This window comes from Cololabis saira, chromosome 1, assembly GCF_033807715.1.
Source record: "Cololabis saira isolate AMF1-May2022 chromosome 1, fColSai1.1, whole genome shotgun sequence".
In the NCBI taxonomy this organism is placed as follows: Eukaryota; Metazoa; Chordata; class Actinopteri; order Beloniformes; family Belonidae; genus Cololabis; species Cololabis saira.
Genome location: NC_084587.1, coordinates 18466657 through 18538122, shown reverse-complemented (window position 1 = coordinate 18538122; position 71466 = coordinate 18466657). Strand labels below are relative to the sequence as shown.

The window sequence follows — 71466 nt, the reverse complement described above, 5'->3', positions numbered from 1 at the left end:
CAGGGGGTCATTGTGTTCACAACATCCATAACCAGGAGTGGACGCATGCAAAACATTCAGATGAGACCAGATCCTTGAAGTTTAGTGTAGACATTAACTTGAAGAGCTTTTTACAAGATTCTTAGTCTGTAGGTTGTTTGGAAGAAGACCAAGAAAGCTTTTTATATAAGTACCTGCCAGCGTCTGAGTCCACAGCGGGATGAAGCAGAGCCACAAACGGACAAGGTCAAAAGCAATAAATGACAATAATGACAACAAACAATAAATATACTGTAGAAGAGAGCGCCTGCTTCTGAATACTGAGACTTTTTAGTGAATGTTTTGAAATATAACATCACTGGGGTCTGTAATCTCACGGTGTGTAATGGTTTTGTTCCTACGGGCAGCACGTGGAGGATGGCGGCCCTGCTCAGGAAGCTGGACTGTGTGCTGGTGACCTCATCACTCATGTCAACGGAGAGCCGGTCCACGGTCTGGTCCACACCGAAGTGGTGGAGCTCATCCTCAAGGTTCGCTCACTTATGAATAATTCCTCCTATAATTGACTCCATTATGCTTTTATTTTTGTCATTTTCAAAAAAGGCTGCATGTAGATGAGTAGGGGGAGGATATTCATGATCAGGGGTGTTTCTAGACCCCCTGTGGCCCCTAGGCAAGAGAGACCATGGGACCCCCCAGAATCCTGATGAATGACCACAGATCAGTAACAAAATCTTTTATTAAACAATAATAAATAACATAACCTAATGCAAACTTTACATATCCAATAACTTATTTTGTGGCTATGAATGTGTTTAGAAGAAAATGGCTAGTAATGGGGCCGAGAGGTGGGTAGTAACGAGTTACATTTACTCCGTTACATTTACTCCGTTACATTTACTTGAGTAAGTTTTGGGAAATTTTGTACTTTTAGGTGTAGTTTTGAATCACTATACTTTTTACTTTTACTTGAGTAGATTTGTGAAGAAGAAACTGTACTCTTACATTAAGCTACAGTGAGCTTGTTACTTTTCTTTTATCCCCTCCGCGTACGCGTCAATCTCTCTCTCAGAGAGAGAGGGGCGCATTTATTGAAGGCTGATTTATGGTTCCGCGTTACACCAACGCAGAGCCTACGGCGTAGGTTACGCGGCGACGCACACCGTACGTTGTGCGTTGCCGCGTAACCTACGCCGGCGGCTACGCCGTCGATTTAACGCAGAACCATAAATTGGGCTTTAGTCAGAGAGAGAGAGGGGTCCGCCAGCTCTACCATGTGACTGTGTTTCACCAATCAAACGTAGCTGCGCCGTGTAGTCTCGTCACGTGACCATATTAAACCTCAGTCGGCGGGACAGGATTGTCTACAGATAAAATTAATCGAAAATGGCACTCATCAGCAACGCAGACCATGTAGACGCAGAAGAAAAGGAACACCCCTGGCCTCACATTAAAAGCATGTTCACTTTAAAAACGGTGGGAAACACCAGCAACAGTATGCAGTGTCTTCATTGTTTGCCTTAATTTATTTTATTTATTCTGTTATTTTATTTTTTATTATTTATTAAAGTACTTGAATTTACTTTAAGATTATTTTAATTTAAGCTGTTTTTTATTCATTTTATTTTATTGATTTTAATTTGCCTGAAGATGATTATTTCTGTACTTTTGTCTGTTTGAATGGTTGTGTTAAAAAATAAATCAGACATTACTCAACTACTCAGTAGTTGAGTAGTTTTTTCACCAAGTACTTTTTTTTACTTTTACTCAAGTAATTATTTGGATGACTACTTTTTACTTCTACTTGAGTCATATTATTCTGAAGTAACAGTACTTTTACTTGAGTACAATTTTTGGCTACTCTACCCACCTCTGATGGGGCCCCATTGGGGAGATTCCTGACTGTCATTGCAGTGTCTATGGAGGTTTCAAGCTGTGTCGCTGATATGGAGCGTTATCAGCCGTCTGTCGGGGCCCCCCTACTATCAACTAGCCTGGGACAGCTTGGAAAGGGCCCCGTGAGGGGCATTTCCGATGCGTTGTCGTTGCAGCGTCTAAAGTAGTTCCATTATTGTGCTGTTGATGTCAGCCATCCATCGGGGGGGCCCTTCAGCTCGGGTTGCCTGCCCCGTTGCGGCGCCTCTGCGCTTGAGCATCGCACCAGAACTCATTTCATGAACTTGATCTGTGCAGAGCGGCAACAAGGTGACGGTGACAACTACGCCTTTCGAGAACACCTCCATTAAAGTGGGTCCTGCCCGCAAGGCCAGCTACAAGTGCAAGATGGCCCGCCGAAACAAGAGGACCATGGGAAAGGAGGGCCAGGACAGGTAGGAGCCAGCACACCTGCGTCATTTCAGCGGCGTGTGAACAACTTCTCGGCTGAGCTGCAGATTCAGGAACACACATGAGGTTGCAAGAAAGACTTACGTACCGTATTTTTACGGATCATCAGGTGCACCGCATTATTTATTTTTTTTTTTTTTAGTTAGTTATGAATCTTTATTTCGGCTTGTACAGAACAAGATGAAAAGGAAGAAAAAAACAACAACATTTCTTTTGCCGAAAAGGTGTAGGCTGAAGCCGTAGCTTATAGTGCCTACCCTTTTTTCTTATGATCAGCAAAAATATGAGACATTAGCTTTTACTCAGTGGAAACAAACAATACATAAAGAAGAAAAAAATAAGTAAGACAAAATATAAAATTGACGTTTCACATCCTAGAATGTTTTTGATAGTATACTTTATAATTATAGTGTTTTATATTTATTTACAATATTTTCTTTAAACAATTTCTTAAACTTGACGATAGAGCGACACATTTTTAGGTTGTTTTTACAACTATTCCAAATTTCTCTAGCCTTAACTGATGTACATCTCTTTTTAATATTAGTTCTTGCTGTCGTCATCTCAAACATGAGTTTCCCCCTCAGGTCATAGCAGGTTTCTTTTATCTGGAACAGGTCCTGAATGCAGTTTGGAAGCAATTTCTGCTGGGCTTTAAAGGCAAATAAAACTGTTTTCTGCTCTACTATATCATGGAATTTTAAGGTATTATATTTAATAAAATTATATAAAATTATAAGGTCCAATATCAATGAACGGGTCTATTTTCATACATAAGGCGCACACTATGTCCTGTTCTCTGATTGGTTCATCTTTGCCAGCGATAGCAGACACCTGAAGTTAGTGTGAGGTTGGAACAACGTTGTTTTCCAACATTTGATTATAACTGGATTATGATATAGATTAGAAAATTGGGTTTGTGTCACGAGTGGGGTTGATTAGCACCCAAATGCAGGAGAGACCAGGAGGCAGGCGTTCCAAAATATGGTGATTTATCCAAAAACAAACCAAAAGCACTGCTGAGCAGGGTTAACAAAAGACACAAGAGCTTACAAAAAACTGAGAGGACACCAGTAGGGTGGAAACAGTAAGGGAAAGACAAGACAAGACAAAATATACACAGAAGGGTTGACGAAACACAGGTGCAGACAATCAGGGCAGACAGGAACAAGAGAAGTCAAGACAGAACTGAAACACAGACACGGGTTTCAAAATAAAAAAGGAACTGAAACCAAACCGTGACAGTTTGACGCTTAAAACCTAACGTTGGCTTGCCGTCTAATTACAGTAAGGTAACATGGACTAGATCAGGGGTCGGCAACCCAAAATGTTGAAAGAGCCATATTGGACCAAAAACACAAAAAACAAATATGTCTGCAGCCGCAAAAAATTAAAAGTCTAGTATAAGAATGAAGGCAAATGGCGGAGGCGAAATGTCGAGAAAAAAGTCGAAATGTTGAGAAAAAAAATCGAAATGTCGAGAAAAAAGGCAAAATGTCGAGGAAATAGTCAGAATTTCTAAAAAAAAAGTCGAAATATTGAGAAAAAAGTCGAAATTTCGAGATTAATGTTGAAGTACAATCTCGAGAAAAAAGTTGAAATGTCGAGAAAAAAGTCGAAATGTCGAGAAAAAAGGCAAAATGTCGAGGAAATAGTCAGAATTTCAAGGAAAAAGTTGAAATGTCGAGAAAAAAGTCGAAATTTCGAGATTAATGTTGAAGTACCATCTCGAAAAAAAGTCGAAATGTCGAGAAAAAAGTTGAAATGTCGAGAAAAAAGTCGAAATGTCGAGAAAAAAGGCAAAATGTCGAGGAAATAGTCAGAATTTCAAGAAAAAAGTTGAAATTTTCTAGAAAAAAGTCGAAATTTCGAGATTTATGTTGAAGTACAATCTCGAAAAAAAGTCGAAATGTCGAGAAAAAAGTCGAAATGTCGAGATTAATGTTGAAGTACAATCTCGAGAAAAAAATCAAAATTTCGAGAATAAAGTCAAAATTTCGAGAAAAAAGTTGAAATGTCGAGATTAAAAAAGGAAAGGAAAAAGGAAGAAAAAAAGAGAAAAAAAGAAAAAAGAAAAAAAGAAAAAGAAAGAAAGAGGAAAAAAAGGTCAAACATTTTTGAAAAAGCTCCAAGGAGCCACTAGGGCGGCGCTGAAAAGCCGCATGCGGCTCTAGAGCCGCGGGTTGCCGACCCCTGGACTAGATGTTGGATGATGGTTGCTTGCCTGCGCTAAATAATTAATTATCTAACGGTGTCTGACGTTGCAACCCGTATCCAACCAAGGACCGACTTTAATGTGTCAGCTGGCAATGGTTCGGTAATCAATCAAGCGGAGCTGCTTCGTCTCTACCAAAGTCCCACCTTAACATTTTGGCAGATTTTTGAGCTCAGTGTACCACATAAAAATGACTTGAGGTCAGTAAGCTCAACAAAATTCATACATACACCTGATTATAGGGCGCACTGAAGATTTTTGAGAAAATGTAAGGATTTTAAGTGCACCTTATAGTACAGAAAATACAGTAGTTAGAACTTTATCCAGGTCACAACTATACGCAAACACACAAGTGTGGCCCCTCTGGGTCCTGGGCTTTCACGCATGATTAAAGCACAAATGTTGGATCCATCCATCTTTGTTGGTCCCAGTTCAACAGGTTTCTTCCCCCTCTCTCTCTCTCTCTTCCACAGTAAGAAGCGCAGCTCCTTGTTTCGAAAGATCACCAAACAGTCGAATCTCATTCACCCCAGCCGCAGTCTGTCCTCCTTGAATCGCTCTCTGTCCTCCAGCGAGAGCCTTCCTGGCTCGCCGACTCACAGCCTGTCGGCCCGGTCCCCGACCCAGGGCTACCGCTCCACCCCCGAGCCCTCGTACCTGGGTACAGTACCGGCCCTGATCACTTATGGCACTTTTCCACTGGTACCTACTCAGCTCTACTCATCTCAGCTTGGCCTGGTTTCTTTTCCATAACAATTCAGCACAGTAGGAGTGTTGGAGCGAAGCTGCTGTGACGTATTTGATTGAAGACAACAACCCTAAATATGTAGAACCTGGAGGAGATGATACGGGACTGTCTCAGAAAATTAGAATATTGTGATAAAGTTCTTTATTTTCTGTAATGCAATTAAAAAAACAAAAATGTCATACATTCTGGATTCATTACAAATCAACTGAAATATTGCAAGCCTTTTATTATTTTAATATTGCTGATTATGGTTTACAGTTTAAAATTAAGATTCCCAGAATATTCCAATTTTTTGAGATAGGATATTTGAGTTTTCTTAAGCTGTAAGCCATGATCAGCAATATTAAAATAATAAAAGGCTTGCAATATTTCAGTTGATTTGTAATGAATCCAGAATGTATGACATTTTTGTTTTTGTAATTGCATTACAGAAAATCACAATATTCTAATTTTCTGAGACAGTCCTGTAAATGTGCTGCTGGGTCCGCGAGCAGCTATGAAGTGACAGAGCTCCTGGTAGATCTTGTCGTTCCTTATCGCCTGTCTAGATCCCTTTTTAATTCTCCCCTCAGCCACCAGGTTTATCAACATCTGCACCTCAGAGTTGGATCACCAAACAGACTCTTGCGCTGCCATTGTCTGTTGAATAAAATGAACAAGAAGCCGCCGTCAGAGTTGCTCTTTCGCTGATGTCACATCCTGACTCAGACGTCTGACTCCAACCCACCGACCAATCGGTGGCATGTAGTGTGATGACGTCAGATACGGCCCGACTCAGCCCGCTTAGAACCTCGGCAGAGTAGAAACAGAAAAAGTATCTACTCAGCACGTTAGACCCAGTACTCGAATTGTAAAAAAAAATCAGGGGGGATGGTGGATTTGATCATATGGGGACAGATAATTTGTGCTGATTACAAATAATATAATATATTACAAATAATAGCAGTGACCAAAACACCTGCAGAAATACTGCAGGAATGACATAGCAGCAGTTAAATGCAGCCTTCTGTAAGCTTTAAATATCCACTGGGCTTACATCAAATACATCAAAACACAACAATAAAAAACACTTTTCTGAACTTATCAATATGCCTCTGTCCTTCACAGGATAAGTAAAATGGATCACTGCAAAAACTCAGAATCTTAACAAGAATATTTGTCTTATTTCTAGTTAAAATGTCTCATTTTAGTAAAAAAAAATCTCATTACACTTAAAACAAGACTCATCACTGGCAAAAACAACAATTTTCACCTGTTTCAAGTAGATTTTCACCTAAAATAAGTAGAAAAATCTGCCAGTGGAACAAGATTTTATTGCTTGTAATGAGAAGATAAATCTTGTCCCACTGGCAGATCTTTCTACTTATTTCAAGTGAAAATTTACTTGAAACAGGTGAAAATTGTCAAATAAGTTATTTTTCTGGTGATGACTCTAAATGTTGAAATAGCAGTAAAACCACATTCATTGATGAAATGACATAAGGGATGGAAAGGGGGAATGATTTTGACCGTTTTTATTTCAGGGGGGATGCCATCCCCCCTCATCCCCCCTCAACTCCAGTACTGGTTAGACCCCTAGTGGAAAATTGGCTCGGGCTGAGTAGGTACTAGTGGAAAAGTGCCATTAGACTGGAGCTTCTTTCAACGTCATAACGGTTTTGCTGGAAAGCCTTCACTGATTTCCTCTTTCCTCTCCAGGAGCGTCGTCCCAGAGCAGCTCTCCGGCCTCCAGCACCCCCAACTCCCCGTCTCCGTCCCAGCACATGAGGCCCAGCTCCCTGCACGGCCTCTCCCCAAAACTCCACCGCCAGTACCGCTCCGCTCGCTGCAAGTCCGCCGGGAACATCCCGCTCTCGCCGCTGGCCCACACGCCCTCCCCGACCCAGTCCTCGCCCCCGCCCTTACCGGGCCACACCATAGGAAGCTCCAACACCACCCAATCCTTCCCCGCCAAGCTCCACTCCTCGCCACCCGTGGTCAGGCCGAGGCCCAAGAGCGCCGAGCCCCCTCGCTCGCCCCTCCTCAAGCGGGTCCAGTCGGCGGAGAAGCTGGGCTCCCCCCTGACCCAGTCCAGCTCCACGGGGGGTCTCGGGGGTCCGCTGAGGAAGCACAGCCTGGAGGTGCAGCACTCCGAGTACCGCAAAGACGCCTTCCTGTGCGAGCTGGGCCTGCAGAGCCTGATGGAGACGGAGGGAGAAAACTTACCCCCCAACCTCCCCACGCCGCCCTCGTCCTGCAACACCCCGGAGACCGGCGTGCTGAAGCCCGTGAGGAGACTCGGGAGGCAGGAGTCGCCCCTCAGCAGGGAAACGCTGCTGGCAGGGCGGGAGAGGGAGGAGAGGGAGAGAGGGCGGGACCGGGAGAAGGAGAGGGAAACCGGGTCCGGGACGAGCCAAGTCGGGGGAACCGGGTCACAGTTAACGAGAAAACCTCACGCCAGTGACGTCGGCTTGAGTTCACAGAGCGCCAGGATGAGTTCAGAACCCTGCAGAGCCAAGACTCCCAGCTCCCCCATCAAGACCCCGGGAGGTTTAGGACCAAAGATCCTCCCGAGCCAGGGCGACGTCCCTCCCAGGCAACTGGAACCCAAGGCAACGATGAGTACGTTATCTAACAGTGCCGATCCTCAAGAGAGGCAGCTGGGGGGGAAACCTGAGGCAAAGAAAGAGGGAGATAGAAGTAGGTCTGGTTTACTGACCGCCGCCTTCAGCAAGAGCTCATGCGCTCCGGATAAATCCGTCAGTTCGGCACCGGCGGGAGCCCCGCTGAGCTTAAACAAAACTTTTAAATCATCAGGTATAGGCGACAGCTTGAGGAAGTCTGACAGCAGCGACTCAAGGACTCCAGACCTCGGGTCCAAGAGCCCCAAACTCCCAGCTCGGGTTCTGGCCCCCGTGGTTCCCCCACACGGGCAGCCGCTGTCCCTGGGCAAAGTGAGGCAGGGACTGGGTCCCGTCAACTGCTACCGGGGGACCCTGGACTGGGAGGACAAGTGCCGCCTGGAGGTGGTGGAGGAACATTCGCCCTCGCCCTCCCCGTCCCCGACGGCCGTCACGCCTTCCCTCTGCGGGCCTTCCCTCTGCAAGTCCCGGCCCGTCTCCCCCGGAGACAAGACCAGCTTCGTCAGCCAGCTGACCACCGTGGCCAAGAACGTCCTCGGGCCCATCAAGCTCGGCTCCCAGTCCCAGGACGCGGCCAGGAGCAGGGAGCAGCAGAGCAAGGCGTCGGAGGAGAAGCAGGGAGGCGCCGCCGGGAGGCCCGACGCTCCCGCCGGAACTCGGGGTTTCGGCGGAGCGGCGGCGGTGGTCACCAAAAGCCCCGCCGGGTCGCCGCTCGACAAAACCGGAACGGGTAGCCTCCCAAAAATGTGACCCAATGGACTCTCCAAATAAATCAGACAAAAAAAAGGATCATAAAACAGAAGATGAGCACTTAAAAAGCAATGTACATTCCAGTTTCAGAGTAAGGTGTTATTTATTAATTCAAATCATTGACTGAATCTAACTTAAAACCAGGATTAAAGGAAAAAAAAATCAACTGTAAAGGTGCATATTAACTGTTGGTTTTCTATGATGAATAATTTATTGATAAGACTCTTAATGATGTACTATTGAACACTGTATCAGATGTATATGTGTGGGTCGCCGTGAACGCATGTCTTATTGTATGTACTGTACATGTGTGTTAGGTATAAGGAGGTGAAAAAGTGCTTTACTGATCAAAACATGCTGAATACTGTGAATACCAAATCTAGTCCCTCTGTTTCCGACCACACACTCTCTCTCTTTTTGTACCGCGCATCAGCTGAGGACTGGCGAACCGGGCCGGTCGTCACGTTTGCATAAATCAACGCGCGTCGCAGCGCAGCCGCATCAGTCTGGCCACATCGGTTGAGCTCATTTACTCATGATTCAGCAGTTCACTTTCTCTGGATTAAATGGTCAGGCAAAAAAATCTCGTGGATGTCGCAGCATGTCGATCTCTTCGCCTCGCAAGAGATTGTCACGTCACGGAGGATTGCGCCCGATGGTTTTTCGGAGGCCGCGCGTCCTGATGCGGGGAGCGGCTCAGCCGGGTCTCAGCGCTTATCTCCCCCTCGCAGGGAGGCTGCTACAAGCCCCTCCTGCCTCCCTCCACCTCTCACGCACCAAACACTCACGGTGGTGGAGATAGGGTTGCCACCTTTCAGAAATAAAAATAAGGGACGCCCTGATTTCAGCAGCGCAGGAGCCAAAAAAAAAGCCCCAAAACTTCTAAACTGAATAAAAATGTGTTTATTTTATATGAAAAAACTAAATGTTTTGATTTAAAGTTTAAAGTGCTTTAATAGCATTGAACTTTCATGACTGTAGAGACAGCCAACCATACTAGCAACTGAAATAGCCTCCTATGCTATGTATGTCCACATCAGCCCAGATGTATAATATAGCCTACAGGTGAACAATATGGTGTAAAAGTTAATTTATTTCAATAATTCAACTAGAATATGGTGTAAAAGTTAATTTATTTCAATAATTCAACTAGAATATGGTGTAAAAGTTAATTTGTTTCAATAATTCAACTAGAATATGGTGTAAAAGTTGATTTATTTCAATAATTCAACTAGAATATGGTGTAAAAGTTCATTTGTTTCAATAATTCAACTAGAATATGGTGTAAAAGTTAATTTATTTCAATATTTCAACTAGAATATGGTGTAAAAGTTAACTTATTTCAATAATTCAACTAGAATAATGTGTAAAGGTTAATTTATTTCAATAATTCAACTAGAATATGGTCTAAAAGTTCATTTATTTCCATAATTCAACTAGAATATGGCGTAAAAGTTAATTTATTTCAATAATTCAACTAGAATATGGTGTAAAAGTTAATGAAAATACGGTACAAATCGTGTCCCGTATTAGTTCAATACGGGACGCAACATTTTTTTCTCAAATAAAAGGACAATTCCGTATTTTACGGGACGGGTGGCAACCCTAGGTGGAGAGGCAGCGGCCTAAGCAGCTGATTCCCGAGCATTCTACACGCCTGGTGTATACATGGAGCCGGTGCCATAAGCAGGAGTGTCTTCATTTTTGGGGATTGGCAAGTTTAGAAATGGGTCATGGCAAAAAAAACTCTGCCAACGGGAAGAAACATGCTGTGGAACAGGAAAAGCAGGCAGTTGCAGAAGTAGCATACATAATAACTATTTGTTAAAGGGCTTCATAGGTAGAAATAGAGTAAATGAGCCGGTTGTTGTTGTTAGAAGAAAAAGAAAAAAACAAGGTAATCTATGGTATAATCTTGACTGTTTAGTTAACGTCAGTAAGAAATCCAGATCGACTGATGTGTGGCCAACTGATGAAGGTATTTCAGTCACAAACCTCAGTAACAGTGCTGATAACTGTTCACATGACAACCATCTTATCTTCCTCTGGCAGTGGCCGTCGTCGCTCACTCGTAGTTTCAAACTATCCAGTGTACATATTATGCAAATCATTAAGAGCTGTGTGGGTATGGACACATTTGAAAAGAACCTTTAATGATTTGTTCCATGTCAGATTGTTATTAAGCCTCGTTACGTGTCACTTTCTGCAGATTTATTCTGATTAGTGCAGGCGCTGCTGAAGCAGACGGCAGTGCGACTCGGTTTGACACAACGGAGGAAGTTCAAAGACTGAAATGTGTTTTTAAGTCCAAAGAGTTTCACTCAAGTGGCCGAATCCGCACAACAGAAGTGGTCGTCATCTGCATACAGTTCGGCCCAGAAGGCTTTCCACTGAGTTTTTATGGTCATGCTTTAATTATTTTGCCTTTATACACCACCGCAATGGACGTAAACTCAAACCAGTAGGATGTGATCAAAGATCTGCAGTCAAACACAGAGGTCTGGAGCCCACCGACGGGGCCGGGCCTAAGGCAAGGCAAGTTTATTTCTACAGAACAATTCAACAAGGTGATTCAAAGTGCTTTGCAAAGACATTAAAACATAAATAATGATTTATGCTTTAATGTTTGTGGGCACTAAAAACACTGCAAGGGGGAAACACCCACATGACACATATAATTAAGATGGACCAATGAATTATCAACAAGTATCTTATTTTAATTGGAAATAAAATTATATTAGAATTTAATTTAAGGGAAAGGTTTTAATGGTTTATGTTTTTGTGTTAAATGAAATGAACAGTTTGGGACCTTTTGGATCACATGACCTCCCCTTATCAGTTGTAAACGACTGCAGGGACCCGCCCTGCCTGTGGACCAAACCCTGAGTTTCCTCTCTGGAGGCGCTTCGTCAAAGCGTCACTGCACCCACTTGCAGCTGCCGCTTTTTTGAGGGCATTTTTGCCTTCAACTTTGTCTTCAGTTACTATAAAGTCGCTTTGACTTGGCCATTGAACATTTTTCAATTTCTTTGCCTTCAGAAATACTTTCACAGTTTCTTTCTTGCATTCACAGTGTGTTTATGGTCAGTATCTAGAGTAACACTGTGAAGCACCATTCTAGTGGTTTTGCAGTTGAGAGTGCAGACCAGTGCTTCTCAGAAATAATCTTGATATTTCTATCAGCAGTTTCTTCATCAACAGTGGCAGATTTACGAAATTTGGGGCCCTAGGCAAAGGCAGGCGTGGGGCACCTCTAAAATGAGAACTTCTCATTTTCCTCGTCTTTTCAGCACCGCTGGGGTACCTTTTTTTCATCTTTGTGTTGTGTTTTTTCGTCTCGATTACGGTACTCTCATCTTACTCTCGCCACTTCACGCCATTTGGTTTAGTTTTGCCACCGTTTTCTTGGATCCGTTCTGCACATGCACAGTAAGATGGATTGATCCAATGTAGTGGACCCTGAAGGGGGGGCCCGGACACACACATGATACGATATGCATTCTGCTGGCATTTTAGCAAGAGGATTTTAATCATAAATATAACTAATATGCGCAAATAAGTAATAACTGTATTACCCAAGAGTGTGAGGATTTTACGGGGCCCCTCAGGAGATTGGGATCGGATGCAACCGCCTAGTTTTGCCTGAGAGTCCGCCCCAGATCATCGATAAACACGAGTGAGCCCATACCATAACACCGCCTCCACCGTGTTTAAGACACCCCCGGTTTTTGGGTTTTTCTCTCTGTTTCATCCATCCAAAGAATCTGATTCTAAGAACATGAGAGGCTTTTTTTTCTTTTTTAGATGATTTCGTCCAAAGTCTGGTCTTAAATGTTCCCGAATTTCCCCAGCAACTTGCAAATCATTGTAAACTCTCTGTATTTATATTCATGAAGATGTTTTTTTTCTTGTAAAAACGTACCAAACTGTTGATTCGGCCACGACTACGGTTTCTTCAGTGCAATAACTGCCAAATGCCAACTTGATATCAGCTCCAGACCTTTAGTTATCGTCATCTGAATTGAAGTAATAAGGGAATGGGCCACACCATGCCATTTAACATCTCTTCAATCAACTGTCCAAATATGTTTGAGCTCCTGAAAGTGGAGTTTTCTTTGTTTAAAATGTCTGAAATCCCAGAAAGGTAAATGTAATGTTTCCTTGAAATGTTTAAATTAAATCAAAGCTGAGCGTGTTACGCTTGAATCCCGGCTCGACTGTTTCGATACCCAATTCATTGTGGTGGTTTGTAAAGGCAAAAACACGTGAAAGCTGTTGTCATCGTCCAGATTCTTCTGGACCGTTCTGGAGCTGTTCTTTGTTTCTGCTCCTGTGAGCTCGGACTCGGCTGCTTGTTGTCTGACATGAGCTGACAGAATAAGGTGGAAAAACCAGAGTGTGGTGTTTATCCGACTGTATAAAATGTTCTCACCTCATCCGTCCTGATTACGAAAGCATGTCCCATGTAGTACATGCATTAACCAGTGAGTTGTTTTCTGTTGGTTTTTATTCTTCAAATTCAACTTAGTACCGGGTCCTGCCCTGAAGTGGTTCACAGTGACCAGTGTTGGACATATTGAGCTTTTTCTATGGAGATGAGACTGCTGAAATACTGCAGAATAGATGTCATTAGCCATAGGTTTACTGAATATGCAGACGGAATATTTGCAGTAATTCTCAAACGAACTCAACTTACTTTTTGTTGTGTTTTTTATGTGACTGTTCATTTTATTCTTGGAAATAGTGATGGCATTTTTTTAATATACTGTCTTATATATATATACAATGCTGACAGGAAGGAGTCTGTCTCATATCTTGATGTGATGTTGGAGTCACGAGATGAAACGAACTGTAATCTTATACAGCATATTGTGTCCAAAATTTGTCCAAACTTTTAAATGTTCGAGCATTTCTTATCTCTTCTTCTTTTTGTTACTGACAAGAGGAGTGGTATACATATGCACTTTATTTAAAAGAAAAAGATCTCCGTTGATGTTGCTGCTTCTGAGTTCAACTACTATTAAATATATGGATTATAAAACACAGAAGTCCAAGTATAAAAGATATTTCACACCTTTTTCTGTTCACTCAAAGTGTATGTTTAGTTGTTCCACCTGGATATTTCTGTTTGTGATTGAGGTGACTCAAATGCAGACACCTTGGGGTAGATTTACTATCTTTGCACCTGACGTTAACTGATTTGGTGATAAGAAAGTGACTCAGTATTTATTATTAAGATGCAGGAGTAAATCAGTACCTTACAGGCGTGGACACGGTCATCTCTGCGCCTGGTCTCATTGGTAATGTATTCATGTTTTCATTTCCTGAGGGCAAAGTTCCACGAGGAGAATATTCACATGAATCTCATAGACTTATTTACCATGCAGGTGGGACCGTTTACATGACCACAGGTGGCAGTTGATGCGAGGAGCATGCAAGCACAGGTTTTGGTATTTACCGCCTATGGTTCCACTCAAAACTGGCTGTGGGAGAGTAGTTGCAACAGGTCCTCCACTCATGCACATTTATTTTGAATGCCAGAAGAAGAACATTATCAGAAATATAGAAAAAATTGAATGCCAAGCAATGCTTTTCTTTATTGACTGTAGGACGTCTAAAATAATCTAGAATATCTACCTGAAAAGATTTATGCAATACTTGCTGTAGCAAAAACCTTTTCCTTCTCTGCGTTTTGTTGTGTTTCTTATATTTTGTATGTTTCAATGGTCATTCTCTAACTTACGTAAAGATGTTATCATCCGCATACGACCTGAGCCATCCTCGACTGTGCAAAAATATAACATAACATAGTTGGACATACCAGCAGTTTAATATTGACATGATATTCAGACAAATAGCTGTTAACAGATACCTCAGGCCACAGAGATAGCAGGCTGTTAGAGAAGTCCTAAAGGATATATTTAGTATTTAAAGCCAACACTACTTTTAACCACACGGAGGTATATACATTTGCAGTGTTGTTGCAGTGTTGCATAGTTTATCCCACTAGAGGTCCTCCTTTTATTGTGTCTGATTTACACCAGGTGCTGTGAGGTTTCTTGGGATATGCTGCCCCCATGTGGTCAGGAGGAGTATTGCTGCTTCTGACCACTTCTGCAAATTCTGAGTGGCTTTGAAAGGGGTATATTAAAAATTATTAAATAAATAATCCGTATTTGTAAACAAATACTTGCGTGGCTTAAAATCACAACCTGCTAAGAAACTCTGGCATAAAACACAATCATGCCTGGAAATTTATAAATCAGTGAGCAGTTGAGTCTGAGTTCAGAATTTTCCAAGTTCCCAGGTTTTTATGTCCACCCATCTTCATTTCACGTTGCGTCTCAGAAGTGGATAGTCCGAAGCTGTGATGCCAAATTCTGGAGAAGCACACCCATCAGAATAAGGGGGCGGGGCAGAAGGAACTTCCTGACTCCGCCCCCTAAAACCAGCTTCTATGAACCGAGTTGAAAAGGTCACTTGTACATTGTGTTTACCAGGATAGTAAATCTGCCCCCGAGGTGCAGTGCAGTATGTGGAATAAAGTACTGAGAGTTGTTCCAAAACATGCTGCCTCAAAGTCTCTTTGGGTGTAACCTGGAGTTCTCCACAAATATTCATCTTTACATTCCAAATATCAAACCATAAAGATATAAGGCAAAAAAACGTATTAACACCTCCGGACTGAAACTGGATGCATTTAGATTACCAGGAATAATATTTGGGAGATGAGCCTGATTTCAGTAGATTTAATTAAGAAGTTGCATGCAAGTGGGTCAGAACATACAGGCGTCATTATGCAGCAATGACACAGAGCAAGGGATGCATAATGATTTCCAAACACTACAAATGATGACTAGTCACTGCGATTCTGATAAACAGGTGATTAGTCAGAGTTAATCTTTTAGGAACAAAATATCAGTTTGCACATTCTGTACCCAGACAGGCTAATACCTCCATCAGTATTTAGTTAATCAATTGGCCGAGGATACACTTCCATCACAAAGGCCTTGTACATTACTTTTGCTTCTTTTTTTTTTACAAGACTTTTATACTTTACATTTAAACTTATTTTTTTTGCAGAAAAGATTCACTCACAAAGTGAAACACTCAAAACCTTTTCCAATATTGAAATATTTAGCAAAATTAGTCATGGAAAGATTTTTTAAATTTGATTCAATCCAGTTCAATAATACTTAATAAAAATTCTAGTATTCTAGTAGTTTTCATTAAATTTCTCTGAGTCGTGATAGTTGGCCGTGGCTGTGGACGAATGTGGAGGATCTGCTGCAGCAGTTTGTGTTGATGCAGATCTGAAGGAGGGTTCTCCCTTATGTTTTTCATTTTATGAAGCACAATCAGCTCTAAATGCTCCAGAACAGTCCTCGTAAACCTCTCCTTTCCTGTTTTGAAATAGAAATCTTAGAGTTTAAGAGTTTGAAAAACAATATCTGTCAGGGACCTTTGACTTTATCTACAAAACTCAGTCTTTGGGGGATCAGGATTACGTGCACCACAGAAAAGATGACTCATGGCCTGTGAAAATCTTTCATGGACACAAGCTTAACAGGCTTAGCCTGCATAGATATTGAGGCCAAGAGAAATTATATTTATAGTAGAAAGATGCACATTCAAAAAGAGACACAGATGAGAGGCAAATTATGAGATCCAGTAGCACGTGAACCTTGAAAGGAATTGATTTCTATATTAATTTCCCATAAAATGCTATCTTCATCAAAAACACAAAAACATGGTTAACAGTAGGTCTAGAGTTGCCTTATTTATAAATGACTCTCAAACATTTGAATTCATTCATAAGAAGCGTCTGCAAATGTGAACTGTGCCTCACGAAAAGAAGATCTCTGAAGAGTGTACAAGAGTACGATGAAGACTTGCTGGTCTGCATGAGGTTGAAAAGCAAAAGTAATGCGTGATAGCACGCTGTCATTCCACTCCCATGTCAACAACATCACCCGGTCCGCTTACTTCCACCTCCGTAACATAAACCGACTCTGACCCTCCCTCACTGCTTCCATCCCTGTCCACCATCTTGTCACCTCCCGCATCGATTACGGTACTGCAACTCTCTCCTCTTTGATCTGCCCCTGAAGTCCCTCCACAAGCTCCAACTACAAAGTGCTCCTTACATCTTCAAGGCCATCTATAACCTCGCACCACCTTATCTGTCTGACCTCCTCCAGGTCGTCACTCCAGCCCACTAGCTCGGATCCTCCTCCTCCATCCACCTCACTGTCCCCTGTGGGCCCTCAGCATCACAGGCAGCAGTTTTCAGCCGACCTGCTTCCCATCTTAAAATCCTGGATCAAGACTCACCTGTTTAAGATATCCAAGTCATGCTAAGTCCAACTACACTGTTCCTCATGTTTTTTAATTTGGTGATTTTATCCATTGTTGTTCTATCTCTTTGTGGTAATGTGTCCTTGGGTTTTATGAAAGGCGGTTATAAATAAAATGTATTATTATCATTATTTGTAGCATCCATCAGTCCTCAGTTAGAGCATCTGCTTATGAATGGAGACAGTTTATTGCTGTACTACTCTAGTAGTGGGAGCGCCCGCGGCAAGATTACTCCAAAGACGTGACGCAGAATCAACTCAGTGTAAATAAGTAATGTAATTTAAAGAAGAACCCGCGTTAAGCAGCTAAAGGCTTGAAAAAATCACTTAATCAGGCAAATGTCTTTATTCATGACTCTTCCATACATAAGTTATAGGTGACATAAGGATGTCCATGACAAAAAACACCACAGAGGAAGCACCTGCTATAAAAAACAAGCAAACAAAAAGAGAAACAGTTGCATGTCTATTGTATAGTATAGTATAGTGGCTATCTACACTGTAAATGGGAACATTTTCAGTAAGGAAATACATCCACAGCAGAATGGATTCAGAAAAAGAAAAATCGAGAATTATGCAAGGGATTGGTTGAATTGCTTCTACTGAAGGAGGTTTGAACAGCTATTTTAACTGCAAGACTCCACTTACTTTTTCCTTCGGCTGTAAAACCAGTAAAAACCAAAAGGGTTTATAGCCTACCATATAAAGTGTGGCACTATAAAAATGAAAACTTATTACCAACAGTTGTAAAACAACCAAAAGATGACATAAACCACATATAAAAGATCCTAAATATAAAAGATCCTAAACAAAAAATCACAGTGCAACTGCAAGTTACTGAAAAAAGCAACAGATATCAATCTACATTTTGCATCTATATATGTTTGTTGTTTTCTATCTCTTTTGGTGCCAGTCGTAAGACTGGTTTGCTAGTTTTCTATTATTTTTTATTTTATATTATTTTTTTATTTTATTTTATATTCTTACTTTTTATTTTACTGGTTTGCCACCTAAACAATTTGACCAAAAATTACCTACTTCCCATTCAAACCTAAACAAATGTCGAAATGTTGTTTACTAGAACCAGTTTCGTGCTTAAAATAGTTATAATAATATAATAATACATTTAATTTATTTCCTTTTATTAACTAATAAACGGTTGTTTGGAGGATTAAAGTTGCAGTTTAGGTGATCTTGAACCAATAAAGTTATATTTATCAAGATTACTCAATAACTGTAGCAGCACGCCGCACATATTATGAACTATAATCATCCAGGTGCCGTCTATGTGTTTTAATGTTGTTTTTTTGTTTTTTTTATTTTACATTTGCAAACAGTACAATGATAACAAAACTTCACATTATGCAATTTCACATTGAATTACAACATATAAAGAGTATAACTCAAATAAAAAACAACAAAAAGCACAACACATTATAACCAGCCAGGGGGGATGGAATTATAACAGAAAGCCAAAACATTTACATACATTTATGGTTTTAATTGCTTTCGAATTTGTAGAAAACTTAATAGAGTCCAGATACTGTTTTAATTCACAATGAAAAGTAAAAAAAGAGGGTTTTTTGCGTAAGAATTTGGATTTGTGCATGTGGAATTTTGCGAGGATAATCAACAAATTAATAATAAATGTTTCTTTTGGCTTTGTTCTAATTGTTACATGGTCAAAAACACCAAACAACACATCCTTCCAATATAAATTAAAATCAGTATCAATTCTTTCAGACACAAAATTACACATATCACTCCAAAAAGTTTGAACAATGGGGCACAACCAGAATAAGTGAGTCATCGTTTCAGAATTTGCAGAACAAAAAGTACAGTTTGAATCGATATTTCTTTGCTTAAATGAAATTTCTTTAACTTTGTTTGTCACCAGGTATTGGTTGGGTGAGAGCCAGACCTTCTTCCAATTAATATTTTTTACATATTTATTCCAATATGTGTTTTAATGTTTTTTTTTTTTTTGTTTTTTTTTTATTGAAATATATGCACAGGAAAATGTTACATCACTGTAGGACAAAATGTAGATACACAAATATAGAATATTTCACATTTCAAATTTACATATCCATGAAAAACAATAAAGTAAAAGAACAAAAAATAAAAATAAAGAAAATAAAGAAGCTCGAGATACAAGATTTATATTAAATTGTATTCTTCACACAGTCTTCTAGTTTTGCTGGCTTTAGGATTCATACTTTCTTTCAAAGATTTTAAATAGGATGAACAAAGTGCTTTAAATACTATAAAATTCGGGCGTTGGTGTGCAAATTTGGTACAATGAATATGAAATTTAGCAAATAGTATTAGAAGGTTGATAACATATAATTTATCTGAACTTATTTCCTCATTTTGTGACAGACCAAATAAAAAATGTTGGATGTTCAGTTTACAAGAATAATCAATTTTGTTATTTATGAAATTATTTAGATCAATCCAAAAGACATGAGAGTAGGTACAATCCCAAAATAAATTATATGTGTTTTAATGGTAACATGTGAGTCCAATGCCGCGTTCCATTTGTCCTCGGAAGTGGGAATTTCCTAGTTCCCAGTCGGAATTTTCAACTGGTATGCCCCTCGAAGTGGGATTTCCCACTGGGAAAGTGGGAGAGTCTTCACCGCCCCCGAGTTCACATTCCAAGATAGCTGCCCCGGTTGTAAACAGTAGAAGAGAGCTCTGTAATAATTCGTAGCACTTCTTTCTAGTTTTGGTCACACTAAATCAGTAATATACAAGTATTGTTCAGCATATATATGCTGCTATAGTGTAATTTACATTTTTCATGTGGCATATGCGAACTACAAACTTGTTTACCTACTTTGTAACTGGAACGCTGATAACTCGGCTGTGACGTCATTCCCAGTTCCGAGTTCCGACTTCCGAGGTAAATGGAACGCAGCACAAGTAACACATTACGTAACCGTATTGGTTATTATCAACCAATGACATTTTAAAGAAAAGCTCTAACCAATCAGATTCTTCGCACGGATCCCGTCAGCCAATCACAGCGCACCAGGAAAGGACAACAGGAAGTGAACGCTGCTTTGACAGAAGGGACGGTGAAGCGATAAATGTCCAGGGGACAAAACTGCCCTGTAGTTCTTTATTAATCGACTATAGAAGTTACCTTGGTACCAAATAGGGACGAAATGGAGGTATTCTTGCCGAACTGACACCAGCTTTTGAAAAACATCGGGTTTATTAAGTCATTTGGGGCTTGAATGTGAAGGAGGTGACGCCGGTGCTAGTGCTAGTTAGCCTCTCCAGAGACGCAGGGGAATCGGCTGAAATGAACGAACCTGCGACTCAAACCCGATCTGCTTAGCCCCACCTGGAACCAGGTACGTGGTTCTGGCCGCTGCACTCGCTTTCACGTCGTGTTGAGACATTTTTAGATGCAACTAAAACTTGTTAGGATGCATTTAAATGACAGTGAGGATGTTGCACCGCGGTTGAATTGGTTTGATATTGGATATTCAAATTCAACACCCATAAAACTACCACTGATTTTGGTCAAACCACTTGTGATGTGTTCATGGTCATCTGGACTATATATCACAAAACAGTAATTATTAAAAAAAATCATATTATGGGCTGCTTTAATGAATTCAACACCCATAAAACAATTGGTGTTATGTATCACAAGTTTTATGGGTGTTTATGGGTGTTCATTAAACCTAATTAAATCAGCCCATAGTATGATTTTATAATAATTACTCTCTTGTGATATATAGTCTAGATGACCATGAACACATCACAAGCAATATGACCAAAATCAGTGGTATGTATCACAAGTTTTATGTTGAATTTGAATATCCAATATCAAACCAATTCAACCGCGGTAGATGTTGCTCAGAAAGAAAGAAAGAAAGAAAGAAAGAAAGAAAGAAAGAAAGAAAGAAAGAAAGAAAGAAAGAAAGAAAGAAAGAAAGAAAGAAATTAATCATTTACAACATCGTGAAAGGTGTCATCTTTGTTATTAAAGGGCTTCAGTCTCTGTGAACTCAGACAAACACAATACTATAATCAGATGACTTTCCCAGGCGCTCAAAACCCCGTAATACCGGTTGTCAAATGGCAATCACGTGTGTGTGTGTGTGTGTGTGTGTGTGTGTGTGTGTGTGTGTGTGTGTGTGTGTGTGTGTGTGTGTGTGTGTGTGTGTGTGTGTGTGTGTGTGTGTGTGTGTGTGTGTGTGTGTGTGTGTGTGTGTGTGTGTGTGTGTGTGTGTGTGTGTGTTCTCCTTTCTCGTAAAGATATTAAACATTATAGTCAATCAGCACACACTGCAGTAACGTGTTCCCTATCGAAACTCTTACTCATCAGTTTTAGGCAAGGATGGAAAAATCACATTGTGAAATCTCCAGTGAGGATGCTCTCTGACTCTAATTGCCTTGTTTCAAGCCTTTGAACTTAGGCTACTAATTTAGGAAGGAAAACTTGCAGATAAGAAAGCATCCGAGTTCATGTTTGAACCTTTTTCCAGGCAGGAATGGTTAACAAGCCTTTTTTTTTTCCCTTCAGGAGCTTTCAGCTTAACTTCAGTTTTGGTCTTTTTGTCTCGAGGCCAAATCGAAAAGATATAAAGAGTCTATCAAGTCTGCCTATCAAGTCGGTTGTATTTGAAAAACATGTTAGATTGATTGGTGGTTCAGTATTGTCTCTAGGTTTGTGATTGTGTATGATTATTCTCCTCATTATCGTTGTGCACCGACTCTTCGACGGTAGCAGCCGGGATGGGATCCAGCCTCGTCTTAACAGTATGAAGCTCAAACAGGAAATTGTTACTGGATGGATGATTGATAAACACAACCATCATCCTCACAGGAACAAACAAATGAGTTACTTGTCACAGTTTAAAAGGTGAAGCGCAGATATACTTTAGAAAGATTACACTGTGGTGATTGATGATGCTTCCAGCTTGTCAATAGGGGAGAGTTTGTGCTTTCTCTTCACATCAAACATCCCTGAAGCCATCAGCTTGACAGGCCAATTGCTCTTTAACTTGGTTTGTTGCCATCTTTGGATTTTTTTAATAACAGTATAGTGAAGTTCTGCGTCCTAATTAATTAAACTGCCTTTTCAGCAGCTGTTTGTGTGTAAAGTCGATGTATATCTTTTGGAGACTGGATGTGAAGTGTTGGATAAGTTGGGAACAGCTCAAATCCTGCAGGAACAGCCATTTAACTTGGGTCAGATATGCTCCTTTTAAGTATGTCATATGTAAATGTTGTGTAAATAAGAAAGACAGAAGTAGTAGATCAGTTTCAGACAAAGTAGACCGTGCTTTTTGACTAATGGGTGAAGATGTATGAGGAGTAAATCATTTACCCAGTCTTGTTAATTATATTCTCCCACAGTTTAGTTGTCTGTTGCCATGATGATCACCCGAGTGCACCGCTGAGGGCTCAGAGGCATGAACTCGATTTCCCCCAGCGCCGTTCAGTACGTGGGAGGAGTGATGCAGGATGAGCAGGTGGAGAGCCGGAGGCAGCCGCCCCTGGAACCACAGGGCAGCTTTGGCCTCCGGCCATCTCCGAGCCCAGACTCCGGCAGAGAGGCAGCTGAAGAGCCAGATGAGATGGACAAGCTCAAGGCCAAGCTGATGTCAGCATGGAACAATGTCAAATATGGTAGGTAATTAGTTTTCAGACAATGTGCAGTGTGCAGAGGGCTCGGAGCAAATAATGAGCATGTGGACCTGGAAAGGACTGTAAGGACTCCTGTTGCTGACCCTTTTTTTCTATCCCCTACTTTTAGGGTGGACTGTGAAGTCTAAAACATCCTTCAACAAAATATCACCCGTCACCGTCCTGGGACACTCGTATCTGCTCAACAGTGAAGGTAAATAAACATAAATAAACGCATTTCACAATTCTTGGCTCTGCCTCCTGATAAGCTGAAAGTGGAGCAGTTGAAACCCCATTTAGTTTAAATAAGAAAGCAGTTCTTTTGAGAGGAGCATTATAAACACAGTTCTACTTTTTTTTTTTTTTTTTTAAACTGAACATTTTTCCTCCCTTCATCTCATCCCTCTCAGACGCAGTGGAACGATTCCGTCTGGCCTTTGTGTCCAGAATCTGGCTGACCTACAGGAAGGAGTTCCCCCAGCTTGAGGGCTCCACCTGGACCACAGACTGTGGCTGGGGCTGCATGCTGCGCAGCGGGCAGATGATGCTGGCTCAGGGGCTCGTGGTGCATTTGATGCCAAGAGGTTCGCGTCTCACAGTTTTGCTCTCCGTGTTCCTTATGTTTTGTTCAACTGCAGGCCAGAACAGCCTTTGTTTTTTTCCTAACATCTCTCTTTTGCAGTGTTATTTTAACATTGGTCAGTGTACAGTGCAGGTATTCGAATTTTTTGCAGCCAGAAGTGACAACTGGTGGCTGCAAAATGTCTGCAAATGAAAAAGTGATTAGTGTACAGTAATCCCTCGCTATAACGTGGTTCACTTTTCACGTCTCGCTGCTTCACGGATTTGCATTGTGCATTGTGTTCTGCATTCTGATTGGCTAAATAGTCTTCCCGCTTCTTCCCTTCCTGTGTCAATAACGTTGGTTGCTTAGCAACTATGCTTAGAATGGCCAATGAACTTCAGCGAGCAGCTCAAGAACGGGACCCTTTGATGAATGGTTCATTACAGTTCTCAAATATAACCAATGGTGGCATGTCGGTTTATAAGAATCATTTTGCCCGGAGGAAAAAAAGAGCGACAACAACGACCCATAACTATGTTGTTCTCTCGAAAAAACACACCTGCACCGCGCGCTTTAGAAGAAAAAGACGCTACAGAGCGAGTCAGGATGCAGCGGCTCAGAAGAGCAGTGAAATACGCGCCAGTCACAATTTGTCCTACTGTACTTATTGTATTTTTTTTCCATAATCATTTTTGATTTCCTCCTGTTCAAATCCAATTACTTGGGTCGTGTTGGGGCGGTGCTGATCTCCGCAATTTGAAGCCTTGTATAATAATTGTAAAAGAATAAAGGTTACTACTTCACGGATTTCACCTATCACGGTTCTTTTTGGAACGTAAGCCCTGCGAAACACGAGGGATTACTGTAAATTTGGTATTTCTGCAAGTGTATAACACAACGATATGAAAAAGTGAAGTTTGAAAACTCTATTGTTGCTCCGGAGACGGTTTCTAACTGTTGAAAGCACAAGAATGATGAAAGTTGACATGAGGCCGGATCTTCAGCCTGGCTGTTTACCATGTGCAACACATTTTCATTTGTTTTTTTTGTTTTCTTTCTTCAGACTGGTCGTGGCCAGATGCTCAGCAGCTCACCGATGTGGACTTCGAGGTGTTCCGGCCGCGCTCCCCGGTGCGGGCCGGAGGGGTCCCCATCCCTTCCTTTGCTTCGTTGCGAGGAGACACCCCTGAGAGATCTCTGTCAAGAATCCCGGCGGCCAAGTGCAGCCAGAGACGACGACCCGAGTCCGCAGGGGACCGGCAGGCGGAGCCCGTCCACCGCAGCCTCGTCACCTGGTTCGGGGATCAACCTCCAGCACCTTTTGGTGTTCACCAGCTGGTGGAAATAGGAAAGGGGTCGGGGAAGAAGGCCGGCGACTGGTACGGCCCTTCCATCGTGGCACACATACTACGGTAAGGGTTTTGTTTTTATCAACTATGGCCATAATGTTTTCTGACATCATCAATAAGCTTGTTTTTTTTTTCCCACGTAGGAAAGCAGTGGCAAAAACATTTGTGGTGCAAAACCTGGCTGTATACGTGGCTCAGGATTGCACAGGTGAGAGTTATAAAGCAGATATTTGTTTTGATACTCGACTAAAGACATTCACGCTGACGCCTTCCTGATTCTGCACCTCAGTGTATAAAGAGGACGTGGTACGTCTGTGCGATCCGTCGCTAAGCCAGAGTCCCCTGGATCCCTCCAGCCAAGTCTGGAAGTCCGTCATCATTCTGGTGCCCGTGCGGCTGGGAGGGGAGGCTCTCAACCCGACCTACATCGAGTGTGTTAAGGTTTGTATTACCTGACTCACGCTGCCCAGCCATGGACCCCTTGCTTAAGATTTCAACTTCATTCGTCCTTTTCTAAACACCCATGTTCATTTCCAGAGCATCCTGAAGTTGGATTGCTGCATTGGAATAATTGGAGGCAAACCGAAGCACTCGCTCTACTTCATTGGTTTCCAAGGTAACAGCTTCACTCTTTTGGGGATTTTTTTGAGAATTGGAGTCAGTTTGTTTGATTTTAGATAAACGCAGAAGGCAAATACTTTCAGATTTAAAGGAACGGCCCCTTGTGCTTTTGACGGGTTAATTTCTCTTTGTTTGACAGACGAGCAACTACTTTATCTGGACCCTCACTACTGCCAGCCGCTCGTCGATGTCACTCTTGCAAACTTCTCTCTCGAGGTTCGTTATCCCGTCTGCAGTCTCAGCACATCCCTGACTCTTGTTTTTCTGGAGAATTATCTCTTTTTCTTGCGTCAGACCGTACATGTGACCGTAAAACTCAATAATGTTTTGCATGTATAAGAGATAGCATGTGCACTTACTGACTCTAACTCTTGTTGAGCTTTTTTTTATCACATGACCCTCCTCTTGTTGCTTTGCAGTCCTTCCACTGCAGTTCTCCCAAGAAGATGCCCTTCAGCCGCATGGACCCCAGCTGCACCATCGGCTTCTACGCCAAGAATCAGAAGGACTTTGAGTCTCTGTGTTCAGCTGTTAGCACGGTGGGTCTTCTTCTTCACCCTCGTCCCACTTCGGCGGCACACGTTTTACAACTGCTTTTAGACATCAAAGGGGACCACAGTCGAAGCATTTCAATTATTTATTTATTTTCCATTTGTTTGAAGCAATTAGAAATACTGTATTTTCTAGACTATAAGCCGCTACTTTTTTCATAGGTTTTCAACCATGCAGCTTATACAAAGGTGCGGCTATTCTGTGGATTTTTCTTCCACCACTCGGGGCGCTCTAACCGGAATAAGAATTAAAACTAAGACAAAATAAATGCAAACAAGAATACGCTATTTCTTCTTTAGCAGATAGAAGTAGGTAGAAGCAGATTTCAAATAGATAAATAAATACCGGTTATTTTCTCTTCGTTCTGTCCCGTTTTAATCAGCAAAGTTGCTGCCGGGTTAAAAGACACTGAAAGGATCTATTTAGGTAAAAACATGTACATCATTTACAGTTCAAAATGGTTCTGTACATGTAGTGAATATCTAATCTAACAACAAATATCTGCGGCTTGCATATCTTTTTTTTTTTTTTTAAATAGAGCGGATGCGGCTTGTAGTCCGGAAAATACAGTAGTTGGTATCACAAGTGTAGTCGACAGCAGTAGTCGGGGTTGAATTCTGACGGGCAGCAAGCTATTGAAGAGGACAAACCTGGTCAGACGTGTTCATCTAGTTCATCTACACCCGTTCCATCACAGCCACAGGCCGCCCCGAACCAATCAAAATGGGATTGCTTATGTAACGGCTTATATTGGTCGTTGGCCCATCCAGCATCAACCAGAGGCCGTTTCTTCTTCTTCTTCTTCCTCCTTTGGTACCGCCGAAGTCAAATCCAGAGGAACCAAACGTATTCTTGTATGGAAGAGGAACAGAATTAGGATGGCTGTTCGGACTCTAAAATGAGGAACATAACGGAGCAAATTTTCCATTTTGCATCAGCTTAAATGTAGAAATGATATATTCACATACAGTACAGACCAAAAGTTTGGACACAACTTGTCATCCAAACAAATGGGGAAGTGTGTCCAAACTTTTGGTCTGTACTGTATATTTTACTTGTACTGTATACTGTAGATATGTCTGTATGAGATAATTATTTAACACAGTTACACCTAAAAATAATAAGTAGAGCGTCACATTATAACGGGTGTGTCGTGGCTTCTGCTTCTCCTACGTGTTCGGTTCTGGACACCAGCGTTAGAGGGCAACTAAATGCTGCTCTCGCTGCACATCCTTTTACTTTTGTGTCTGTATTTTGTTTTATTATCGTGGTTAAATAATGTTATGCAGTAGTGCGTCACATAGCTGTAATTTATCAAAAACTGATGAAGGGATAACTTTTTCCTGCTTCCCTACCTGCTGCATGTAAATATTTAAACTTGTAGCGATGTACTTATCTTCAGCGCGTCCGTTTATCTCTTGAAACTTTCACGTATGACTTATTTATAGATTAGTTCTGTGTTGCTGGAGTACTTTGTTACTTTTACTCTTTGTTTACAGTTTCATTTAACTACATAACAATGTTGTTCTTAAAAGGACAAAGTTGTTGTTTTTTTTTTTTATACTTCTCGTCTCATATAATGCTATCCTGCTCCGGATGATAACTAATCAGTGTAAATTGATTTATTTGTTTTTCTCATCTTTTTTTGGCTTCTTGTGACTCGTCATATTTTCCATTATTGTAGCTACAGGTACCAACATGCCCCATAACGCAACAGGTGTCCTCAATCCGGCCAGTTCAGGGTTTCACTGGACACTTTGTGGTTTTAAACACAGACTAAACAAACAAAAAGTACAATTTTAATAGCATTGTGTGAGTTTGAAGTAGTTTATAATCCGTTTAATCCACCTGCACATAACTGCATTTTTATATTCACATACTGTAACATCTACTTTTTTATTACTTGGTGTATTTCCAGGCCCTGTCATCTTCCAAGGAGAGGTACCCCATCTTCACGTTTGTGGAGGGCCAGGGTCAGGACTACGGCCTGGAGGGTCAGAGCAGCAACCACAGCAGCCCTGCCGCCCACATCCTGCCTCCGGGCAAACTGAGCCGGAGCAACAACAGAAGAAGCAGCGACGAGTTTGTGTTCCTCTGAAGCCCTCGTGCTCGCCGACTCCTGCAGGCTGCAGATGCCGACGTTTCCTTCCAAAGGGAACGACTTTACTGCAACAAGCTAGACTTTACTCGCACGCGTCGACTCCCTCACTGCACGGACGCTGCCGCGACCTCCGCGCGGGTGGAAATCATGATCCGACGGGTCAATCATGGGTCTCACCAGAGGAAAAACTTATTCTGAGACCGGATCAGATCATGACATTTTTCAATTGCTTAACTAACTCTTGAACAATTTTACCAGTGACTGAAAAACGTATCAAAACCTCATAGTCAAGGCTGCAGCTGCCTGTTATTCTGGTATGCTACGTCACCTGCTGGACATCTTTTTCTTTTTTTTTTTTTTTAAATCAGATTTATTTATCACCATTTATGTGTTTTTGGCAGTGAGTGCAGGTTTGTGTAATTTATTTGGTTGTCTTTTTAATTGTACAGATGTAACTAACTCTGACGTTGCAGCCTGAGAATCGAACAAACGAGCACCGAGCCTCGATCCACGACAGCCCCCCGCCGCCTCTCCTGGTCGTTCACCACTAACAGAAGAGACACTCAGAAATCTGCTGTTAGTTCTTCCTGCTGCTGCACGGACGGACATACACGGTACTTCCACCTGACGGGCCGCAAGGTGCCTCGGGAAGCAGGATTCTGGGTAATCTGGACACATTTGCTGGCGAAAGCGGCTCGGAAGGTCCGGCTTTTACTCTGGGAAGTTAAAAATGAAGAAGCTGAACTGAGATTTTGCTCAATCATCTGGTCTGCTGCAGTTCCAACATGTTTTTTTTTTTTGTTCCTTTCATATATATATATATATATATATATATATATATATATATACTGTATATTATATATTTTATATATAATATATGTGTATATATATTATACATATTACTACAAGTTGCACTACTACTGTTGCTGGGTTTGCTGTCCTCAATAAATTCAAACACTGGTATTAGGTTTTACTGGAATCCCGCTGTGATTTTTATGTCTGATCCACTTCTGATGTGTAATATTCAGATTTGATATTTGCACTTTACATTCATCTTTTTAACACCTCTCTGTTTTTTCAATTTATTGCTGTAGTGAGTTAAAATATTCCTGGAAAATGAAGCGCAAGCACGACTTCAGCAAAGCTGATGTGTTCTCTTTATTCCTCTTCTTCAGGTTCTGCTTTGACATGAAAATAAGTTCAACCTCAGTTTCCGTGTCACTGCTTTCATCCAATAATCTATTCATCTCATTTCTCTGAGCCAACGTGTCCTAATCTTTTGTTATTTATAAATAATTGTGATTCTATCGCTGTCTTTCGCGCAGTACTCCTCCTCCTCATCTAGGTTCTGTATGGGACTTAAATCCCATCAGCAGTAGCCTAACTTTGCTGCTACCAGTGTCGGGACTGCGGGCGATCCTCCCGTCTTTTTGTCCTACCAGCATCATTTCAGATCCAAGCAGTGCTCATCAAAGGACGTGAAACGTCTCCACAGCTGTAAAATCTCAAAAAGGAAAACGCAGTGACCAGACCACCTCTGAGCTTGTCTTCTCCCTGGTGGCGGGGGCAGGTACAGTTGCCATCTGAAAGATGCTCTGATAAGATCTGTTGGTTCCTTGTGGTCGAGGACTTCCGGCTGTCAGCTGTGTACAAAACAAACGTTAACATTTACACCAAACGCATGCAATGATTTTGGAGGTTGCAAACGTAAAGATTCAAGTTGTAGTTGTAATGTATTGCAGTATTTCAGTCATTTATTTCTGGTATGTTGTGCATATTTAGTCATCTTAAGTAAAAGATGTAGTTGAGTTGATAGTCAAAACTAATAAAAATACTAACGGCTCAGTTCATCCTGAGAGATGCAACCATCTTATAACAAAGTGCATTAGTCCCCAACTTCTGTTTACAACTTACAAAATTCTTCATGATGTGTCAAAAGTCATTTATGCCTCGTTATTTCCATTTTTATTTATTTTTTTGTTGTAAAGTTTTCAGTATTCCATCGAAGTGGTGAAACTTGGGGCTTTAGTCTCATCACATGCAGTTAACCCTTTACAAAATAAACTTTATAGAGAATATAGTATCTGCTTATAAGATCACAGCATCTTAATTACATATTTATTCCTTCTCAGAGTAAATGTAGAAGTTGTAATTTATAATTTCCTTATTCCTTTAGAAACTTTAGCCAGAATTAAGGTCTCCCTTTACTTTTAGGCTTGATTCTTTCTCTGTTTTGTAAATACATTTGGATAAAAGCATCTACGTTTAATTTAACGGCATAGTTCTTTTCTTTCAACTGCATTTGCATGTGGAGTTTTATCTTTTATATCATTTTCAAATTTGCAACAAGAAGTTCCACAAAGTGAACAATCATAGATGAGATATAAATTCTCTTTCTTGATTTGCAAAAAGTGCATTTGTCGCCTTGAATAGTGAAGTTACAGGTTTCTTGGACATATATTATCTCCAACATGTGCAGGATTTCATATTGCCCCTAATTTTGCTTGTAAGGAGTTTTAAAAGAACCTAACTCTGAACAGAAAAGTATCTCAGGTTATATTTTCATATTTAATAGAACGTTTTATTTTCTTTAAATGTATCCATTCCATGTATTTTTAAAGTATTTTATAAGTCCATTTCTTCCTCTCTCTCTCTCTGTGTGTGTGTGTGTGTGTGTGTGTCATAGTAGAGTAATTTCTGTGTTATTTGGCAAACTATGCAGGCTTTCATTTGTCTCACTCTGCCATAAAGACCCGACTGGTGGAGAGCTGCAGTAATATCTCCCTACTGCCTCTCTGGAGCTCAGCCACAGTGATCTTTGGGTTATTCTGTACATCTCTCCCCAAGGCTCTTCTCCCACGATTGCTCAGTTTGTCTGGATGGCCACGTCTGGTTCTGGTCGTCCCTAATTTCTTCCATTTACTACTACTTCTACTTCTACTACTACTACTGTCATTTAGCAGACGCTTTTATCCACTCCGACTTACATCTGAGAGAACAAACACACCATTTAAAGAACATCTTTCCTTGGCTTTAAAAGACTATTAAAATGTTACATACATTTTTATTTTAGAACTGAATTCCTAAATTCTATATTTCCTTGAGGAAGCATTTAAGGATAATTCAGGCCACTGCGCTCTTAGGGACCTTGAGTGCTGCAGACATTCTTCAGATCTGTGCCTTGCCACATTTCTGTCTCTGAGCTCCTTGGCCAGTTTTTTTGACCTCATGATTCTCATTTGCTCTGACATCCATGAGCTGGAAGGTCTTATATATACAGGTGTGTGCCTTTCCTTATCAAGTCAATTTATGTTACAGTAATTAAACCCATCTGGAATCCAATGAAGGAGCAGAACCATCTCAAGGAGGACCAAAAGAAATGGAAAGCATGTGAGTTAAATATGAGAGTCACACCAAAGGATACCATGTGATATTTCAGTTTTTCTTTTTTAATACATTTGCAAAACGTTCTACATTTCAGTTTTTTTTATATCAAGGTGGGATCCTGACTATCCTTTATTGAGAAATAAAAGGAACTTTGTATGGATTTTAGCAAATGGCTGCAATAAAACAAAGAAGGAAAAATTTAAATGGGTCTGAATACTTTCCGTACCCACTATATATATATATATATATATATATATATATATATATAGGTTGGAATATTGGAATGAATGTTGGAATAAAATACCAACATAAATGTGGTGCCCTTAGACATTCTTTTAACCATTTTATCTTAAATTCCCGTCTTTGTAGTCAAGGCAAGGCAAGTTTATTTATATAGCACAATTCAACACAAGGTAATTCAAAGTGCTTTACATCAACATTAAAAGCAGTAAGACATAATTAGACAGTAAATAACAAATAAAATTATGAGAAACAAGGTAAAATAATAAAAAGCACAAGTTGCTGAAAACTAAGGGCAGTAGAGTACCGCAGGTACACATCTCATTCGCGGTTTTCAGAAAGTATTTAATTTAAGAGTATGCTTAAATAACAAATAAAATGATAAGAATAGAGGTAAAATAATAAAAAGCACAAGTTGTTAAAAATAAGGGCAGTAGAGTACAGCAGGTACGTTTTTATTTTAGGAGTAGGGTTGGATTTAAAGGAGCTGACAGTTGGAGCTGCAGTTGTTGTTTTTTCTTCCAGAGAATAAAAAAAGTTTGTAAAAATATTATTTATGTATTTGCTTGTTATATCAGAATTATTGATATAAAAGGGTTCAGCAGATAAATTCTGGGACTGATTCTGTTCTCTTCAAAACAATCCTCCCCAAAGTCAGAGACGCTCCTCTGAAGTTGTTGACATGCGTCATCCTGACAGATGCGGAAACCTAAACACTTCACACATTTAGTGCCAGATTTATGAAAGAAATGTCATCTTATATTTCCACACATGAATAGGTTATTAAAGCGCCACACCTGCAGCAGTCCCCGTGTTTGCAGCGCGGCCAGGAGCGCAGGTTCTGCGGGCGGACCTGGCTCGGTGCGCGGGCATGCGCACTGGCGCGCCGTGACTAGACATTCGGTCATAGAGCGGCGGAGGGGGCGCTGCAAGCGCGTCTCCGACACAAACCAACGCTCAGGGCGGATCACAAAGCCGGTGAGTAGACTAATTGCGACAAATGCTGCGTCTTCTTTCATCTCTCGCACATATGAGTTGCAGGAGCGCAGAGGTTCGGCCGAGGCGGCGAGTCCCGGTGATGCGGTTCCGTCAGTCGCACAAGCACAATCCGCCATTCCTTTTTTTTTTTTTTTTTTCCTTTCCCCCCCATATTTAACAAGGCACCCTTCCATCGGATGCATGAGGACATATTCAGCAGCAGGGGGTCGTGTGTATAATTTATTGCATCCCCCCCCGTTCAATGCCCAGTTCCAGTTCTGCAGAGCCGGAGGATGAAACTGGACCTGAAGGGGTGAATTTGGTGCAGCGCAGCAGGAGAACACCTGATACGCGTTTGACAGGAATATCTCCATCCTGCAAAAAAGGAAAAGAAAATAAACGTGCACACATTATTATAGAACTGCAGGGTTAATATCAGACTTTCAGCTTTATTGCCATGATTTTATTTTCCTTATTTATTTATTCTAACATCAACCGAAGTCAAATTCCCTGTTTTGTTTGACCTGACTTGGCCAATAAACATGATTCTGATTCGGATAAAATCACTTGTTGCATTTCATTTAATTTGACAGGTAACTTTTGTGCCTCACATATATATATATTTTTTTCCCTCCTTTTCTCCGTCAGGTCTCTGCTGCTCATCCTGAAGCAGGAGAACCAGGCTGATGTCCACCCCAGATCCTCCCATGGGGGGCACCCCTCGCCCCGGCCCGTCCCCGGGTCCTGGTCCTTCTCCTGGAGCCATGATGGGCCCCAGCCCCGGGCCCGGGCCGTCTCCCGGCTCCTCTCACAGCATGATGGGCCCCAGCCCCGGTCCCCCCTCCTCCGGACACCCCCAGCCGGGGCCCTCTGGATACGGCCCGGAAAGCATGCACCCTCTGCACAAAGTAAGGACTTCAAACGCCTGAAATTTCTCCGATAGTAAACAACTATCATCCATCATTTCATGTCTTAAAACTTGTGTTTGTGTGACTGACGCATTGAAGGGATTTACATGTTAACCTCTCTGACAGGATGCAAAAATACTTCAACATAGACTTAAAATTTAGACAATAACATGGTTTATTTTATTATAAATATATGCAAAATTCTCTAACTTCACAGGTAAACAATAAATATGGACCTACAGTGCAGGGTTTCAGCTTTAATTAATGGGTTTCCAAATTGGACAAGGAGTTTTAAGAATATTTTAACTTTCTCAAACTTTGTGCCAGAGTTCACAAACGTCACTGCAGAACTAGTTTCTCCCTCAGTGATGCTTCACCGGGCCTTTACTGCCGCTGACACCAGTTCCTGGTTCGTGGGTCATTCCACACTACTGAGGAAGCAAGAGAGGCGCGATTGAGATGGTCTGGACTCAAAAAGCGGAGGGAGGCAGGAGTGAACGAGGAAGAACGGAGAGCTAGATTTCTGAATGTGGTGGAGGATAGAAAATGGAAACAGGTGATTCGCTGAAAAGGGAGAAGCCGAGAGTCCAAGAAGTCTTCATCAAAGGTTTAGATCTGGCGATCTGGGATTTAATATTCCTCACTGTTGGACCACTTTGAGGTTTATCTTTTCTTTAAAGTTCCATCCAAACAACATGTCCGATTTGCTGCTTCTGAATCATTATCATTAAACGCAAACCACCCAGCACCACCTTACAGGTGATGACGGCTGCTTCAGATCCAACTATTCTCATTTTTTCCCCCTCTGTCATTCAAGTACAGGTTAGGTTGTAAAAATACGATGTGTATATATTTCTTCACTCCAGTTACGGACATCCATGAATATCCTTGTTATGTTATTGAGCTCACCTGTGTTGTCTTCTTTTCCCACAGAAAATATGCACAAAAATGTTGTTGGCACCATAATCAATAATCCTGCTGAAACTCCAGTGGGTTTGTTTTGTTTTTACACCATTACAGTCACTTGTTTCAGTTACTTCCCTTGGCATGTCGTGAATCCATAGCTGGTGTCTATGTAAATGATGAATAAATTATACAAGAATAGCCCACTCTGTTCCATGAAACAGCCTTTGCGTCAATAGTCCAAAGAGATTTAATCTGAGAGCATTTGTCCAAATTAGGAAAAAAATAAATGTGATGTACTTATATAGCACTTCACAACAGCTTTTCGGTGTGCCAAAGTGCCTTACAACAAGTAATGGATAAAAAGGAGGATAAATAAGAACAATCACAAACAATAAAATACAACAAAATCTAAATAAAAGATAAAAGATAAAAGTTTCATCACACTACTGGGTGTTAAAAGCCATCTTAAATAGGTTTTTAGCCTATATTTAAAAATATGATTGGGAGGATTGCTTTTGATTTGTTTAGAAAGTGTTAAAACTACTTCTGCGTTTTTACTGCATGAAAAAATAGGTATTTGTGGGATATTCATCTAACCAAAAATGTATTGTATGGTTGATAATACTGTTTCATTTCCAACTCTCACGTGTCCGTATGTTTACCCCCCCCTCCCTGCAGCCTATGGAGAGCATGCATGAAAAAAACCTGCCCGAGGACAGAAGCTTCAGCCAGATGAAGGGTCTGTCTATGAGACAGGGCGGCCACAGCGGCATGGGCCCGCCGCCCAGCCCTCTGGACCAACACTCACAAGGTACGCACGCAATACAAGCACACGCTTACCCCAGGTGAGTCTTTCCAGCGTTGTGCAAGAGGAAAACAAACATATGTGTAACTTATCTTCGGGTGCTCGGTCATGTGGCTCGGCTGCTCCCCAGGGAGTGTTACCGCCGTCGCAGGTTGTGACATGAAGTTTGAAGTTTGACTTCAGATCAAGTGGCTGAACAGCATCATATAACGAAGCCGCGGCTGAGTCCAGTCTGGCAGCCCGGCTTCTGCTGATGTTAGTGAGGTGGTGTTTGAAGCAAGACGACGTGCATGAATCACTGTCTGGCAGGGTTTAATCACGCTTATGGTGCAAGCTCTGGAGTAATAAAGTATTCTTTTTTTCATATTATAAAATACTCTTGGACCCTCCTTCTAGGATTTAAATGAAAATAATTTACCACACCCATGTTTGTAAGCTTATTATAAAACTTTTAAACATTCAAAACATTCAAATTAAGCCCCAGATTTGTTTATTTATCTGTGCAATGAAACATATTATCAGGATCATGTGGGAATATGTTTTAGGAACCTTTTCATTATGTACATTAGGGGTGGGCAAAAATATTGATACGGCAATATATCGCGATACATAGTCTCCCGATACGATATCGATGTTCAATGTATGTATCGCGATATATTGCCGTATCAATATTTTTGCCCACCCCTAGCTGCACTTTATTTTGTGATTTCAGTGTGGGTGAGACACTGCATTTTATTTTTGTCATTTTAAGTCGGGGGCAAGTAGCTGCACTTTATTTTTGCGATTTCAATTTCAGTGTGGGTGAGACACTGCATTTTATTTTGAGTATTTTGTATCTAAGAATAATGCACATTGCACTTTTCATTGTGTTTCAGTGTGTTTTTTCATGCAAATATGTTGCATAATTAAAATGGAAAGTTTGAATTACATTGTTTTGACTCAGTCTGTCCAATGAATTATCACTATCATCTGATATATATATATATATATATATATATATATATATATATATATATATATATATATATATATATATATATATATATATATACAACTTGGATTTTAAGATGTGTAATGCATTTTTAAATTTTTCTGTGAACTATGTAGAATATCGCGATATATCGGGATATATCGCATAATCGTGATATCGCAATTTGTATTGTATCGTGGCTCAAGTATCGTGATGCGTATCGTATCGTGAGGTCCTTCCCAATACCCACCCCTAATGTACATTATGTACTCCTGTTTTCCAGGCTACCACTCTCCGTTAGGCGGATCCGATCACTCCAGCCCCGTTGCTTCGAACGGACCCCCCTCTGGGCCGCTCATGGCGCCATCATCCTCCTCCTCCTCCGCCGGTCCCGGCTCCGCTTCAGCCCCCTTAGACGGCTCCGGTGGAGATCAGCACACCCTGGCTGCTAATAACCGGCCCGGGCCCCCTGCCGGTTCTGGCCCAGGCCCCAGCCCCGGACCCAGTCTCGGCTCCGGCGTCCCCGGCCTCGGTTCGGGACTCGACACCGGCGGCCCCGCTGGTCCTGGAGGTCCCGGAGCCCCTGGAGGCCCGAGTGCTCCGACTCCCTTCAATCAGAACCAGCTCCACCAGCTCAGAGCGCAGATCATGGCGTATAAGATGCTGGCCCGCGGGCAGCCGCTGCCGGACCACCTCCAGATGGCCGTCCAGGGAAAGAGGCCCATGCCGGGGATGCAGCAGCAGCAGCCCATGCCTAGTCTGGTTCCCGGAGCCGGGGGAGGGCCGGGAGGCGGCCCGGCAGGACCGGGACCAGGGCCGATGGGCTCGGGCTACAGTCGAGCTCACGGTGAGGGATGAACCGGGGAAGCAGTCATCCGCCACGGCATCACAACTTATTTAAAAGTCTTCTCTTTTGGGTATCTTAGGGATGATGGGTCCCAACATGCCTCCTCCGGGACCATCAGGGACTCCGGTTGGGATGCAAGGACCCAACCCCAACGGACCACCCAAGTCCTGGCCTGAAGGTGAGCGGGCCTGCCGGCAAAACCAAACCCAACTACTACTACTACTACTAGTACTGTCATTTAGCTTTTATCCAAAGCGACTTACATCTGAGACGCACACCATGGAGCAATTATGGTTACGGCCTTGCTCAGGGGCCCAAGGTGGTTCATCTTGGTTGCCATTCCAGGGCTTGAACCCGGGTCCTCCAGAACCAAGCCCACCTCTGTAGACACTAGACCGGGGGATGCCAACCCGCGGCTCCGCATGCGGCTCTTTAGCGGCGCCGTAGTGGCTCCCTGGAGCTTTTTCAAAAATGTTTGACCTTTTTTTTCTTCTTTTTCTTCTTTTTTTCTTTTTTTCCTTTTTTTCTTTTTCTTTTTTTTTTGTTCCTTTTTTCCTTTCCTTTTTAATCTTGACATTTCAACATTTCTCTCGAAATTTTGACTTTTTCTTGAGATTGTACTTCAACATTAATCTCGACATTTCGACTTTTTTCTCGAGGTTTTACTTCAACATTAATCTCGACATTTCGACTTTTTTCTCGACATTTCGACTTTTTTCTCGAACTGCATAATGAAAAAAAAAACCTTCCCCCAGTTATAACTAATACAGATACATGCAGCATGTGTTGCCTTCATTCTAAGGCTTATACAACACTTTTAATGTTTTGCGGCTCCAGACATATTTGTTTTTTGTGTTTTTGGTCCAATATATGGCTCTTTCAACATTTTGGGTTGCCGACCCCTGCTCTAGACTACCACCGCCCAACTGCCTAGTTTACCACTGGGAGTAAAACCCAGCTCAGATTTGAGCAAAAGTCAATAAATAGAATAAAGAGAGCTATAAATAATTACTCACATCTGTCCTGCTTTGAAATGTCAAGATGAAAAGATGAGAAGTCAGGTGTTTTATGATGTATTCGCTGTCCTCCAGGCCCCATGGTGAACGCAGCAGCGCCCTCCAACGCACCTCAGAAGTTGATCCCCCCTCAACCGACCGGCCGGCCGTCCCCGGCTCCCCCCTCGGTTCCCCCGGCCGCCTCCCCGGTGATGCCCCCGCAGACCCAGTCCCCCGGTCAGCCGGCCCAGCCCACCCCCATGATGCCGTACCACGCCAAGCAGAACCGCATCACCCCCATCCAGAAGCCCTGCGGCCTGGACCCGGTGGAGATCCTCCAGGAGAGGGAGTACAGGTACGCCGGGGCGCCCAAGCAAAGACAGTGCTGATACGGGATGTAGGTAGCTGAGTCGGAGGTGTTTTCATCCTTCAGGTTACAGGCACGGATCACTCATCGCATCGCTGAACTGGAGAACCTGCCCGGTTCCCTCGCCGGCGACCTACGAACCAAAGCTACCATCGAGCTGAAAGCACTGCGGCTGCTGAACTTCCAGAGACAGGTGAAGCTTCCTCACCTTCAACCTCTGCAGCAGGGATGGGAATTGATAAGATTCTTATGATTCCAATTCCATTTTCGATTCTGCTTAACGATTCGGTTCTTTATCGATCCCCTTATCGATTCTCATTTGGAGAAAAAGAAAGCACAACAACTTGACACTAATATGATGAGTTAATTAGTTACCTGCAGTATTATTAGCCAAGGACATGCTGACGTTGCTGCTGCTGGGTTGAGAATTACTGACGTTGGTCCACTAAAACACAACATTCATTGATTGTTATTGCATGCTGTGTGCGCAAATGTTTTTGCATGTTGGTAGTATTTCCTACCTTTGACGAAATATTAACTTGGCAAGTATTGCAAGTTGCCCTGTTGTCGTCTTTTTTACTGAAATGTAACCAGACTTTCGAGCGTTTGTATCGCTTGGGCGCCATGTTTACTGTTGACTGCTGCCTTACAAACGACTAAAATTGAAAAGGGAATCATTTGTAAAACTTGCAAACGATTCCAAGGAATTGAAACAATGAGAACCGGTTCTGAACAAGAACCAGGGGCCGGATTCACTATATGTTCTTAAGAATGATCTTAAGAAATGTCTTAAGATCTAAAATTAAGAAGTTCATAAGAAAGTTCTTAAGTGCAATTCCTCAATATTTTCTTAAGAACCGTCTTAAGAACTGTCATTTCTTATTTTTCCTACTTAAGAACTTCTTAAAATATGTCTGCATTGCACGCGCCAACAAACAACATTTATACAGGTAGTTTGCGTCTTAACCGTCAGTCACTCACTAAACATGGAGAAGGAGAAAAAGAGATGCAGGAACTTTTCAAGGTTATGGTGGATGAGATTAATGTGTTGAAAAAAATTACTATTGGGGAAAATTACTAATAATTAACTACCACGCTAACTAACATGCTAACAAACATGCTAACAAACAGTTCAAAACAGGTCAAGGTTGTCTTAAAGTTAAGAAAAAAGTTTTTGAGAACTTTTATTTCAAGAATACCATTTATTCTTAAGTTTTTTCTTAAGAAGAAACTTAACAAGAAAGCCGAGAAAATACTTAAGAACTTTTTTGAAGAATATGACTTCTTCTCTTTTTTCTTCTTAAGACTGAACTTAAAAAAAAAATGACACTTAAGAAGATTTTTTTTCTTAAGAATGTTTTGTGAATCCGGCCCCAGGTCTCGATTCCCATCCCTAGCAGTGATGCATCTCCTCCTTCCTTTTATTACTGTTCCAGCAACAAGCTTACGTTTCTCTGTACACATCTGTGCACAGCTGCGCCAGGAGGTGGTGGTGTGCATGCGACGCGACACGGCCCTGGAGACGGCCCTGGACGCCAAGGCCTACAAGCGGAGCAAGCGGCAGTCGCTGCGGGAGGCTCGCATCACGGAGAAACTGGAGAAGCAGCAGAAGATTGAGCAGGAGCGCAAACGCAGACAGAAACATCAGGTGGAAAGGGATGCTGGGAAGGTTTTCTTTTCTTTGTTTGTTGCATGCGGGCCCCGTGACTGACTCTTCTTCTCTTTCACCCCAGGAGTACCTCAACAGCATCCTCCAGCACGCCAAAGACTTCAAGGAGTACCACCGATCCATCACGGGCAAAATCCAGAAGCTGACCAAAGCCGTGGCCACCTACCACGCCAACACCGAGCGCGAGCAGAAGAAGGAGAATGAACGCATTGAGAAGGAGAGGATGAGAAGGCTCATGGTAAAAGGATGAACTGCATGGATGAAAATGCAAAAAAAAAAATGTTCTAATGAAATGAAGCAGATGACAGGGACAGAAGTTCAAAAGAGTTTTTGATACTGTACTAAACGATGGCTAAACGTCTGATACAGCAATAAATACCATATTGGCCCGAATATAAGACGGTGTTTTTTGCATTGAAATAAGACCGAAAAAGTGGGGGTCGTCTTACATTCGGGGTCTAGACATTATACCCATTTACACCGCTAGATGGCGCCAGATATCTTTAAAGCGAATGCTGAATTTAACTCCCTAAAGCAAATCCCTGTCACAAAGAAGAAAAATAAAAATAGCGGTAAGAAAGAAAAGAGAAGAAAATAAGAGAAGAGATAACAGAAAATGGAGAAACGTAGCGACAATCTGGAGAAAAGTGGGTGGAAAATCGGCAGATTAACCGGCAGCTGAGGAGAAGTTATGATGCAAACTTCAAGATGACGATTTGAATGAGGCAAAATAACATGCTTTTTCTCTTGAATATATTGTTATAATCATTTGTTTCAGATGTACTGTAATTATTTTCTGTCTGTTCCAAACTTGAGTCTTGAAAGGAGGGGGTCGTCTTATAATCAGGGTCGTTTCATATTGGGGCCAATACGGTACTCTTTTTGTACAAAAACCCGCCCCGCTCACACTGATCCGTCTGGCCCCCCAGGCTGAGGATGAGGAGGGCTACCGTAAACTGATCGACCAGAAGAAGGACAAGCGGCTGGCCTACCTGCTGCAGCAGACCGACGAGTACGTGGCCAACCTCACGGAGCTGGTCCGAGCCCACAAGGCGGCGCAGGCCCTCAAGGAGAAGAAAAAGAAGAAGAAGAAGAAAAAGAAGGTGTCGTACTCGTACAAGACCATCGGGTATCCGAGTATCGGTGACCTTGGTAATAACGTCTGCTTGTGTTGCAGTTGGAGAACGCCGAGGGTCAGGCTCCCGTCTTAGGACCCGACGGAGAGGTTAGTGGCCGAATGCTGTCCAGGGGTTTAAGTTGGTGGGTTTTTGCCATGTCGGTGTAACATCGGCTCACCAGACGGAATAACCACGTCCCAGTTTCGCCACTTCAACTGGCCGAGCATGACGTGCGACTCGCTTCCTCCTCCTGCAGCCTCTGGACGAGACGAGTCAGATGAGCGACCTGCCGGTGAAGGTCATCCACGTGGACAGCGGGAACATCCTCACAGGCGTGGACGCCCCCAAGGCGGGGCAGCTGGAGACCTGGCTGGAGATGAACCCCGGGTGAGAGCGCCTGGACACGCACGCCAAACACCACGCAGCTAGAAATTAGCTCAATATTCCAGTCGTAACTGTCTGATTTTAAGCAAAAGTTTCTCTGCCAGTGGGAGTAAGAAAAGTTTTCTTGACCAGAACTCTTAAAACCAACAAAATCATCTAAAATAGTCTTCTAATTTCCTTAAGAAATTAGTTTTAGCAGCGTAAGTGCACAAGATACGACACATTTCCACATTTTGATTCATCCAATTCCATCTTGCACAACAAACCAGAAAAGACACTTGGCTCGGCTTCTGGCAGGTTTCCGCTTTGTTAAGACTAGGGATGGGAATTGATAAGATTTCCATTTCTATTTTCGATTCTGCTCAATGATTAGGTTCTTTATTGATTCTCATTTGGAAAAAAAAGACAACAATGAGGCAAATGGCTCCAATGATAGGCAGTGTTCGTTAGTTAATTAGTTACCTGGAGTATTATTAGCCAAGGAAATGTTAACTTTGCTGCTGCTGGGTTGAAAATTACTGACGTTGGTCCGGAACGACATTCATTGATTGTTTTAGCATGTTGTCAGTATTTCCTCCCTTTGACGAAATATCCACTTGGCAAGTATTGCAAGTTGCCCTGTTTTCATATTCATATTTTTTTGAATTTTTTGAAGTCATTCGTGCCCACTCGAATCGAAAAGGGAATAATTGGCAAATTCTGCAAACGATTCCAAGGAAACACTGGCCGCTGGTTCCGGACAAGAACCGGTTATTGATTCCCTGCCCTAGTTACGACAATGTCAAGCGTTGTTAGAGCCCGACTTCCACCTAACTGGGGCCGTGACTTGTCTTTACGGGACATCAGGAGTCGGCTCTGACTCGGGCTGCAACAGGTGCCGTGACGGTCAGGCACTTGTCCTGAGAAAATCCAGATTTTGATTGCGTTATAGCCCCAAACAAGCTGTTGTTAGTTAATTGTAGCTCAGACTGTTGTATGTTACAATCTCTGAAACATTTGGACGACAGGTCAGAGTGCTGAGGACTGATTAACCTCTGACCTTTAGTGATGTCTGATGCGTTTGTCCGTCCAGCTACGAGGTGGCTCCCCGCTCGGACAGTGAAGACAGCGAGGAGGAGGAAGAGGAGGAGGTGGGTTCCTCCGTTACGACTTATTTAAAATCACCTTCACAGAAAAGCAAACACACCTATCACTAACTAACAAGTTATAATCAGTACTCGAGTTGTAAAAAAAAATCAGGGGGGATGGTGGATTTTATCATATGGGGACAGATAATTTGTGCTGATTACAAATAATATAATATATTACAAATAATAGCACTGACCAAAACACCTGCAGAAATACTGCAGGAATGACATAGCAGCAGTTAAATGCAGCCTTCTGTAAGCTTTAAATATCCACTGGGCTTACATCAAATACATCAAAACACAACAATAAAAAACAGTTTTCTGAACTTATCAATATGACTCTGTCCTTCACAGGATAAGTAAAATGGATCACTGCAAAAACTCAAAATCTTAACAAGAATATTTGTCTTATTTCTAGTTAAAATGTCTCATTTTAGTAAAAAAAATCTTATTACACTTAAAACAAGACTCATCACTGGAAAAAACAACAAGTAGATTTTCACTTGAAATAAGTAGAAAAATCTGCCAGTGGAACAAGATTTTTTTGCTTGTAATAAGAAGATAAATCTTGTCCCCGTTTCAAGTGAAAATGTACTTGAAACAGGTGAAAATTGTCAAATAAGTTATTTTTCTGGTGTTATTTTTCTGGTGATGACTCTAAATGTTGAAATAGCAGTAAAACCACATTCATTGATGAAATGACATAAGGGGGGGATGGCAGTTTTACAGGGGGATGATTTGGACCGTTTTTGTTTCAGGCGGGATGCCATCCCCCCTCATCCCCCCTCAACTCGAGTACTGGTTATGATAATAATAATAATAATAATAATAATAATAATAATAATAATAATAATAATAATAATAATAATAATAATAATAATAATAATAATAATAATAATAATAATAATAATAATAATAACAACTAACAAGCTTTACGGCAGGAAGAAGAAGAGGAGCCTCAGCCGTCATCAGCTCCAGTGGAGGAAAAGAAGAAGATTGCAGACCCTGACTGTGAGGACGTGTCTGAGGTGGACGTCCGATGCATCATCGAGTGAGCCCACGTCCAGACTGATGACCCCAATCACTTCCAACGGACTTCACTGAATAAAACTGTCTGTTCGTTACTCACAGGAACGCCAAACAGGACGTGGACGACGAGTACAGTGGCGCAGCGTTTGCTCGAGGACTGCAGTCTTACTATTCTGTGGCTCACGCAGTCACGGAGAGGGTGGACAAGCAGTCGACTCTGCTGATAAACGGGCAGCTTAAGCAGTATCAGGTAAACGCTGAGCAGCACTTTAAACAGCGACAGTTAAAGAGCATATTGCAGGTTGGAGACCCCTGTGAATCAATGTGTAGGAAAATAATGTAGGAACTGAATTTTCATTGAAATAAGCATAAATATATACTACAGTGACCTCTGGAGTTGTTTTTGTGAGAGTATTTTACTTCCGCATCTGAAAAAGCTGAACCGGAAGTGACGTGTCGGGAGGGAGTGCGGTGAATGTCAACAATAGGAAAAATAATGGATCTTAATGTTAGTTGTGACACTGAAGAGGTTGTGAATGTGTATTCACACCAATATGACGGGCCACAGCCTTATAATTACGAACCCGTTAGGCCCCCCACGTTCTTTTGATTGACAGCTGAAACTCGCTTTTTAAAAGGCTGATTTATGTGTCCGCGTTGCACCAATGCAGACCCTACGGCGTAGGTTACGCGGCGACGCACAGAGCGCTGCGTGCGCCGCGTAGGTTACGCGGCGACGCACAGAGCGCTGCGTGCGCCGCGTACCCTACACCGCAGGCTACGCTGTCGATTTTACGCGGTACCATAAATCCGCCTTTATTCACTGCAGCACCCCGTGCTCCTGAAAGAAACTCCGAAACTCCTTAAAAATAGGTGAGTACTTGTAATCTGTCTACGTTTGTACTTTCTAAACAGAAAACTGGCTTATTATCTTCTCATTTTTCTGATTAAATGCATCCGAAATAGCCAGGTATTTTTAAAACCGAATTTAATATTTTATATCCACATTACATCGTTGTTAAAAAAAAAAAACCTTCCACACAGAACCGAAGATCTGCGTTTTCGACCACATTCAAAGCATTCCAAACCTGTAGATCATCTGTTCTTCCAGCCTCCGGACCGCCTCTGCTGCGCCGCTTCCCCGGGATCTGCGCCTCCTCCTCGGGTAACGAGCTGGAGTTTCCCCGTGTCCGCAGCGGAGCTGCCGCGTTAAACCGACGCAGCCCAGCTGCAGCCCTGCTGCGCGTCGCCGCGTACCCTACGGCGTAGGCTCTGCGTCGGTGTAACGGTGTCAAGAGCAGAGACCATTTATTTAATAAATAGCTTGGAGGACAGATGGTGGATCATCAGTAGTTCTGGGTCGCACGTTAGACGTCAGACTCAGAGCAGATTTGTTGTTGTTTTGGAGCATAATGACGAGTTTTTTTTAAACATTCGTTTATTTGCGTTTTCATGTGGATGACAGGTCCAAACGTAGGAAATTATCTTCGGTTTAGCAGATACCGGCTACGTGTGTACGGGGTCTGGGCAGTCAGATGGGGCAGAGCTGTTGAGACGTCTCCCTCCTGCTGCGTCATATGACGCGGTGTTCGAAAAAAAAAGCGTTTGTAGGAGTTTGGCTAAAATCAGCCACTTTTTCCTCTGAATAAGTGCCCTTATGTCTTGTAAAACATATTAAATCCTACATTAACTTCTCACATAGTCATTTTCACATAAGGTCAGGTATCATTTTTGAAAAAATTCTAACCTGCAATATGCTCTTTAATATCTCGAAACTTAAATGCAAAATGTATATTTTCCAATGGAATGAAGCAGATGAGGGACAAAAAAGTTTTTGATACTGTACTAAACGATGGCTAAACGGCCGATACAGCAATAAATACTCTTTTTGTACAAAAGGACCTCCTCTCAGATGACGGCTGGCTGGTTGATCTTGCAGATTAAAGGTCTGGAGTGGTTGGTTTCTCTGTACAACAACAATCTGAACGGGATCCTGGCCGATGAGATGGGTTTGGGGAAAACCATCCAGACCATCGCCCTCATCACATACCTCATGGAGAACAAGCGGCTCAACGGACCCTACCTCATCATCGTACCTCTCTCGTGAGAGTTGATTTCCTCTTATTTCAGCTGGGTGACACAAGATAGAGGAAAAATGAGTTTGAATAGTTGTTTCTCTTCGACAGAACTCTCTCCAACTGGGTGTACGAGTTTGACAAGTGGGCGCCGTCAGTTGTCAAAGTGTCTTACAAGGTGATTTTGATGAATTTTGTAGCCCTTGCTTGATTTTCTGTGTTCTTTTTCACTGGCCCACAGGTGATATTTTGACTTATTTTTTAGTTCAAGTTAGGAATGGGCGATATTTTACCGTTCACGATAAACCGCCAAAAAAATTCCTCACGATAAGAATTTGTCATCTCGCGGTAAAAACGATAAATTGATGACATTTTTGTGTAAAGCTGATTTATGGTTCTGCGTTAAATCCACGCACAACGTACGTGAAGGAAGGAAGGAAGGAAGGAAGGAAGGAAGGAAGGAAGGAAGGAAGGAAGGAAGGAAGGAAGGAAGGAAGGAAGGAAGGAAGGAAGGAAGGAAGGAAGGAAGGAAGGAAGGAAGGAAGGAAGGAAGGAAGGAAGGAAGGAAGGAAGGAAGGAAGGAAGGAAGGAAGAAAAGAGGAAGGGAAGAAGGAAGGAGAGAGCAGGAGGAAAGAAGGAAGGAAGGGAAGGGAGGAAGGAAATGAGCCTGAAAGAAAGAAAGAAAGAAAGAAAGAAAGAAAGAAAGAAAGAAAGAAAGAAAGAAAGAAAGAAAGAAAGAAAGAAAGAAAGAAAGAAAGAAAGAAAGAAAGAAAGAAAGAAAGAAAGAAAGAAAGAAAGAAAGAAAGATAAATTCCCGTTTTTGTGTAACAAACATGGCGGATCTGAGAGCGAGATAGATTTATAGTTGAAAAGGTGGAGTTGAATTCGTATTTTTTTAATCCTCATTTTTATCGTTATCGGAATAAATGCCAGAAATTATCGTGATACATTTTTTAGTCCATACCGCCCATCCCTAGTTCAAGTTAAATTTATTTAACCAAGTTTTAACTGTTCAATACATCTGTTAATCGCTCGCCAAAACAGGTTCTTATGTCTGGATTGTTGGTGTATCGCAGCCCTTGCTTGATTTTCCTGTCGTTTTTCAGGGGTCTCCTGCTGCTAGAAGAGCCTTCGTCCCGCAGCTTCGCAGCGGCAAGTTTAACGTTTTACTCACCACTTACGAGTACATCATCAAGGACAAACAAGTGTTGGCCAAGGTAAGCATGCTCGTTCAGACGGAAACGCAGAACGCCACCAGTCAAACACACGACGGCGTCCTGCCGCTCTTCGTTTCTTATTTGCTCCTTTTGCTTGGAGGTTTGGGTGTGTTTTTGTGTGGCGGTTGCCAGATCTGCTGCGTCCTCTTGACCCCGCCCCTGTGCTGCGTCTCAGTGCTCTCTCCTAGGTCCCGGCCTGTAACCCACGTCTCCCCACATCCTCTGTGACCGTCATGCACTCATGTTGTCTTGTAGGGTTCCTGACCGCGCTGACAAGGTGGGTCAGGCGAGAGCTCCGAACTTGGGACTTAGCCAGCTCGGGTCATGAGGACTAAAGTGGATCCTTTTTATAGGCACTTTTAGGGCTGGGCGATATGGACCAAAAGTCATATCTCGATATTTTCTAGCTGAATGGCGATACTCGATATATATCGATATTTTTTCTGTGCCATAATTGGGGTTTACCCCAAAGCATTATAGCATAGCATCTCTGTTAGCTTCATTTTTTCTGAGGCAAACCCTTAAAAAAACAGTCAGTTTTAATACAAAGCCTCATGCCAAATGTCACACAGGTACCTTTATTAACAGAGGTCTGCACAATATCAAAATGTATAAAACAAATAAAAATAAACTGCCTGCATATAGAGAATAAAAATGCTTCTTGAATAAAGTCAAACAAATATCCCTTTCCTGCATAACAATTAAATTAAAATACACTGTGCAATTAATACAATGTAGACATGAGGTTGACAGTTGTGCAAATAACAAAACATTTGTGCAAATCTCAAATAAAACATTCAAGTCAATTTGTCATAAAATAAGCTATATCAAAATCCATAATTTTTTTTTTTTTTTTTTTTTTAATCGATATAAACGATATTGTATCGTACCATATTGCGTTTGAAAATATATCGATATATATTAAAATCTCAATATATCGCCCAGCCCTAGGCACTTTCTGTTTTTGAAGTGCGACGCGTCTTCTCTCCTCCAGATCCGCTGGAAGTACATGATAGTGGACGAAGGCCACCGCATGAAGAACCACCACTGTAAGCTGACCCAGGTCCTGAACACGCACTACCTGGCGCCGCGGCGGGTCCTGCTGACCGGGACTCCGCTCCAGAACAAGCTACCCGAGCTCTGGGCGCTTCTCAACTTCCTGCTGCCCACCATTTTCAAGAGCTGCAGCACCTTCGAGCAGTGGTTCAACGCCCCCTTCGCCATGACCGGAGAGAAGGTGTGCAGAAGTCACGGCATGTTTGTGTAGATAGATAAATAACAAACAAACAAACACCAGATCTTTCTTTTTGTCTTGTTTTCAAGGTGGACCTGAACGAAGAGGAGACGATTTTGATTATCCGGCGTCTTCACAAAGTGCTACGCCCCTTCCTGCTTCGGAGATTAAAGAAAGAGGTGGAGGCGCAGCTTCCAGAAAAGGCAGGACTCCCTTTCTTTGCAGATATGAACATGCACACGTGCACACACGGCCTCAGATCTGCAGATGCAGGCGGCGGGGGAAGCAAACCTTCGATTTCAGTACATCTGATGTTTCTCTGGAGCTCATTTGAATGAAAACGTGTTGATAAATCACTTCAGAAATACCTCAGATCTACTTAGGAGGCTTCAATTTAAAGGGGACCTATTATGGCATCTAATACCTATTTTAAACAGGCCTTGCATGTCTTAAAAACAAGCTTTTGATTGTTTTTGCTAAATAAATTAGAAATTCAGCCTCTGAACCATGTCTTTATCATCCCATTCTCTAACCTCACTCTCTATGAGGGATTCTGAGTGGGCGGGGCTATGATAATGAGGCACTGTGCTGATTGGCTGCCTGAATGACGCGATACACCGCTACGGAAAAATGGCGGAAGCTCCGGCCGGTGGAGTTAGTTGTGGGCGTGGTTTCACACATCGGAGGCCAACCTATGTAAATCGTGCCCGTCGTTACGTAACGACGGGCGCAGAATCTGAACGGCTCGTAGATTCACATCACACTGGACGGCTCATCCGGGCGGCTGTACAGACACAGCAGAATTTAGTTGCTTTCACCTTCTCTGAGTTGGCAGGCTGAGGGGAGACCACTTTATATATGTTAAAGCAAGAGAAAATGTGTTTTTCATAATAGGTCCCCTTTAAATATAAAAGGTGTCATGAAGGGGCATGAGGATTTATTATTTCTTATAATGTCACAAGGCACTAGGGATGCAAATTATCGATTATTTCATTAATTGACAGTTGATAACCTTATCGATCGATCATCGATTAGTTGATAAGCAGCGTTTTTCCCCCATCTGAGATACAAACATAATTTTTTTTGCTTATATAAAATACAAAGGACATTTTAATGTATTCCTTAATCAAATATTTATTTGATACAAAAGTAACAAAAAGACATTTTTGTACCACAAGGAATATAATATAAAGTGCACTTCAAGGCTATTAGTAGTAGCAGCAGCCATAATAGTGTCATTTGTGTCAAGCAAATTTTAAGTTCTAGTTACGTTTTAAGTTAGAGTTTTGGCAGTGTTCAAAATAAAATTATGAGACCTGCTGTATTGGAGCACATTTTCTTTGAGTTAAAACTGTAGCGGGGACAGATGTTTAGAGAAACCTATGTATGTACCGGGTGAAGGCTGATTTATGGTTCCGCGTTACAACAACGCAGAGCCTACGCCGTAGGCTACGGCGGCGGCTCTGCGTCGATTTAAGGCGGAACCATAATTCAGGCTTTAGGGGAGCATATCGGAGAAGAACCAGAAGAATATAGAGTGGATTAAAAATAAAAGTTAAGCACTGAGCTACATGTGTCTCCCGTCTGGGCCATTGCAGACTCATTGCCTGAGCATGTTACTAAAACCAAACATATCCGCCGTCTCAGCGCGTTGTGTCGCATTAAATGTGGTCCGGGCGTAATACCAGCTGGTGAAATTAAACGAAAAAAAATAAATAGATTAATTGTAATCATTAATTTTAATCGGGTAATTTCATAACGGCAATTAATCGAAAATCGATTAATTGTTAACATCCCTACAAGGCACAACGACGTTGAAGATGCAATGGAAAATCATTTCCATTGGGGCACTGTGACATCACAGACCCCGATCAAAGCAGAATTACCCTCCACCCATCCAGTTTGGCCCAAAGTTGTTAACAAAGATTGCAAAAGAGGCCCCTCCCCCACTGAAGTGTGGGTGGAACGTTACAATCCCGACTCCGCCCCCTAAAACCAGCTGATAAAACACGTGGTTGAAACGCTGTTATTTTTACCCAAAACGTGTCACAAACATTTCCTTCAATACGTTTCACCTTTTGATAAACCTGCACGATATGCCCCCTTAAACGAAGGGACGTGTACAAGTAAAAACGTTATTTGAGTTACTGATGTTATCTGATATGAACAGATGCAACTGTTTTCAATTAATATACAAATATCCTCTCGTATTGATCACTGGATAACTGAACAGAATAAAAATCATATTGCGATATTAATAAACATCAAATTACCACCCAGTTAATCGATGTGCTATTGTCTGGCCTGTTGTTAAAAATGCAGCGATGACATTTCCGCACCGTGTGTCCCGTGTTTCTGTGATGGATGTGATGGGTGTCTCCTCTCTCCAGGTGGAGTACGTGATCAAGTGTGACATGTCGTCTCTTCAGAGGGTCCTGTACAGACACATGCAGGCTAAAGGCGTGCTGCTCACCGACGGCTCCGAGAAAGACAAGAAGGTGAAGATCACGGCTGAGTCAGCGTCTCGGGGTTTTGTACTTTGCCTTTGCTTTAAAACGGCTCCTGTTGCTTTGATAAAACCTTTTCGTTTCATTGAGATTCACTTGGATTTTGTCAGAAAAGGTCAGGTTTTTGACTTGAACTGACTTTTATTCGTTTATTTGTCTTTGATAATGTCGGGGTTTCTGCTTCTAGCTCTCTGGACGCCTAAGAAACACGTGGAAAGTTTATTTACTTGGTCTATATCAGGGGTCGGCAACCCAAAATGTTGAAAGAGCCATATTGGACCAAAAACACAAAAAACCAATATGTCTGGAGCTGCAAAAAATTAAAAGTTGTGTATAAGCCTTAGAATGAAGGCAACACATGCTGCATGTACAGTATCTATATTAGTTATTACTGGGGGAATATTTTTTTTTTTCATTATGCACTTCGAGAAAAAAGTCGAAATGTCGAGAAAAAAGTTGAAATTTCGAGAAAAAAGTCGAAATGTCAAGATTAATTTAGTACAATCTTGAGAAAAAGTCGAAATGTCGAAAAAAGTCAAAATTTTGAGAAAAAAGAAGAAATGTCGATAGAAAAGTCAAAATTTCGAGAAAAAAGTCGAAATGTCGAGAAAAAAGTTGAAATGTCAAGAAAAGTCGAAATGTCGAGATTAAAAAGGAAAGGAAAAAAGAAAAAAAGGAAAAAAAGAGGAAAAAAGAAGAAAAAAGGAAAAAAAGAAAGAAAAAGAAGAAAAAAAGGGAAAAAAAAAAGGTCAAACATTTTTGAAAAAGCTCCAGGAGCCACTAGGGCGGCGCTAAACAGCATGCAGCTCTGGGGCCGCGGGTTGCTGACCCCTGGTCTATATGTTATTACGTCATCATCAGGGTAAAGGAGGCACAAAGACGCTGATGAACACCATCATGCAGCTGAGGAAGATCTGCAACCATCCTTACATGTTCCAGCAAATCGAGGTAAAAATAGCGAAAGCGGAAATGTCTTGTGTATGTTTGTATGAGCATCGAGTAACTGAAGCTGTCATTCGTGTTGTCTGTAGGAGTCCTTCTCTGAACATCTAGGATTCTCCGGCGGTATAGTCCAGGGGTGAGTATTCCTCGGTAGATGAAGATCACACACACACACACACACACACACACACACACACAGATCGGATCTTTTAACCCTCTGGTCCGTCCAAAAGTGCCGACCTGTATCGAGCATCGGGAAAGTTTGAGGTGTTGGATCGAATCCTGCCAAAGCTGCGAGCCACGAACCACAAAGTGCTGCTTTTCTGCCAGATGACTACGCTCATGACCATCATGGAGGACTACTTCGCTTACAGGAGCTTCAAATATCTGCGCCTGGATGGTGAGACGACCGTTTGTGCGTCCGAGCTTCATTTGACTGCTTTGATTGTTTCTTCCCTCACCTGTCTCGTCTCGTCTCCTCTCCCCGAACCTCCCCCTCGCGCGCCAGGCACCACGAAGGCCGAGGACAGAGGGATGCTGCTGAAGACGTTCAACGACCCGGGGTGCGAGTACTTCATCTTTCTGCTGAGCACGAGAGCCGGAGGCCTCGGCCTCAACCTGCAGTCGGCCGACACCGTCGTCATTTTTGACTCCGACTGGAACCCGCATCAGGTGTGAGACTCGCGTGGTTCAGGTTGCAGAAGAGCGCTTCATCACTTACCTCTTCAGTATCTGCTGCTCTGTTCGTCCCTCAGTGGCCTGAACCTCTCCTCTATTCTTCTCCACTTCTATCCCTTTCTCCTGCTTGCTTCTCCTGGTCGCTTCTCTCCTTTCCTTCTTTGTTAAAATAACTTGTTAATATTTCTGTTTTCAGATGTCTTACAGGACACGAAGCGCTTGAGGCTGAAACTCAGTTCTTACCCGGTGACAAAAAAACTAACTATTTTCTGATTGGCGGAGAAATTCTATGTTCTGATTGGCCGATAGGTTGGTAACTCCAGACGGCTGCTCTGAGCTGTAAGAGCGCTCAGATCACCGCAGGTAGTCTGCCTTTGACTCGTTGGTAAGTTGATGAGTTCTCGGCGTGAGAAATGCCGTGTGAGGTTGTTGAAATGCGTTTATCTCACGCTCAGTGCATGAACCCTGCGATACACCAACAGTCCAGACATAAGAACCCATTTTGGCTAGCGATTAACAGCTAGCCAAAATGCCAACCAAAACTTTGGTTGGTTCCAGGCTGAGATTTAACTAAAAAATGTGTCAAAATATCACCTGTGGGCCGGGGAAGCTTATTTCTCCGCTGCGTCGTCTCAACCAGACGGCAGCGCCGGCAGGAGGTCCGTCACACAGACTCGCTCCAGCATGTGCAGGGGTATAAATACGTATTTTAGGGGCCAAAGATGATCTTTTATTGGTGGGCTTTTGAGCAGAGTAGTCTTTTGTTTTTAGTATCCTTTTAAGAACATTAAAATTAGGGGGGGCAACAGGGGGGCCAAGGCTCTTAAGTGCCCCCCTTCCCCACTATGTAGATTCACCCCTGATGAGAATATGTCTACTTTAACTTTTATTTATTAAAAGCTCAGTGTCACAGATACATTTTTGCATGAACAGAGAAAAAAGGATTGATTCCCACTGAATAAGCCGTGTAGTGCGACCTGCAATAGAAGATATCCTGTCAGAAAATTCAAAATAAAAGTCCTCTTCAAAATAGAGTTTATGTCATCGTTTAATCTAAAGACAGGTGCTGGAAATAATGTCAATCATAAATATTTGTACGAAAGAAGTAACCAAATAAGGAAATTACCATATAAGGACAATTGATCCTTTACAAGCGATAACAAAAGATGACAACTTGATTTCTATTTCGGCTCCCAACAATCACAAAAACAACCGAGGCTTCACACACAGACATGAGTAATATCACGCTTGAGTCTCTGCGATGTAGGCAGATTTAGAAAGAAAGTTTCACCTTCTTTTGATTGATACAGTGAGATTTAAATGTAGCTGTGATTCCAGTGTTAATTTGAATTTTCTCCCCCTCCTTCCTCTCAAAATGATTTTCTTGTAATTCCATCAGCTTCCTCTCCACGACAACTTGAAAGTTAATTTGAAAACACTTTTTCTGGTCACGTTGGAGCCATAAAGTCAGCAAAAAATGCAAAGTGAGCATTAAGGGGCCTGCAGCCTGAACGTGGTCACAGCGTTGGGGCTCAAAAGTGAGGTGCCTGTGCAGAAACAGAGGTTTCTCCTCCGTCTCCCAGGACCTGCAGGCTCAGGACCGAGCCCACCGCATCGGCCAGCAAAACGAGGTGAGAGTGTTGCGTCTCTGCACCGTCAACAGCGTGGAGGAGAAAATCCTGGCAGCGGCCAAATATAAACTGAACGTGGACCAGAAGGTCATCCAGGCTGGCATGTTTGACCAGAAGTCCTCCAGCCACGAACGCAGAGCCTTCCTGCAGGCCATCCTGGAGCACGAGGAGCAAGATGAGGTCTGGGGTCAAGAAGGGTGCTTACACATTAATGTGTGTGCGTGCACCGCCAACACAACATTTATGCAGCTTTAAAATGTCCCGCCTGCTGATACAAGTCTTCTGTGTTCAGGAGGAGGACGAGGTGCCGGACGACGAGACAGTCAACCAGATGATCGCCAGGAGTGAAGAGGAGTTTGAGCAGTTTATGGTGCACATTTTTTTATTTTTTTTTGAAACGTGTCTTTATTAGATTTTCTACATAATACACGACAATACAAAAACCCCATTTGGCAGCACAACGCAAAAACACATAACCAAAAACAAGACCATGGCAAGGACATTAAAAAGAAAAGAAATACATTAAAATAAAAACAAGCTCTTAACAGAATTCATAATCAAAATCCAAACAGAAAATGTTTGGATTTCTTTACATTCCCATAGACAGTGATATAAAGTACCTTGATTATCATTGCATTTATAGCAGAGGTCAGGGATATTAGGATCAAATCTATTTAATGGTGCCTATTTTTTTTTTGTGATCAAATGTTTTCATTTATATTTCATTTTTTAAATTATAAACGGTGGCATCCACAATGATGTCAAACAAACATTATACACATAATTTCACCCCCTTCCAAACCCACCCCTCGGACCTAAGCATTCGATGAAAACAATTCATAATTAATAATAAGGAAAACAGAAAAAAAAAGATAATTCGACAATAAAAAACAAACAAACCACAACAACAACAACAACAAAATAAAACAAAGGCAAAACATAATAATATCAAAAACTGGAGGATAGCGGCAACAAGGTAGAATATATCAATTTTAAATACATCTTTCAAGTTTGGCTTTAATTTGATCTGCTTCCATGAACCAAAATAAAATATTTTGTTGTTTTGCATTATGGATTGGGGCTGTAGATATTTCCAGATAGATAATATCAAGAAAAGTCAAATACCAATGGGAGATGTTAAACGTGTGTGGTGGTTTCCATCTTACCGCAATTATCTTTTTTGCTGCTGTTAGGCCAGCAAACAAAATTTGTTTTTGACATAGTGAAGCATTACCGTAATTGTGGATAAATTATTAAAAATAAGTGTTTGAGGGTTTACTGGAATATTCTGTACCGTTATCGAGGATAATGCAGTTGCAACATGTTGCCAGAACTTTGCAACAGGTTGGCATTCCCTAGGAATGGGCGATATTTTACCGTTCACGATTTACCGTCAAAAAAATTCCCCATGGTAAGAATTTGTCATCTCGTGGTAAAAACGATAAATTCCTGTTGATGACGTTTTTGTGTAAAGCTGATTTATGGTTCTGCGTTAAATCCACGCAGGAATTGTGTAACAAACATGGCGGATCTGAGAGCGAGGAGTCATTCCAGTTTTGCAGTACAGGTGTACTCATTTAATTGGTTTTTATTAATTCAATTTAATTGGTGTAGTTTAGTAGCATTTAGTATTCCTTTAGAGCAATGTTTTGGGGGCTCCAAAGACTGAATGTGGTGATAGATTTATAGTTACAAAGGTGGAGTTGAATTGGTTGAATCGTTATCGGGATAAATGCCAGAAATTATCGTGATAAATTTTTTAGTCCATACCGCCCATCCCTAGCATTCCCAGACCATCTGCATGAATTCTGTCATCCGTTTCCCTCTCCTTCGTCAGCGCATGGACCTGGACAGGCGCCGGGAGGAGGCCCGCAACCCCCGGCGGAAACCTCGCCTGATGGAGGAGGACGAGCTCCCCACCTGGATCATGAAGGACGACGCCGAGGTGGAGCGGCTGACCTGCGAGGAGGAGGAGGAGAAGATGTTTGGACGAGGTTCGCGGCAGCGGAAAGAGGTGGACTACAGCGATTCGCTGACCGAGAAGCAGTGGCTCAAGGTTGTTTTTAAAAAAAGGCCCACGAAAAAGATCCCAGAATATAAACTGCTTGTAAAACAACGCTTCGCAGAGTCGGGAGATAGTCCCTCGTTCTGGGGTTTGGACGCGTGCGTTTCCATCTCACGCCTTGTCCGGTCTCCCCTCCCGCAGGCCATCGAGGAAGGCACGCTGGAGGAGATGGAGGAGGAGGTCCGGCACAAGAAGACGACGCGTAAGAGGAAGCGGGATCGGGACCTGGACCTGCCGGGCCCCTCCTCGTCCTGCGGGAGCCGCGGGCGGGGAGACAAGGACGACGACGGGAAGCGGCAGAGGAAGCGGGGACGACCGCCGGCCGAGAAGCTCTCCCCGAACCCGCCGCCCCTCACCAAGAAGATGAAGAAGATAGTGGACGCCGTCATCAAGTACAAAGACAGGTAGAAAAAAAGATAAATTACCTCCAAAAACAAGAGAAAAATAATTAAAGTTATATAACAGTTTATATAGGTGTAATAACTTATTTAATTTCCTAAAAGATGCCTGAATTTCTGAAAAATTATGGAATATAAAAGAGAAACTGGAAGATCGGCTGCTGTTCAGTAGATACCTGGATCTAGTGTCATGAAGATTATCGGCAAGGAGATGCAGATCTGTGGATTCGGGATGTTTTTAAGAGGTTTTGAAAACTTGCGTTTTTATTATCCAACAGTCACTGAAATGCTTGTTTTCTTCTCTTTCACCTTCAAACACGGCCAGGACAGGTGCCCTGGTGCACGCCGGAGCCGACGGGGAAACTAAACTTAAAAAAACATGTAAAAATCTCCTGTTTTGATTCATGTTTAATAATTTAACAATTTTACTTTTGTAGTCTGGCTTTTTGAATCCGATGTTTTCACATCAAGTGGAAAAGCTCCACGTCCGTCTTGACGGCTAGTTTGCCGTTTATCATCTCGCCTGCGAAAATGAAAACATCTGACGGATGAGAGTTTTTCCGTCGAGGAAGATTTTACAACTTATGTTTGATCAAATAATGTTTGACTTTTCAAAATAAAAGCATGGCCCTTTTTTTCTCGGCCTGCATGTGCATATTATTTTTGTATAAACTGAGACGTTATACAAGTACACTCTTTTATAGATGCTATTATAAAATCTTCAGGATTGTGATCGAGTCTGTCACTTCTGCTGGGTTTTGTTGCATTAACACGTTCTGACCTTTGGATGCATTCAGACGTTCATGGCGGTACCTTGAACGTATTCTGACGGTGTGATCTTCTGCAGTGCCAGCGGCCGCCAGCTGAGTGAGGTCTTCATCCAGCTTCCGTCTCGGAAAGAGCTGCCGGAGTACTACGAGCTGATCCGCAAGCCGGTGGACTTCAGGAAGATCAAGGTGAGCCACCTTTTCACCGCTGGAGCAGGAGAACAGCCCAGAAACAGGTGAATTCAAACAGCCTTGAGGCCTCATGTGATGTACGTCAGAGGTGTCAAGTAACGAAGTACAAATACTTTGTTACTTTACTTAAGTAGAAATTTTGGTTATCTATACTTCACTGGAGTAATTATTTTTCAGACGACTTTTTCCTTTTACTCCTTACATCTTCACGCAATTATCTGTACTTTTTACTCCTTACATTTTAAAAACAGCCTCGTTAATCCATTTCATTTCGGCCTTTAAAAAAAAAACTATCCAGTTAAATTGCGGGTAGAGTGAATTTCATTTTATTCTTTATTTCATTCAAAAAAACAAAACAATTTAATACAAACACAAATACAAATGTTCCTAACTTATGAATGAAAAGGGAGCAGAAAGAAGAAGAATCTTATCTGATCTGCCCCTTTCACAAATAACATAAATTAATAATAATTAAAAAAACAAAAAACTAAGTGAATAAAAACAACTAAAATAAAATTAAAATAACATTAAATAAAATTACCACCTACGGGTGGTTGGTTTGTGGTTGTGGCACAGATGTTCTTGTCCAGTTTTGTTCTTACATCCGTTCCCTCAGATTCCTGCAACTAAACTTGGATTTACATTCCAATAAAGGTTAGGATAAATGATAATATGACCTCTGAAGTTGGACTTCTTGCACCATTACAATACTTATAGGCAACTAGTCATCATATCTCCTGCTCTCTGAAACACATGTTAATGCTCAATAGTACACATATATGGTTCTTTAATATATTTGCATTATACTAAGATGCATTAATTTTTAATGGCTTTTGTCCTTAATGGCTTTTTTCCCCCTTACATTACTTTTATACTTTAAGTAGTTTTGAAACCAGTACGTTTATACTTTTACTTGAGTAAAAAACTTGAGTTGATACTTCAACTTCTACAGGAGTATTTTAAAACTCCAGTATCTATACTTCTACCTAAGTAATGAATGTGAATACTTTTGACACCTCTGGTCGCTGTGTCATTGCCTCCAGGAGAGGATCCGGAGCCATCGCTACCGCAGCCTGGGGGATCTGGAGAGAGACGTCATGCTGCTCTTCCAGAACGCCCAGACCTTCAACCTGGAGGGTTCGCTGGTGAGACGCACTTCCTGTCTACGACGCGTCTCTGTCCTCATGCTGCAACACGTTACAGGAACACAATTATGTGCTCAGAATCCGATAGTTCTACCTTTGTTGACACTGAAATGCTGTGGACATTCCTATGTATGTAACTCCTATAAAATAGTCTATATGAAAACACAAAAGGGAATTAAAGCACATGGATTTATTTTAAATATTTTCAGTTTATATACACATTGATTGTCTTCGAGTGAAACATTTACATTTACGCTGGTGCTGCTGACTGACATCGGCCCTTCCCATGTCAGAGACACTAAAATCGCAGTTACACATCTTTCAGAACGGGTAACTGAGCCCCGTCCTGCTACTCTTTAGGAAAGTAAATTCGGTATCTAATTTTTAGAGGTTTACATGAATTCTTCACTTTTTTGGCAGAAATGTCTTCTCTCGTTACATCCATCCATCTCTGATTGGTTGTTGACCACTAACCTCGCGAGAACTGCCACCCAGGCTACAGCAGGTGGCAGTTCTCGCGAGGCCAGTGACAATTCAGTTTGGAGAGGCACATGAATGTTTTTTTTTATTATTATATTGTAAAACAGTAAATTTACCAGAAAATACTAATACGGGAGGGCGGCGGGAAAGAGGGGTAAAATGCAGTAGTTTCCCGGCCAAAACGGGAGACTTGACAGGTATGACCTGAACTAATCGGATCTATATTTTATTATCATGGACCCACAAACCCCTTGCAATTACACCACGGACCACTAGGGGTCCGCGAACCCCTGGTTGAGAATCACTGATCTAAATCATGCAAAGACAAATAACTAACGGCAAAAAGAAAGCATCCGAAAACATGGATGACAACAAACGGTCTCAGAGGAACGACACAGAAATGTCACATGTTTGACTTTGAGAGAAGAATATTAACTAAAGTAGGTTAATCATTGCAACACGGACGAGACCACGGTGTTGTCGTGACGACTCCCGCTTGTTGTTGCACACCTTTTTTTGTGGTTGAACACAAGATGTGAGTCATGTAAGCAGCCGTCCAGCCTGACCTTCGACCCTGGTCCTCGGGATCCCGCCGTCCTGCCCGTTATAGATGTTAGATAGGGGGCAGAGCAACGTCTGAGACGTGCAGGGCGGTGGTTCCTGAGGACCGGCGCTGAAGAAGACCGGACTGTACTGCTAAAGCAGGGGTGGCCAACCCGCGGCTCGCCGGTGTCATGCGGCTCTTGCAACTTTATTTGATAGGTGCAGTGAAAGACAGACTCGTAGGAAGTGGGTGCAAAATATGCCGCGACTGGAATCGAACCCGCGTTCGCTGTACGCAAGTCGCCTGCTCATCCCGTTGAGTTATACTGTTCATATCCTGTTTACACATATTTTATACATATTTTATACGTATCTTTTGTATTTTTTATATATTTTTTATTTCTGACTTTTCAGTCCTTTTACCCCTCCCCTATATGGGTGTGCTGCAACAAATAAGTTTCCCCACTGAGGGAGAAAATAAAGGATATTCTATTCTATTCTATACAAGCGCGCTCGTGGTTGTGACGGAAATAACTTGGAGGGACAAAATGCACGGCCAAACGGAAATATGAAGATAAACACAGGAGGTTTTTAACAGAGTGGGAGAGTTTAATATATATATATATATATATATATATATATATATATATATATATATATGTATATATATATAATATAAATTAAATATTAATATTCAAGCAATACATCCCGCCAGGCCGTGGTATATGCTCAACCAGCTGAGGGGCGTCTCCGACCCGACGCAAAGTGATGTATTGCTTTTATAAAACCGTTACCAATAATGTAAATATGAAAGAGGAACTCACAATATATTTTATGTAGTTTTTAATTAATCAGAAATACATATTATCCGGTTAAAAAAGCCCCACTGTGGCAAAAAATAGTCCCGGCTCTCCAGATGTAGTTCTGCATGTCGTCTTTTGCTCGTCTTTTTTTTCGGAGACAGGAATTCTTCAATCCATTCATCCATCGTTAGCTCCTCCCCGGAGATCAAAGTTTACCTTCAACATGCCTAATTAATTGTTAACGAAAATAAAAAAATAACACCAGGTACTTTTTGCTACCTGCTGTAACCGTCAAAAAAGATGTTACAGTTGGTTGTTGTCATGGATACGTTGTTGCTTCCCTGACACGGAATGATATGCTGTGATAAGGCTTTAGAATAGAAGCCGTGGTAGATAAGATAAGATTGTCCTTTATTTCTCCCTTAATGGGGAAATTCACTTAGTGCAGCAGCGGTACGCTCAAGACACACATGCAGGGAAAGGGTAAAAAAAAGTAAAAAATATATTATTATGAAATATAAACAGTATAGGCTACTGTATACATTGAAATGAAAAATAATATGCTCATTATACCACATGATTTCACCTTTCCGTTTTCTAATGGTATTTTTATGTCTCAGAGAGAGCAGGAAGTGAAGGATGGGGCAGTTGTTGTGTACGATGTGGCTCTTTGAGGTAACATAGTAACCCATTGTGGCTCTTAGCCTCTGACTGGTTGGACACCCCTGTGCTAAAGGAAGGCGGTCACATGACTGGTGGCATCTCAGCTCATCAAAGCTGCTTAAACCTGCACTGAAGCGGGAACTTGAGCGGATTTTAATGTGTGTGTTTGGTCTAATCTGAACATTTCAGTAAAAAATGATCTTTGAATCTTTTATGTTATTCGTTCGGACTTCTGCACTTCTTTATACCCGACAACGATGATGACGAGGAGGGATTTTCTTTGTTATTTTTGGGGGGGGTCCGACCAGATATATGAAGACTCCATCGTGCTCCAGTCGGTGTTCACCAGTTTGAGGCAGAAGATTGAAAAAGAGGAGGAAAGTGAGGGAGAGGAGAGTGAAGAAGAAGAGGAGGAGCAAGAGGAAGGATCAGAGTCTGAAAGTAAGTTGTAAAGTTATTTTTAAAAAATTTTTAAAAATGTCCAGACGAAGATCCAACCTGTCTGCGCGTGTGTTTTATCCACAGCGCGCTCGGTCAAAGTGAAGATCCGTCTGAGCAGGAAAGATAAAGCCGGAGACCGAGGGAAGGGCCGGAGCAGACGGACGGGACGCACCAGAGCCAAACCCGTGGTCAGCGACGACGACTCGGAGGACGAGCCAGAAGAGGTAGCTCAGTCTGCAAGCGTTCGAGTCCAAGTCCCATTCTGAACTCTGTCCTTTATTTTTTTTTTTTTTTCCAATATCTTTTTATTTCACAAAAGAAAGGCAATCACAAACATCCTAAATAACAGTAGGTCTTTACAATTTTCTTTTGTGCACACAAGCGAAATCTCGCCTACAACCCACCCCTCCCACCACCACCCCAAAAAAACACAAAAACATACACACGAAATAAATAAAAAATAAACTGTAAAAAAAAAAAAAAAAAAAAAAGAGTAACAGTAGGGGCATCAAAACTCAAATACCTACAGATACATAGGTTACGTAAAGTAAATGACAACAATAAAACAGCAATCAGCGTATGATGAAGTTTACAATGAATGAAGCTCTAAGCCAGAAAATAATGGGAACCAAAATTCTTGAAAAAGATGGCCACGGTTATATTTTTCCAATGTTAGCTTTTCTAATGGTAGAAATGCTGTAATTTGGTCAATGAAAGTCTTAAAAGATGGAGGAGAATCGTTCTTCCAAAATAAAAGTATACATTTTTTTGCAAAGTAAGTTATCAAAATTAATATCCTGCATTTTTTGTTATGTAGTTGTAAATTATATGTGTCATTTAATAAATATAAACTGCTGCTTAAATCAAATGTTTTGTCCAGGATTAGTTGTGTTAGGGAGTGAATTGATTTCCAATAATTTTGTAAGCGGTCACATTCCCAGAACATATGCATGAATGTCCCCTCCATCTTTTTACATCTTGGACACTTTGATGAAATATCCTTTGATATTTTATGCATTTTTATTGGAGTTAAGTAGAATTTGTGGATGAATTTAAAGTTAGCTTCCTTAATTTTATTGCTTGTAAATGGAAAATGTACTCTTTCACAGATATTTAGCCAGGCTTTTTGTTGTAAGGTTGTGCCTAATTCCTTCTCCCAAATATTTTTTAATAACTGAAAAGTGGATCGACCTTCCCCTGATAAGATGTTGTAAACTTCACTGATCTTTTATTGTGTCTGAAAATAACAAAGTTTCTTCAATTTCCGATAACCCAAGTCGTAATTTCTTTTTTTGAATGAGTAATGCCTCGAATTTGTAAATACTTAAAAAAGTGTCTGTTAGGAATATTATATTCTGATCTTAGGTCAATAAATGATTTTACGTGCACATGTTCAAATTTAATATATCTTTGAATTGTGTTACACCAGAGCTCATCCATTGATCTGTATTAACCATTGTGATTTGAGTGTTGAGGTCTGGATTTTGAAAGATCGGAGAGTAAATAGATGTACAGGGAGAGATCCCACCTTTCCTTCTACAGTCTTTCCATGTTTGTAGGGTATTGAAAACAGAAAACCATTTGTTCATGTTTTTTATCTTTTCAAAATGATTTATGAATAGGAGGGAGATGAGGGACAGAGGTTCGATTAATTTTGCTTCCATCTGAACCCACATGTCCTTTATTTGATTTAAAAGTATTTCCCTCCCTCCTCGCCTCCTCTCTGATGCGATTCCCGTTTTTCTGCAGGAGCGCTCACCGAGTGGCACTGATGAGGAGTCGTAGGCCGTGCGGTTCTGTTCGAGAGAAGAAGGGATGAAACGGATGCTTCCACGATGTCTCGCAGCACATACTCAGTACCAGAACGAGCCTCCATCACCCCCATCCACCCTCAGTCAAGGTTGTAGGGAGATGCGTCTGTACGGGCGTCAGTGTTTCCCAGAAAGCTGAAAGGACAAAAAAAAAAAAACCTCCGATTTTACTTTATTCCTCGAAACTAAACCCAGGAATGATGGAAACAGGGTTTAACAGGTGGGCTGAAGGTAAGGAAGTCCCTGCAGGTGCAGAAATATCCTCTGAAAATACTTCTAGTCGTTCCCTGGAGGAGCCGCTCGGTCCGCCTTATGACGTGGCCCCAAATGTATCCAAGATTTATCCAAGGGTTCGGGTTCAGGCTGGAAGTTCACATCCAAAAACTCAGATTATACCGTGTATTAATTTATTTGTGATATTGTCTATATTTATCTTTATTATTGCTTTCTTTTAAATGCTTTACCTGCTTACCTTTGTAAAAGTAGTGACTTTAAAGAAAAGCATTGTACTTTAGGACAAGGCTTTAATACAAGAGTTTATTGTGATATGGAGCCAGTAAATTTGCTGCTGAAATTAGCGACTTAGACGTGAAGAAAGAAGATATCGAACGATTATTATATCCAGATTACAATGATGATGAAAGTTTGTGTCGGCGATGTAATGATGTTCGGCCTTTTGAGATGTTTCACGTCCAGGAAATGTTGCAACTTGCTGAGATTTTGTAGAGAAGATCATTTTTAGCATTGCTTCTGTCCGTTTAAGTCGTCATTCTTCACTTACTGGGACTCTCCTGCTAAAGTTCACATCCCCTTGTGATTTTAATTTTTAAAAGTTCCCTTTTTAGCATTTATAAACGGTATGCAAACATTTACTGAGTTACCTATAAAAGCGTATACCATGCTCTTGTGCAGCCAGTGTTTGATGAGGCTTGAATAGTTCCTCTTCTAGTTCCTCTAGAGTTTTATCAGCAGTTGTGGTTTTCCAGTAAGATGTTTTTGTTATTACGGCAGTACTTTACTGTCCTGCCATCCGTGGCAACAGTGCACACTTTTCCACGAATGAAAAAAAGATGCAGTAAATCAAAGATACGCAGGTAAATACAGCTGAGTTATTGTCTGTTATAAACCGAGCTTATAAATTACAGAGGGGGAGTTTTAATGTAGAATATAACCCTTAAAACAGACGCTGTATGCGTAAAAGTCGAGTAGAGCGTCGATAAACTTTTCAAACCTTTAATCAACTGTGGAAACAATGACTCAGGTTTTTGAAATGCTGGGGGACAACATAATAAAAAAACGATATCAAGGTCTACCTGGAAGACATAAGGCCTGGCATGAGACTTCGGTGAAAGTCAAGTGAAGGAAAACATAAGTGAGAGCTTAACCGAGCTGCGTTTGCAGCTTCCACCAACTTAACGGTTTTAACGCCGTTAAAACCGACCGTCTTGCTGCTTTTACCTGTTCCACCTCCACTCCCAAGCACCTATAACTGTCGATTGTAATTCATTATCGAGCATTGTAGCTTCAATTCCTCTTCCTTACGATGTCGTGTGGTGATTTTAGGATTTCAGAACCGTTTCTTCTACTTCTGCACTTTTTATGTTTTTGGGTTTTCTTGCTTTTAAGACAAAGGACCAGAGGGACGGCGGCTCCTCTCTGCTTGCGACTGCCTAGTGGCCGTGTGGTGTTGGATATACTGTGAGGTGTATTTATAGAGTATCATGTCAATGCACGTGTGTACAGCTTGTAAGTTGAGTACCGCTCTTCTCTTACTATTCTCTTATATTCTCGGTCACTTGAGTGAACCAAAGCGTCAGTGTTTGCACCACTGAATTAATGCGGTCTGTTTTTGCTGTGTTGTATTATTGTCGCTTGATGAAATGATTGTTGACGTTGTGTGATTGTTGCACTCAGTTGACATAAAGTTAACCACAAAGTACTTTTTGCTAACTTTTTTAAAAAGTTTGAGGCACCTTAGAAGTCAAACTTTGCAGAGTTTGGTTTGGGACCTTGAATCGGATCAAACTAACATCCTCGAGGCATAAAGGTTGTCGCTATTGATCATACGTGAAAATAATAGTCACAAACCGATTAAATTGGGTACATTGATCATTAAATATAACTATGAGGCAAAAAAAGCTCCAGAACTAACAAACTGCTGTTAACGAGCTAAAAAAAAAACCCAATTACCTGTAGTTACTCAATCTCACCACAGGGAGGAGCTCTTCTGTGAGGACTACTCCGTCATCAACCATAAAGATTCTTTTACAGTCTGTTTTCTTTGCATTTCTTGTCTTTCTTCTTCTTCTTTTTCTTTTTTAACGCATCAAAACATGAGATTATAAATAATATGCCTCCTTCTGAATGTTTAGTACTGGACTGGTCCCCTGGACACAGGTCTTTGTGAGGTCATGTTAATAAACACAAAGACAGTTAAGGTCTTGATCCAAGTGAAAAGCAGCGTTGATGTGACTCTTCTGTTCCTGTTTATTTTGTGAAGTAAGACGGTTGACAGATCCAGGGAACTACGGGGAGTATAGATTTATACAAACCTCAAGTGTTTTCCAGCATCAGTGAGGAGGGAGACAAGATAATTTTCCTGGTTTCTAGGAATCCAGATTCCCACTCCAAACCCAGTAGTTAAGATCCTGCCAGCGGAGGGTGGGCCTAGCAGAGGAGCCTCAAAACCCCCCAAAATAGAAACATAGTGACGGCTGCAACTGATGACGGCTCTTACTGGAAATAATGAGTTTGAGTCAGGACTCCCGCCAAGCACTCGCCACGTGCACACTGAGCGGCCCAGTAAGTGCACCGTTACTGCTTCCACGCACCCAACGGGAGCTACACTTTTATTAATCATTAGCAAGTGTGAGGATCCTATATCAAAACACAGGTTTTTATGAAGACCGCTGGTTCAGGTGTGATAACACAATGCAAAGAGGAACAGATTTAAGCAATGACCTTAGAGAAGCAGACCATCAGTCTTATAACAGACACGATTATGTTTATAACAAAAAAAGTTCTCACTTTCCACAGACTTCATCAAAAGTGTAATTTATTAAACTTTGTGATGGTACCATTAGAAAAAGACTGGACAAGTGTGGAATGCTGGAAGTGTTATAGAAATGCAGCTTCGGTTCATGCAGCTGTATCTGAGTAAACCATACGACTTCTGAAACTGTTTCCTTCGGAAAGACAAACCCAAAAGAGTTAAATTGACAAGCCATAATCTACAGTACCCTTATTGATAAAAAATCAAACGTAGCCTACATCAGCCTAAAAGATCTTGCTCCAACTGTCGAGCACGGTGGTGGAAGAGTGATGGTTGGGAGTACATAAGTCGACCATGAACGCCGCTGGAAACCAAAGTACGCTGGAGTCCAGAGTTTGGATCATGCAACAAAACAAACCCAGACCCGACATCAAATCCACAACTAAATTTATGAAACAGAGAAAAGTTGAAGTGCGCGGCATCGTTTTATTTCAGTCCCAGTTAAAAACCCGATGTCGGTGCCTGGAGAGCACGTCCTTCACCAAGATCAATCCCCCCTTTCACAGGTTTAATAAGAGAGAAGAGAGAATATTGGGCCCGTGTTTCACCACCTTTCATTTTATTTATCTTTTATTTCACTTTCATGAAGTCCTTTGAGATAAAACCTGGAGGCACGCCGGTACACAACACAAACAAAAAGAAACATAGATACAGTTATGGCACTATAAAATTATTTCGGCACACCAGTACAAAGAATAAAAGCAAATAAAAACTTGCAAAAGGAGGTCATACGATAAAGAGATCATAAAACCAAGTGTTAAGTTCAGCAAAAGCAGCTGTGCTGTTCTGTTAAACAGAAGTAGGGTTTTTGAACTCATCCAGGGAGGGAAGTCGAGCGCTGAGGCCGGAGTGAATCCTGTCGATTATTTCTTGTTCTTATCACCTTGGTGGAGGAACACGTCCCTCTCCCAGTTTTACCATAGCCTTTTACTGATTTCAATAAACTTCCTTTACAAAGGAGGATGTGGTTTGAGTGACAATCACATTACATTTCCTTCTCTTTTAAAAGACAAACCTTGGATCACAATAAAAAAGACTGCATGTTTGTTTGGTGCGGAGGTGATTTAGTGTCATTACTGTTATCGAAGCTTGTTAGACAGCAGCTGCTGTACTTTTACTATCACTATCATCACGACTGTCCCTCCCGGGCCTCAGCGTTTTTCTGCTAATCAGATCTGCAGGACTCGAGATGCTACGAGATTCTCACATGACTGAGCACAGGCCGTACAATGACCCAGTGTATCTCCCACTGGTGCTGATTTAGTAGCCAGAAGCGTGATGATATCGGGGTTTGATAAAGTCTCGCTGGCTGCTTGAGTTCAGCGTGTTTTGCAAAGGGATTGGATGAACTTACCTGGGACCTGCATGGACTTACAAAGCACACGCCGCCTCGCAGTATTATATTATATTTGCTGCTCTCTGGACTGACTGTGGAGCTGTTCTCAGTCGGGGACATTTGAAATATTTTAAAAGGGTGGAAAAAAATTATATTTAATTCTAAATGTTACAAGATTGTAAAAGGTTTAAAAGCGTCAATTAGGTTGTTTGGAAAGTGGCACAGGCTTAAAAAGCAAAAAATAAATAAAGAACAAGAGAAAACATAAATCATTCTGTTAACAGTGAAATAAGTCTTAAATAAAGCAGAAAAGTGTCTTCCTTTTATATTTTTCCCACAGCACTCCACCTCTTTCTGATTTGGTTCCATGTGCAAGCAGAACAAGTAATATTGCTACAATTTTGCACATTGATTGCATGTACGAAAACAATCTACAACAACAATCCTGTTCCTTTTAACTTCTGTACTTTAATACAGGAACAATCGGCACAAACAGTAAAGTCATAACTGTTTTTACTGCTTGTTCTTTCCCAGATTATTGAATTGAGTAAATTCAATCTTCCCATATGAAATGAGATGTTCATCAATGTTTTCATTTAGTAACTGGCTTTTGTGAGACGTCCCCAACATGCCACAAGCAAATGCCACAATACATTTACAACGGCCGCCTTATGTGAAGCCAATCACTCTGATTAAGATGTTAGCAGCTCGGAGCGATAAAGGGAACGCTTCTGCAGCAGGATGATTATCAGGCTGCAGCCGATCTCTGATGCCGGAGCTCCGAGCACGTACAGTATGCACGCAGATAACAGTCAAGAGGACTGAAATGGGCTGAGATTCACAAAGCTTCTCGTTTATTTAGATTAAAATTCCCCAGATAAGGTCTTCTCTGTGATTATTGTCTTGGATACAAATAATAATGTTCAACATGCTGCCTTTACTTTGTTGTCAAAAATCACAAAAGCATTGACTTCATCTGTGGATTACATACATTTCCTTTGGCTTCTTGACTTTGTAGAGATTGTCATCTCAGAGACGCTCTTGCAGGTGATTGATCTGGCAAACATACCGTTGGAGAGCAACCAGCTCCGTTTTAAACCCACTTAGGACCTGTTTGTTAACTCATATATCTGTATACTAGCTGGACCATGCACCCCAGCCACCCTCAAGGATGCACATGCAAAACTTTAATTCACCACCAATACAAGTCCTATGCAGTCACATAAAATACAGCCCACTTCAGACCCAAGAGGCTCAAGAAATGATCCTTGTGTCTTTGAAATATTATAAGTTGCACAATCCTTTGCACAAGGCTTTGCTCTAAAGCAGAAGTGTCAGACTCTAGGTCACGTACGCAATATGTTCAGTATCAATGTTACATAATTGTCTCTGCATTTAATTGTTAATGATGGATATAAATGTGTTATTATTGCAGAAATGTGGCCGACACTTGATGGATAAATCTGCCTTCAGGCCACTAAAATAACACTGGCTCGTCTCCAGTTGGCAGAATCAGGTTTTTGCTTCCCGTCAATCTTCAAATGTACGTTTGTTTGCTTTTTTTTTTAAAAGAGTGTCAGGGTTTGACACTTCCCTCCCCAGTCTTTGAGTTTCTGTTTTGCCCCGCCTGTGTCCCATCTGCCCTGATTGTCCTCACCTGTGTCTCGTCGTGTCTCGTTATCCCCTGAGTATATCTGGTCTTGTCATTCCCATGTTCCCTGTCGGTCCGTACTGTGCTCCCCTCCATGTGCTCCTGGTTTTTGATCCCTGTTCCAGTTAATCTTGATCCTGCCAAGCAGCGCTTTTGTTTTTGCCTTTGTTGGAATAAATCCTTTTTGTTTTTTGAGAACTCCTGCCTCCGGCCTCCCTCTCTCTCTCCTGCATCTGGGTCCTCACCACACCCGCCTGACATAGGCATGACAAAGAGGAAGAACTGTCAATCAAAAAAACTCCCAAAGTATCTGTATTGGGAAACTATCCCGATTTCAGAGTTGACTTCGATTTCCCCTTTGAAGATACCATGAGATTTGTCTTGTTGTAATTTAGGCAAGGCAAGGCAAATTTATTTGTGTAGCACATTTCAACAAGGCAATTCAAGGTGCTTTCCATCATAAAAATATGAAAAGGGAAGAGGAGGGGGAGTGGGAGAATAAAGAAAACTAGTTTCAACCAACACAAGGTGTTGAACGTCATTGAAAGCTGAAGAAGAGACGTTCTTCTAATTTGAAAACATACATTTAGTTCTAAATGTTATTTCATGGGGAGTATTTTTGTATTTAGTTTAAAACAAAGCACAGGTTTGTTCTGAATTCATCACAAAGGTATTGAATTGAATGAGTGTCACATGAGTCACAGTTCTTATCAAAACCCTATACGGTTGATGTTTTACTAAAGGCTTCAGGTGACAGGTGTAGATAGATACAGACGCAGCGCTCGCTCATTCACAAAGCATTTACTATCTGTGTTTTCCTGGGCGTGTTAGCGATGGTGAGTGTAGAAAAGTATGCAAACCAACTGCTTTTTTTACATTTCAGGAATACCTGCCAGGGCTCATTCCTTACCTCCCCACACTGGTGGCTCTCGACAGAGCGGGTCGACCCCCTTGCAGGGGCGAGCGTGTTAATATGGGGGAACATGAATAAACAATTGAACCCGGATTCTGTTTTATCGGCTGCTTCCTCTTGTGACTGTTAATAATTTATGAGAACTGTGTTTGGGAGGATCAAACGCAGTCAGTATTCTCTCCTGGAAACAACTGCGATCCATTCAGCTTTTAAAATAAATTCCTCCTTTCACGAGGCGCTTAAGGCTAAAGGTGCACGCTCTACGAGAACAAGTCTACGAGTTTCTTGGTCTCATGGCCTCGAAAACAAAGAAACATTTTTCTGTTCTTGTATATGCATCAGCCTAAAGAATCACATTTGAGGGGGGGGTCAAACCCCAAAAAGGACTCTTGGGAAGACCAAAACATGCAGGGAAAGATGTTGGTGCCTCCCAAACTCCTAGTACTGCTGGGATGCAGTGCCTCTTTCTGCCAGAGCTCTAAGACGCAGTTTTGCATCAGTAATAATGGGATTATTTTGCTTTGCAAATGATTTGTTTGCTTTTGAAATGGAAAGCTGACGTGACAAAAAATTAACCAGAGGTTTTTTGCATTTTGAGTGGATTGGTTTAAACATCCACGTAGCCAGTGGAGACAGAAGGTGACTTTTAACTTTTAACTAGTCCGTGTCGTTAATAGAGGGCTCTGCCTTTTCTCGTGTCTGTTGTTCGTTTGTTTGTTTTCTCTCTTACAGATTTCAAAGGCTTGTGTGCCCATTGTGCGTTTCCCTGTGTTTCTCTCATTCCAGACTAGCAGCGGATGTCACCCCTCAACCCCTCCGACCCCTCCTCACATATGTTTATATTAATTATTAAAAAAAAAACAAACATTATATGTTATATATTAAATTGATTATATATTAAAATGCATATATATGGTTTAGGTTTTTACCAAACTTGGTATTAACCATTGATATATATGCAGACAAAAAAAACGTTATATGTTATTTATTAAATTGATTATATATTAAAATGCATATATATGCTTTAGGTTTTTACCAAACTTGGTATTAACCATTAGTATATATGCAGTCAAAAAAAAAACAACATTATATGTTATTTATTAAATTGATTACATATTAAAATGCATATACCGGTATGCTTTAGATTTTTACCAAACTTGGTATTAACCATTAGTATATATGCAGACAAAAAAAAAAATATGTTATTCATTAAATTGATTACATATTAAAATGCATATATATGCTTTAGATTTTTACCAAACTTGGTATTAATCATTAATATATATGCAGACAAAAAAATAATAATAATAGAGGGCTGAAGGCTTCTGAAAGCTTG

The 71466-nt window shown here is 41.6% G+C and overlaps 3 protein-coding genes across 8 annotated transcripts in view; all 3 read left to right on the top strand.

Annotated features, from left to right (window-relative positions):
* Positions 1–9973, top strand: part of mast1a (microtubule associated serine/threonine kinase 1a) — a 130909-nt gene extending 120936 nt beyond the window's left edge. For 2 of the 3 annotated variants that reach the window (XM_061716652.1, XM_061716644.1), the window contains exons 24-27: positions 387–509; positions 2173–2309; positions 5014–5201; positions 6987–9973. In XM_061716652.1, the coding sequence (XP_061572636.1) occupies positions 387–509; positions 2173–2309; positions 5014–5201; positions 6987–8659 (2121 nt within the window). In that variant the 3' untranslated portion in view covers positions 8660–9973. The remainder of the gene's footprint in view (positions 1–386; positions 510–2172; positions 2310–5013; positions 5202–6986) is intronic. The other variant, XM_061716661.1, reaches the window with a different exon arrangement.
* A 10104-nt stretch (positions 9974–20077) lies between these two features.
* On the top strand, positions 20078–28819 carry atg4da (autophagy related 4D, cysteine peptidase a). Its single transcript, XM_061716631.1, has 11 exons — positions 20078–20381; positions 22399–22671; positions 22799–22882; positions 23079–23252; positions 24297–24645; positions 24726–24790; positions 24872–25023; positions 25120–25198; positions 25343–25419; positions 25623–25742; positions 27674–28819. The coding sequence occupies exons 2-11, from the start codon at positions 22455–22457 to the stop codon at positions 27851–27853; spliced, it is 1497 nt and encodes a 498-aa protein (XP_061572615.1). The 5' UTR covers positions 20078–20381; positions 22399–22454; the 3' UTR covers positions 27854–28819.
* Positions 28820–32376: 3557 nt separating this feature from the next.
* Positions 32377–65623, top strand: LOC133428918 (transcription activator BRG1). 4 transcript variants are annotated; one of them, XM_061716606.1, is made up of 34 exons: positions 32377–32461; positions 33110–33369; positions 34954–35086; positions 36334–36897; positions 36977–37075; positions 37989–38247; positions 38326–38452; positions 39734–39907; positions 39993–40166; positions 40858–41031; positions 41106–41153; positions 41303–41433; positions 42503–42560; positions 43499–43608; positions 43689–43836; positions 45526–45689; positions 45773–45839; positions 46768–46878; positions 47873–48115; positions 48202–48315; positions 50503–50610; positions 51481–51567; positions 51651–51697; positions 51795–51961; positions 52070–52233; positions 53823–54050; positions 54163–54240; positions 55708–55926; positions 56077–56339; positions 57181–57289; positions 58336–58437; positions 61235–61367; positions 61452–61591; positions 63117–65623. In XM_061716606.1, exons 2-34 carry the CDS (start codon positions 33148–33150, stop codon positions 63150–63152), a joined length of 5001 nt encoding a protein of 1666 aa, XP_061572590.1. In that variant the 5' UTR covers positions 32377–32461; positions 33110–33147; the 3' UTR covers positions 63153–65623. The 4 variants fall into 4 exon arrangements, with proteins under 4 accessions (XP_061572590.1, XP_061572600.1, XP_061572584.1 ...); XM_061716616.1 differs by having other exon boundaries at positions 53823–54083; positions 55708–55884; XM_061716600.1 differs by having other exon boundaries at positions 53823–54083.
* The last annotated feature ends 5843 nt before the right edge of the window (positions 65624–71466 follow it).

Bases quoted from the DNA above. Each gene is read 5' to 3' on its own strand.
- atg4da (XM_061716631.1), top strand. From the start codon at position 22,455: ATGAACTCGATTTCCCCCAGCGCCGTTCAGTACGTGGGAGGAGTGATG. The intron at 23,253-24,296 runs GTTCGCGTCTCA...TTCTTTCTTCAG, and splicing joins GGTGCATTTGATGCCAAGAG to ACTGGTCGTGGCCAGATGCT. The intron at 25,743-27,673 runs GTGGGTCTTCTT...GTGTATTTCCAG, and splicing joins TGTGTTCAGCTGTTAGCACG to GCCCTGTCATCTTCCAAGGA.
- LOC133428918 (XM_061716593.1), top strand. From the start codon at position 33,148: ATGTCCACCCCAGATCCTCCCATGGGGGGCACCCCTCGCCCCGGCCCG. The intron at 40,167-40,857 runs GTAAAAGGATGA...CTGGCCCCCCAG, and splicing joins AGAGGATGAGAAGGCTCATG to GCTGAGGATGAGGAGGGCTA. The intron at 41,154-41,302 runs GTTAGTGGCCGA...CTCCTCCTGCAG, and splicing joins TCTTAGGACCCGACGGAGAG to CCTCTGGACGAGACGAGTCA.